Source organism: Euprymna scolopes, chromosome 1 (assembly GCF_053919585.1).
Source record: "Euprymna scolopes isolate OS-2025 chromosome 1, ASM5391958v1, whole genome shotgun sequence".
In the NCBI taxonomy this organism is placed as follows: domain Eukaryota; kingdom Metazoa; phylum Mollusca; class Cephalopoda; order Sepiida; family Sepiolidae; genus Euprymna; species Euprymna scolopes.
In genome coordinates this window covers 76,029,639-76,101,727 of record NC_136482.1, presented here as the reverse complement: position 1 = coordinate 76,101,727, position 72,089 = coordinate 76,029,639, and positions in this window count along the sequence as shown.

The window sequence follows — 72,089 nt, the reverse complement described above, 5'->3', positions numbered from 1 at the left end:
AGGAAAACACTTGGACATGGCTACAAAAAGAAAACACTTGGACATGGATACAAAAAGAAAACACTTGGACATGGATACAAAAGGAAAACACTTGCACATGGCTACAAAAGGAAAACACTTGGACATGGCTACAAAAAGAAAACACTTGGGCATGGCTACAAAAGGAAAACACTTGGACATGGCTACAAAAAGAAAACACTTGGACATGGATACAAAAGGAAAACATTGCACATGGCTACAAAAAGAAAACACTTGGACATGGCTACAAAAGGAAAACACTTGGACATTGCTACAAAAAGAAAACACTTGGACATGGCTACAAAAAGAAAACACTTGGACATGGCTACTAAAAGAAAACACTTGGACATGGCTACAAAAAGAAAACACTTGGACATGGATACAAAAGGAAAACACTTGGACATTGCTACAATAAGAAAACACTTGGACATGGATACAAAAAGAAAACACTTGGACATGGATACAAAAGGAAAACACTTGCACATGGCTACAAAAGTAAAACACTTGGACATGGCTACAAAAAGAAAACACTTGGGCATGGCTACAAAAAGAAAACACTTGGACATGGATACAAAAAGAAAACACTTGGACATGGATACAAAAGGAAAACATTGCACATGGCTACAAAAAGAAAACACTTGGACATGGCTACAAAAAGAAAACACTTGAACATGGCTACAAAAGGAAAACACTTGGACATTGCTACAAAAAGAAAACACTTGGACATAGCTACAAAAAGAAAACACTTGGACATGGCTACAAAAAGAAAACACTTGGACATGGCTACAAAAAGAAAACACTTGGACATGGATACAAAAGGAAAACACTTGCACATGGCTACAAAAAGAAAACACTTGGACATGGCTACAAAAAGAAAACACTTGGACATGGATACAAAAGGAAAACACTTGGACATGGCTACAAAAAGAAAACACTTGGACATGGATACAAAAAGAAAACACTTGCACATGGATACAAAAAGAAAACACTTGGACATGGCTACAAAAAGAAAACACGTGGACATGTCTACAAAGAGAAAACACTTGAACATGGCTACAAAAAGAAAACACGTGGACATGGGTACACAAAGAAAACACTTGGACATGGCTACAAAGAGAAACACTTGGACATGGATACAAAAGGAAAACACTTGAACATGGCTACAAAGAGAAAACACTTGGACATGGATACAAAAAGAAAAGACTTGGACATGGCTACAAAAAGAAAACACTTGGACATGGATACAAAAGGAAAACACTTGCACATGGCTACAAAAAGAAAACACTTGCACATGGCTACAAAAAGAAAACACTTGGACAGGGATACAAAAGGAAAACACTTGCACATGGCTACAAAAAGAAAACACTTAGACATGGCTACAAAAAGACAACACTTGGACATGGATACAAAAGGAAAACACTTGGGCATGGCTACCAAAAGACAACACTTGGACATGGCTACAAAAAGAAAAGACTTGGACATGGATACAAAAGGAACACACTTGGACATGGCTACAAAAAGAAAACACTTGGACATAGATACAAAAGGAACACACTTGCACATGGCTACAAAAAGAAAACACTTGGACATGGATACAAAAGGAAAACACTTGGACATGGATACAAAAGGAAAAAACTTGCACATGGCTACAAAAAGAAAACACTTGGACATGGATACAAAAAGAAAACACTTGGACATGGATACAAAAGGAAAACACTTGCACATGGCTACAAAAAGAAAACACTTGGACATGGCTACAAAAAGAAAACACTTGGACATGGCTACAAAAAGAAAACACTTGGACATGGCTACAAAAAGAAAACACTTGGACATTGATACAAAAGGAAAACACTTGGACATGGATACAAAAAGAAAACACTTGGACATGGATACAAAAGGAAAACACTTGCACATGGCTACAAAAAGAAAACACTTCGACATGGATACAAAAAGAAAACACTTGGACATGGCTACTAAAGGAAAACACTTACACATTGCTACAAAAAGAAACACTTGGACATGGCTACAAAAAGTAAACACTTGGACATGGCTACAAAAAGAAAACACTTGGACATGGATACAAAAGGAAAACACTTGCACATGGTTACAAAAAGAAAACACTTGGACATGGATACAAAAGGAAAACACTTGGACATTGCTACAAAAAGAAAACACTTGGACATGGATACAAAAAGAAAACACTTGGACATGGATACAAAAGGAAAACACTTGCACATGGCTACAAAAGGAAAACACTTGGACATGGCTACAAAAAGAAAACACTTGGGCATGGCTACAAAAGGAAAACACTTGGACATGGATACAAAAAGAAAACACTTGGACATGGATACAAAAGGAAAACATTGCACATGGCTACAAAAAGAAAACACTTGGACATGGCTACAAACAGAAAACACTTGAACATGGCTACAAAAGGAAAACACTTGGACATTGCTACAAAAAGAAAACACTTGGACATAGCTACAAAAAGAAAACACTTGGACATGGCTACAAAAAGAAAACACTTGGACATGGCTACAAAAAGAAAACACTTGGACATGGATACAAAAGGAAAACACTTGCACATGGCTACAAAAAGAAAACACTTGGACATGGCTACAAAAAGAAAACACTTGGACATGGATACAAAAAGAAAACACTTGGACATGGCTACAAAAAGAAAACACTTGGACATGGATACAAAAAGAAAACACTTGGACATGGCTACAAAAAGAAAACACGTGGACATGTCTACAAAGAGAAAACACTTGAACATGGCTACAAAAAGAAAACACGTGGACATGGGTACACAAAGAAAACACTTGGACATGGCTACAAAGAGAAACACTTGGACATGGATACAAAAGGAAAACACTTGAACATGGCTACAAAGAGAAAACACTTGGACATGGATACAAAAAGAAAAGACTTGGACATGGCTACAAAAAGAAAACACTTGGACATGGATACAAAAGGAAAACACTTGGACATGGATACAAAAGGAAAACACTTGCACATGGCTACAAAAAGAAAACACTTAGACATGGCTACAAAAAGACAACACTTGGACATGGATACAAAAGGAAAACACTTGGGCATGGCTACCAAAAGACAACACTTGGACATGGCTACAAAAAGAAAAGACTTGGACATGGATACAAAAGGAACACACTTGGACATGGCTACAAAAAGAAAACACTTGGACATGGATACAAAAGGAAAACACTTGGACATGGCTACAAAAAGAAAACACTTGGACATGGATACAAAAGGAAAACACTTGGACATGGATACAAAAGGAAAAAACTTGCACATGGCTACAAAAAGAAAACACTTGGACATGGATACAAAAAGAAAACACTTGGACATGGATACAAAAGGAAAACACTTGCACATGGCTACAAAAAGAAAACACTTGGACATGGCTACAAAAAGAAAACACTTGGACATGGCTACAAAAAGAAAACACTTGGACATGGCTACAAAAAGAAAACACTTGGACATTGATACAAAAGGAAAACACTTGGACATGGATACAAAAAGAAAACACTTGGACATGGATACAAAAGGAAAACACTTGCACATGGCTACAAAAAGAAAACACTTCGACATGGATACAAAAAGAAAACACTTGGACATGGCTACTAAAGGAAAACACTTACACATGGCTACAAAAAGAAACACTTGGACATGGCTACAAAAAGTAAACACTTGGACATGGCTACAAAAAGAAAATACTTGGACATGGCTACAAAAGGAAAACACTTGCACATGGTTACAAAAAGAAAACACTTGGACATGGATACAAAAGGAAAACACTTGCACATGGCTACAAAAAGAAAACACTTGGACATGGCTACAAAAAGAAAACACTTGCACATGGCTACAAAAGGAAAACACTTGGACATGGCTACAAAAAGAAAACACTTGGACATAGATACAAAAGGAAAACACTTGAACATGGCTACACAAAGAAAACACTTGGACATGGCTACAAAAAGAAAACACTTGGACATGGCTACAAAAAGAAAACACTTGGACATGGCTACAAAAAGAAAACACTGGGACATGGCTACAAAAAGAAAACACTTGGACATGGATACAAAAGGAAAACACTTGAAAATGGCTACAAAAAGAAAACACTTGGACATGGATACAAAAAGAAAACACTTGGACATGGCTACAATAGGAAAACACTTGGACATGGCTACAAAAAGACAACACTTGGACATGGATACAAAAAGAAAACACTTGGACATGGATACAAAAGGAAAACACTTGCACATGGCTACAAAAGGAAAACACTTGGACATGGCTACAAAAAGAAAACACTTGGGCATGGCTACAAAAGGAAAACACTTGGACATGGATACAAAAAGAAAACACTTGGACATGGATACAAAAGGAAAACATTGCACATGGCTACAAAAAGAAAACACTTGGACATGGCTACAAAAAGAAAACACTTGAACATGGCTACAAAAGGAAAACACTTGGACATTGCTACAAAAAGAAAACACTTGGACATGGCTACAAAAAGAAAACACTTGGACATGGCTACTAAAAGAAAACACTTGGACATGGCTACAAAAAGAAAACACTTGGACATGGATACAAAAGGAAAACACTTGCACATGGCTACAAAAAGAAAACACTTGCACATGGCTACAAAGAGAAACACTTGGACATGGATACAAAAGGAAAACACTTGAACATGGCTACAAAGAGAAAAGACTTGGACATGGATACAAAAAGAAAAGACTTGGACATGGCTACAAAAAGAAAACACTTGGACATGGATACTAAAGGAAAACACTTGGACATGGATACAAAAGGAAAACACTTGCACATGGCTACAAAAAGAAAACACTTGGACATGGCTACAAAAAGAAAACACTTGGACAGGGATACAAAAGGTAAATACTTGCACATGGCTACAAAAAGAAAACACTTAGACATGGCTACAAAAAGACAACACTTGGACATGGATACAAAAGGAAAACACTTGGGCATGGCTACCAAAAGACAACACTTGGACATGGCTACAAAAAGAAAACACTTGGACATGGATACAAAAGGAAAACACTTGCACATGGCTACAAAAAGAAAACACTTGGACATGGATACAAAAGGAACACACTTGCACATGGCTACAAAAAGAAAACACTTGCACATGGATGCAAAAGGAAAACACTTGGACATGGATACAAAAGGAAAACACTTGCACATGGCTACAAAAAGAAAACACTTGGACATGGATACAAAAAGAAAACACTTGGACATGGATACAAAAGGAAAACACTTGCACATGGCTACAAAAAGAAAACACTTGGACATGGCTACAAAAAGAAAACACTTGGACATGGATACAAAAAGAAAACACTTGGACATGGCTACAAAAAGAAAACACTTGGACATTGATACAAAAGGAAAACACTTGGACATGGATACAAAAAGAAAACACTTGGACATGGATACAAAAGGAAAACACTTGCACATGGCTACAAAAAGAAAACACTTCGACATGGATACAAAAAGAAAACACTTGGACATGGCTACTAAAGGAAAACACTTACACATATCTACAAAAAGTAAACACTTGGACATGGCTACAAAAAGAAAACACTTGGACATGGCTACAAAAGGAAAACACTTGCACATGGTTACAAAAAGAAAACACTTGGACATGGATACAAAAGAAAAACACTTGCACATGGCTACAAAAAGAAAACACTTGGACATGGCTACAAAAAGAAAACACTTGCACATGGCTACAAAAGGAAAACACTTGGACATGGCTACAAAAAGAAAACACTTGGACATAGATACAAAAGGAAAACACTTGGACATGGCTACACAAAGAAAACACTTGGACATGGCTACAAAAAGAAAACACTTGGACATGGCTACAAAAAGAAAACACTTGGACATGGCTACAAAAAGAAAACACTTGGACATGGCTACAAAAAGAAAACACTTGGACATGGATACAAAAGGAAAACACTTGGACATGGGTACAAAAAGAAAACACTTGGACATGGCTACAAAAAGAAAACACTTGGACATGGCTACAATAGGAAAACACTTGGACATGGCTACAAAAAGAAAACACTTGGACATGGATACAAAAAGAAAACACTTGGACATGGATACAAAAGGAAAACACTTGCACATGGCTACAAAAGGAAAACACTTGGACATGGCTACAAAAAGAAAACACTTGGGCATGGCTACAAAAGGAAAACACTTGGACATGGCTACAAAAAGAAAACACTTGGACATGGATACAAAAGGAAAACATTGCACATGGCTACAAAAAGAAAACACTTGGACATGGCTACAAAAGGAAAACACTTGGACATTGCTACAAAAAGAAAACACTTGGACATGGCTACAAAAAGAAAACACTTGGACATGGCTACTAAAAGAAAACACTTGGACATGGCTACAAAAAGAAAACACTTGGACATAGATACAAAAGGATAACACTTGAACATGGCTACACAAAGAAAACACTTGGACATGGCTACAAAAAGAAAACACTTGGACATGGCTACAAAAAGAAAACACTTGGACATGGCTACAAAAAGAAAACACTTGGACATGGCTACAAAAAGAAAACACTTGGACATGGATACAAAAGGAAAACACTTGGACATGGGTACAAAAGGAAACACTTGGACATGGCTACAAAAAGAAAACACTTGGACATGGCTACAATAGGAAAACACTTGGACATGTCTACAAAAAGAAAACACTTGGACATGGATACAAAAAGAAAACACTTGGACATGGATACAAAAGGAAAACACTTGCACATGGCTACAAAAGGAAAACACTTGGACATGGCTACAAAAAGAAAACACTTGGGCATGGCTACAAAAGGAAAACACTTGGACATGGCTACAAAAAGAAAACACTTGGACATGGATACAAAAGGAAAACATTGCACATGGCTACAAAAAGAAAACACTTGGACATGGCTACAAAAGGAAAACACTTGGACATTGCTACAAAAAGAAAACACTTGGACATGGCTACAAAAAGAAAACACTTGGACATGGCTACAAAAAGAAAACACTTGGACATGGCTACAAAAAGAAAACACTTGGACATGGATACAAAAGGAAAACACTTGGACATTGCTACAAAAAGAAAACACTTGGACATGGATACAAAAAGAAAACACTTGGACATGGATACAAAAGGAAAACACTTGCACATGGCTACAAAAGGAAAACACTTGGACATGGCTACAAAAAGAAAACACTTGGGCATGGCTACAAAAGGAAAACACTTGGACATGGATACAAAAAGAAAACACTTGGACATGGATACAAAAGGAAAACATTGCACATGGCTACAAAAAGAAAACACTTGGACATGGCTACAAAAAGAAAACACTTGAACATGGCTACAAAAGGAAAACACTTGGACATTGCTACAAAAAGAAAACACTTGGACATAGCTACAAAAAGAAAACACTTGGACATGGCTACAAAAAGAAAACACTTGGACATGGCTACAAAAAGAAAACACTTGGACATGGATACAAAAGGAAAACACTTGCACATGGCTACAAAAAGAAAACACTTGGACATGGCTACAAAAAGAAAACACTTGGACATGGATACAAAAAGAAAACACTTGGACATGGCTACAAAAAGAAAACACGTGGACATGTCTACAAAGAGAAAACACTTGAACATGGCTACAAAAAGAAAACACGTGGACATAGGTACACAAAGAAAACACTTGGACATGGCTACAAAGAGAAACACTTGGACATGGATACAAAAGGAAAACACTTGAACATGGCTACAAAGAGAAAACACTTGGACATGGATACAAAAAGAAAAGACTTGGAAATGGCTACAAAAAGAAAACACTTGGACATGGATACTAAAGGAAAACACTTGGACATGGATACAAAAGGAAAACACTTGCACATGGCTACAAAAAGAAAACACTTGGACATGGCTACAAAAAGAAAACACTTGGACAGGGATACAAAAGGAAAATACTTGCACATGGCTACAAAAAGAAAACACTTAGACATGGCTACAAAAAGACAACACTTGGACATGGATACAAAAGGAAAACACTTGGGCATGGCTACCAAAAGACAACACTTGGACATGGCTACAAAAAGAAAACACTTGGACATGGATACAAAAGGAAAACACTTGGACATGGCTAAAAAAGAAAACACTTGGACATGGATACAAAAGGAACACACTTGCACATGGCTACAAAAAGAAAACACTTGCACATGGATACAAAAGGAAAACACTTGGACATGGATACAAAAGGAAAACACTTGCACATGGCTACAAAAAGAAAACACTTGGACATGGATACAAAAAGAAAACACTTGGACATGGATACAAAAGGAAAACACTTGCACATGGCTACAAAAAGAAAACACTTGGACATGGTTACAAAAAGAAATCACTTGGACATGGATACAAAAAGAAAACACTTGGACATGGCTACAAAAAGAAAACACTTGGACATTGATACAAAAGGAAAACACTTGGACATGGATACAAAAGGAAAACACTTGCACATGGCTACAAAAGGAAAACACTTGGACATGGCTACAAAAAGAAAACACTTGGGCATGGCTACAAAACGAAAACACTTGGACATGGCTACAAAAAGAAAACACTTGGACATGGATACAAAAAGAAAACATTGCACATGGCTACAAAAAGAAAACACTTGGACATGGCTACAAAAGGAAAACACTTGGACATTGCTACAAAAAGAAAACACTTGGACATGGCTACAAAAAGAAACCACTTGGACATGGCTACTAAAAGAAAACACTTGGACATGGCTACAAAAAGAAAACACTTGGACATGGATACAAAAGGAAAACACTTGGACATTGCTACAAAAAGAAAACACTTGGACATGGCTACAATAAGTAAACCCTTGGACATGGCTACAAAAAGAAAACACTTGGACATGGCTACAAAAGGAAAACACTTGCACATGGTTACAAAAAGAAAACACTTGGACATGGATACAAAAGAAAAACACTTGGACATGGCTACAAAAAGAAAAGACTTGGACATGGCTACAAAAAGAAAACACTTGGACATGGCTACAATAGGAAAACACTTGGACATGGCTACAAAAAGTAAACACTTGGACATGGCTACAAAAAGAAAACACTTGGACATGGCTACAAAAAGAAAACACTTGGACATGGCTACAAAAAGAAAACACTTGGACATGGCTACAAAAAGAAAACACTTGGACATGGATACAAAAGGAAAACACTTGAAAATGGCTACAAAAAGAAAAGACTTGGACATGGCTACAAAAAGAAAACACTTGGGCATGGCTACAATAGGAAAACACTTGGACATGGCTACAAAAAGAAAACACTTGGACATGGATACAAAAAGAAAACACTTGAACATGGCTACAAAAGGAAAACACTTGGACATTGCTACAAAAAGAAAACACTTGGACATGGCTACAAAAAGAAAACACTTGGACATGGCTACAAAAAGAAAACACTTGGACATGGCTACAAAAAGAAAACACTTGGACATGGATACAAAAGGAAAACACTTGCACATGGCTACAAAAAGAAAACACTTGGACATGGCTACAAAAAGAAAACACTTGGACATGGATACAAAAAGAAAACACTTGGACATGGCTACAAAAAGAAAACACTTGGACATGGCTACAAAAAGAAAACACTTGGACATGCCTACAAAAAGAAAACATGTGGACATGTCTACAAAGAGAAAACACTTGAACATGGCTACAAAAAGAAAACACATGGACATGGGTACACAAAGAAAACACTTGGACATGGCTACAAAGAGAAATACTTGGACATGGATACAAAAGGAAAACACTTGAACATGGCTACAAAGAGAAAACACTTGGACATGGATACAAAAAGAAAAGACTTGGACATGGCTACAAAAAGAAAACACTTGGACATTGATACAAAAGGAAAACACTTGGACATGGATACAAAAGGAAAACACTTGCACATGGCTACAAAAAGAAAACACTTGGACATGGCTACAAAAAGAAAACACTTGGACAGGGATACAAAAGGAAAACACTTGCACAGGGCTACAAAAAGAAAACACTTAGACATGGCTACAAAAGGACAACACTTGGACATGGATACAAAAGGAAAACACTTGGGCATGGCTACCAAAAGAAAACACTTGGACATGGCTACAAAAAGAAAAGACTTGGACATGGATACAAAAGGAAAACACTTGGACATGGCTACAAAAAGAAAACACTTGGACATGGATACAAAAGGAACACACTTGCACATGGATACAAAAAGAAAACACTTGGACATGGATACAAAAGGAAAACACTTGGACATGGATACAAAAGGAAAACACTTGCGAATGGCTACAAAAAGAAAACACTTGGACATGGCTACAAAAAGAAAACACTTGGACATGGATACAAAAGGAAAACACTTGCACATGGCTACAAAAAGAAAACACTTGGACATGGCTACAAAAAGAAAACACTTGGACATGGATACAAAAAGAAAACACTTGGACATGGATACAAAAAGAAAACACTTGGACATTGATACAAAAGGAAAACACTTGGACATGGATACAAAAAGAAAACACTTGGACATGGATACAAAAGGAAAACACTTGCACATGGCTACAAAAAGAAAACACTTGGACATGGATACAAAAAAAAAAACACTTGGACATGGCTACTAAAGGAAAACACTTACACATGGCTACAAAAAGAAAACACTTGGACATGGCTACAAAAAGTAAACACTTGGACATGGCTACAAAAAGAAAACACTTGGACATGGCTACAAAAGGAAAACACTTGCACATGGTTACAAAAAGAAAACACTTGGACATGGATACAAAAGGAAAACACTTGCGCATGGCTACAAAAAGAAAACACTTGGACATGGCTACAAAAAGAAAACACTTGCACATGGCTACAAAAGGAAAACACTTGGACATGGCTACAAAAAGAAAACACTTGGACATAGATACAAAAGGAAAACACTTGAACATGGTTACACAAAGAAAACACTTGGAAATGGCTACAAAAAGAAAACACTTGGACATGGCTACAAAAAGAAAACACTTGGACATGGCTACAAAAAGAAAACACTTGGACATGGCTACAAAAAGAAAACACTTGGACATGGATACAAAAGGAAAACACTTGAAAATGGCTACAAAAAGAAAACACTTGGACATGGCTACAAAAAGAAAACACTTGGACATGGCTAAAAAAAGAAAACACTTGGACATGGCTACAAAAAGAAAACACTTGGACATGGCTACAAAAAGGAAACACTTGCACATGGCTACAAAAAGAAAACACTTGGACATTGCTACAAAGAGAAAACACTTGGACATGGTTACAAAAGGAAAACACTTGGACATGGCTACAAAAAGAAAACACTTGGACATGGATACAAAAAGAAAACACTTGGACATGGATACAAAAGGAAAACACTTGCACATGGCTACAAAAAGAAAACACTTGGGCATGGCTACAAAAAGAAAACACTTGGACATGGCTACAAAAGGAAAACACTTGCACATGGCTACAAAAAGAAAACACTTGCACATGGCTACAAAAAGAAAACACTTGGACATGGCTACAAACAGAAAACACTTGGACATGGATACAAAAGGAAAACACTTGCACATGACTACAAAAAGAAAACACTTGGACATGGATACAACAAGAAAACACTTGGACATGGCTACAAAAGGAAAACACTTGCACATGGCTACAAAAAGAAAACACTTGGACATGGCTACAAAAAGAAAACACTTGGACATCGCTACAAAAGGAAACACTTGGACATGGCTACAAAAAGAAAACACTTTGACATGGATACAAAAGGAAAACATTGCACATGGCTACAAAAAGAAAACACTTGGACATGGCTACAAAAAGAAAACACTTGAACATGGCTACAAAAGGAAAACACTTGGACATTGCTACAAAAAGAAAACACTTGGACATGGCTACAAAAAGAAAACACTTGGACATGGCTACAAAAAGAAAAAACTTGGACATGGATACAAAAAGAAAACACTTGGACATTGATACAAAACGAAACACTTGCATATGGCTACAAAAAGAAAACACTTGGACATGGCTACAAAAAGAAAACACTTGAACATGGCTACAAAAAGAAAACACTTGGACATGGCTACAAAAAGAAAACACTTGGACATGGCTACAAAAAGAAAACACTTGGACATGGATACAAAAAGAAAACACGTGGACATGTCTACAAAGAGAAAACACTTGGACATGGCTACAAAAAGAAAACACGTGGACATGGCTACACAAAGAAAACACTTGGACATGGCTACAAAGACAAACACTTGGACATGGATACAAAAGGAAAACACTTGAACATGGCTACAAAGAGAAAACACTTGCACATGGCTACAAAAAGAAAACACTTGGACATGGCTACAAAAAGAAAACACTTGGACATGGATACAAAAGGAAAACACTTGGGCATGGATACAAAAGGAAAACACTTGCACATGGCTACAAAAAGAAAACACTTGGACATGGCTACAAAAAGAAAACACTTGGACATGGATACAAAAGGAAAACACTTGCACATGGCTACAAAAAGAAAACACTTGGACATGGCTACAAAAAGAAAACACTTGGACATGGATACAAAAAGACAAAACTTGCACATGGCTACAAAAAGAAACAACTTGGACATGGATACAAAAAGAAATCACTTGGACATGGCTACAAAAGGAAAACACTTGCACATGGCTACAAAAAGAAAACACTTGGGCATGGCTACAAAAAGAAAACACTTGGACATGGATACAAAAAGAAAACACTTGGACATGGATACAAAAGGAAAATATTGCACATGGCTACAAAAAGAAAACACTTGGACATGGCTACAAAAAGAAAACACTTTAACATGGCTACAAAAGGAAAACACTTCGACATTGCTACAAAAAGAAAACACTTGGACATGGATACAAAAAGAAAACACTTGGACATGGCTACAAAAAGAAAATACTTGGACATGGCTACAAAAAGAAAACACTTGGAGATGGATACAAAAGGAAAACACTTGCACATGGCTACAAAAAGAAAACACTTGGACATGGCTACAAAAAGAAAACACTTGGACATGGATACAAAAAGAAAACACTTGGACATGGCTACAAAAAGCAAACACGTGAACATGTCTACAAAGAGAAAACACTTGAACATGGCTACAAAAAGAAAACACGTGGACATGGGTACACAAAGAAAACACTTGGACATGGCTACAAAGAGAAACACTTGTACATGGATACAAAAGGAAAACACTTTAACATGGCTACAAAGAGAAAACACTTGGACATGGATACAAAAAGTAAACACTTGGACATGGCTACAAAAAGAAAACACTTGGACATGGATACAAAAAGAAAACACGTGGACATGGGTACACAAAGAAAACTCTTGGACATGGCTACAAAGAGAAACACTTGGACATGGATACAAAAGGAAAACACTTGAACATGACTACAAAGAGAAAACACTTGGACATGGATACAAAAAGAAAAGACTTGGACATGGCTACAAAAAGAAAACACTTGGACATGGATACAAAAGGAAAACACTTGGACATGGATACAAAAGGAAAACACTTGCACATGGCTACAAAAAGAAAACACTTGGACATGGCTACAAAAAGAAAACACTTGGTCAGGGATACAAAAGGAAAACACTTGCACAGGGCTACAAAAAGAAAACACTTAGACATGGCTACAAAAGGACAACACTTGGACATGGATACAAAAGGAAAACACTTGGGCATGGCTACCAAAAGAAAACACTTGGACATGGCTACAAAAAGAACACACTTGGACATGGATACAAAAGGAAAACACTTGGACATGGCTACACAAAGAAAACACTTGGACATGGATACAAAAGGAACACACTTGCACATGGATACAAAAAGAAAACACTTGGACATGGATATAAAAGGAAAACACTTGGACATGGATACAAAAGGAAAACACTTGCACATGGCTACAAAAAGAAAACACTTGGACATGGATACAAAAAGAAAACACTTGGACATGGATACAAAAGGAAAACACTTGCACATGGCTACAAAAAGAAAACACTTGGACATGGCTACAAAAAGAAAACACTTGGACATGGATACAAAAAGAAAACACTTGGACATGGCTACAAAAAGAAAACACTTGGACATTGATACAAAAGGAAAACACTTGGACATGGATACAAAAAGAAAACACTTGGACATGGATACAAAAGGAAAACACTTGCACATGGCTACAAAAAGAAAACACTTGGACATGGATACAAAAAGAAAACACTTGGACATGGCTACTAAAGGAAAACACTTACACATGGCTACAAAAAGAAAACACTTGGACATGGCTACAAAAAGAAAACACTTGGACATGGCTACAAAAAGAAAACACTTGGACATGGCTACAAAAGGAAAACACTTGCACATGGTTACAAAAAGAAAACACTTGGACATGGATACAAAAGGAAAACACTTGCACATGGCTACAAAAAGAAAACACTTGGACATGGCTACAAAAAGAAAACACTTGCACATGGCTACAAAAGGAAAACACTTGGACATGGCTACAAAAAGAAAACACTTGGACATAGATACAAAAGGAAAACACTTGAACATTGCTACACAAAGAAAACACTTGTAAATGGCTACAAAAAGAAAACACTTGGACATGGCTACAAAAAGAAAACACTTGGACATGGCTACAAAAAGAAAACACTTGGACATGGCTACAAAAAGAAAACACTTGGACATGGATACAAAAGGAAAACACTTGAAAATGGCTACAAAAAGAAAACACTTGGACATGGCTACAAAAAGAAAACACTTGGACATGGCTACAAAAAGAAAACACTTGGACATGGCTACAAAAAGAAAACACTTGGACATGGCTACAAAAAGGAAACACTTGCATGTGGATACAAAAAGAAAACACTTGGACATTGCTACAAAGAGAAAACACTTGGACATGGTTACAAAAGGAAAACACTTGGACATGGCTACAAAAAGAAAACACTTGGACATGGATACAAAAAGAAAACACTTGGACATGGATACAAAAGGAAAACACTTGCACATGGCTACAAAAAGAAAACACTTGGGCATGGCTACAAAAAGAAAACACTTGGACATGGCTACAAAAGGAAAACACTTGCACATGGCTACAAAAAGAAAACACTTGCACATGGCTACAAAAAGAAAACACTTGGACATGGCTACAAACAGAAAACACTTGGACATGGATACAAAAGGAAAACACTTGCACATGACTACAAAAAGAAAACACTTGGACATGGATACAAAAAGAAAACACTTGGACATGGCTACAAAAGGAAAACACTTGCACATGGCTACAAAAAGAAAACACTTGGACATGGCTACAAAAAGAAAACACTTGGACATGGCTACAAAAAGAAAACACTTGGACATGGCTACAAAAAGAAAACACTTGGACATGGCTACAAAAAGAAAACACTTGCACATGGCTACAAAAAGAAAACACTTGGACATGGCTACAAAAAGAAAACACTTGGACATCGCTACAAAAGGAAACACTTGGACATGGCTACAAAAAGAAAACACTTGGACATGGATACAAAAGGAAAAAATTGCACATGGCTACAAAAAGAAAACACTTGGACATGGCTACAAAAAGAAAACACTTGAACATGGCTACAAAAGTAAAACACTTGGACATTGCTACAAAAAGAAAACACTTGGACATGGCTACAAAAAGAAAACACTTGGACATGGCTACAAAAAGAAAAAACTTGGACATGGATACAAAAAGAAAACACTTGGACATTGATACAAAACGAAACACTTGGACATGGCTACAAAAAGAAAACACTTGGACATGGCTACAAAAAGAAAACACTTGAACATGGCTACAAAAGGAAAACACTTGGACATGGCTACAAAAAGAAAACACTTGGACATGGCTACAAAAAGAAAACACTTGGACATGGCTACAAAAAGAAAACACGTGGACATGTCTACAAAGAGAAAACACTTGGACATGGCTACAAAAAGAAAACACGTGGACATGGCTACACAAAGAAAACACTTGGACATGGCTACAAAGAGAAACACTTGGACATGGATACAAAAGGAAAACACTTGAACATGGCTACAAAGAGAAAACACTTGCACATGGCTACAAAAAGAAAAGACTTGGACATGGCTTCAAAAAGAAAACACTTGGACATGGATACAAAAGGAAAACACTTGGGCATGGATACAAAAGGAAAACACTTGCACATGGCTACAAAAAGAAAACACTTGGACATGGCTACAAAAAGAAAACACTTGGACATGGATACAAAAGGAAAACACTTGCACATGGCTACAAAAAGAAAACACTTGGACATGGCTACAAAAAGAAAACACTTTGACATGGATACAAAAAGACAAAACTTGCACATGGCTACAAAAAGAAACAACTTGGACATGGATACAAAAAGAAATCACTTGGACATGGCTACAAAAGGAAAACACTTGCACATGGCTACAAAAAGAAAACACTTGGGCATGGCTACAAAAAGAAAACACTTGGACATGGATACAAAAAGAAAACACTTGGACATGGATACAAAAGGAAAACACTTGCACATGGCTACAAAAAGAGAACACTTGGACATGGATACAAAAAGAAAACACTTGGACATGGCTACTAAAGGAAAACACTTACACATGGCTACAAAAAGAAAACACTTGGACATGGCTACAAAAAGTAAACACTTGGACATGGCTACAAAAAGAAAACACTTGGACATGGCTACAAAAGGAAAACACTTGCACATGGTTACAAAAAGAAAACACTTGGACATGGATACAAAAGGAAAACACTTGCACATGGCTACAAAAAGAAAACACTTGGACATGGCTACAAAAAGAAAACACTTGCACATGGCTACAAAAGGAAAACACTTGGACATGGCTACAAAAAGAAAACACTTTGACATAGATACAAAAGGAAAACACTTGAACATGGCTACACAAAGAAAACACTTGGAAATGGCTACAAAAAGAAAACACTTGGACATGGCTACAAAAAGAAAACACTTGGACATGGCTACAAAAAGAAAACACTTGGACATGGCTACAAAAAGAAAACACTTGGACATTGCTACAAAAAGAAAACACTTGGACATGGATACAAAAAGAAAACACTTGGACATGGCTACAAAAAGAAAACACTTGGACATGTCTACAAAAAGAAAACACTTGGACATGGATACAAAAGGAAAACACTTGCACATGGCTACAAAAAGAAAACACTTGGACATGGCTACAAAAAGAAAACACTTGGACATGGATACAAAAAGAAAACACTTGGACATGGCTACAAAAAGAAAACACTTGGACATGGCTACAAAAAGAAAACACTTGGACATGGCTACAAAAAGCAAACACGTGGACATGTCTACAAAGAGAAAACACTTGAACAAGGCTACAAAAAGAAAACACCTGGACATGGGTACACAAAGAAAACACTTGGACATGGCTACAAAGAGAAACACTTGGACATGGATACAAAAGGAAAACACTTGAACATGGCTACAAAGAGAAAACACTTGGACATGGATACAAAAAGAAAAGACTTGGACATGGCTACAAAAAGAAAACACTTGGACATGGATACAAAAGGAAAACACTTGGACATGGATACCAAAAGAAAAACACTTGCACATGGCTACAAAAAGAAAACACTTGGACATGGCTACAAAAAGAAAACACTTGGACAGGGATACAAAAGGAAAACACTTGCACAGGGCTACAAAAAGAAAACACTTAGACATGGCTACAAAAAGACAACACTTGGACATGGATACAAAAGGAAAACACTTGGGCATGGCTACCAAAAGAAAACACTTGGACATGGCTACAAAAAGAAAACACTTGGACATGGATACAAAAGGAAAACACTTGGACATGGCTACAAAAAGAAAACACTTGTACATGGATACAAAAGGAACACACTTGCACATGGCTACAAAAAGAAAACACTTGGACATGGATACAAAGGAAAACACTTGGACATGGATACAAAAGGAAAACACTTGCACATGGCTACAAAAAGAAAACACTTGGACATGGATACAAAAAGAAAACACTTGGACATGGATACAAAAGGAAAACACTTGCACATGGCTACAAAAAGAAAACACTTGGACAGGGCTACAAAAAGAAAACACTCGTACATGGATACAAAAAGAAAACACTTGGACATGGCTACAAAAAGAAAACACTTGGACATTGATACAAAAGGAAAACACTTGGACATGGATACAAAAAGAAAACACTTGGACATGGATACAAAAGGAAAACACTTGCACATGGCTACAAAAAGAAAACACTTGGACATGGATACAAAAAGAAAACACTTGGACATGGCTACTAAAGAAAAACACTTACACATGGCTACAAAAAGAAAACACTTGGACATGGCTACAAAAAGTAAACACTTGGACATGGCTACAAAAAGTAAACACTTGGACATGGCTACAAAAGGAAAACACTTGCACATGGTTACAAAAAGAAAACACTTGGACATGGATACAAAAGGAAAACACTTGCACATGGCTACAAAAAGAAAACACTTGGACATGGCTACAAAAAGAAAACACTTGCACATGGCTACAAAAGGAAAACACTTGGACATGGCTACAAAAAGAAAACACTTGGACATAGATACAAAAGGAAAACACTTGAACATGGCTACACAAAGAAAACACTTGGACATGGCTACAAAAAGAAAACACTTGGACATGGCTACAAAAAGAAAACACTTGGACATGGCTACAAAAAGAAAACACTTGGACATGGCTACAAAAAGAAAACACTTGGACATGGATACAAAAGGAAAACACTTGAAAATGGCTACACAAAGAAAACACTTGGACATGGCTACAAAAAGAAAACACTTGGACATGGCTACAAAAAGAAAACACTTGGGCATGGCTACAAAAAGAAAACACTTGGACATGGATACAAAAGGAAAACACTTGGACATGGCTACAAAAAGAAAACACTTGGACATGGCTACAAAAAGAAAACACTTGGACATGGATACAAAAGGAAAACACTTGGACATGGCTACAAAAAGAAAACACTTGGACATGGATTCAAAAGGAAAACACTGGCACATGACTACAAAAAGAAAACACTTGGACATGGATACAAAAGGAAAACACTTGGGCATGGATACAAAAGGAAAACACTTGCACATGGCTACAAAAAGAAAACACTTGGACATGGCTACAAAAAGAAAACACTTGGACATGGATACAAAAGGAACACACTTGCACATGGCTACACAAAGAAAACACTTGGATATGGCTACAAAAAGAAAACACTTGGACATGGATACAAAAAGAAAACACTTGGACATGGCTACAAAAAGAAAACACTTGGACATGGATACAAAAGGAAAACACTTGGACATGGCTACAAAAAGAAAACACTTGGACATGGCTACAAAAAGAAAACACTTGGACATGGATACAAAAGGAAAACACTTGCACATGGCTACAAAAAGAAAACACTTGGACATGGATTCAAAAGGAAAACACTTGCACATGGCTACAAAAAGAAAACACTTGGACATGGATACAAAAGGAAAACACTTGGGCTTGGATACAAAAGGAAAACACTTGCACATGGCTACAAAAAGAAAACACTTGGACATGGCTACAAAAAGAAAACACTTGGACATGGATACAAAAGGAACACACTTGCACATGGCTACACAAAGAAAACACTTGGACATGGCTACAAAAAGAAAACACTTGGACATGGATACAAAAAGAAAACACTTGGACATGGCTACAAAAAGAAAACACTTTGACATGGATACAAAAGGAAAACACTTGCACATGGCTACAAAAAGAAAACACTTGGACATGGCTACAAAAAGAAAACACTTGGACATGGATACAAAAGGAAAACACTTGCACATGGCTACAAAAAGAAAACACTTGGACATGGATACAAAAGGAAAACACTTGCACATGACTACAAAAATAAAACACTTGGACATGGCTACAAAAAGAAAACACTTGGACATGGATACAAAAGGAAAACACTTGCACATGGCTACCAAAAGACAACACTTGGACATGGCTACAAAAAGAAAATACTTGGACATGGATACAAAAAGAAAACACTTGGACATGGATACAAAAGAAAACACTTGGACATGGATACAAAAAGAAAACACTTGCACATGGCTACAAAAAGAAAACACTTGGACATGGAGACAAAAAGAAAACACTTAGACATGGATACAAAAGGAAAACACTTGGACATGGCTACAAAAAGAAAACACTTGGATATGGATACAAAAAAAAACACTTGGACATGGCTACAAAAAGAAAACACTTGGACATGGATACAAAAGGAAAACTCTTGCACATGGCTACAAAAAGAAAACACTTGGACATGGCTACAAAAGAAAACACTTGGACATTGATACAAAAGAAAACACTTGGACATGGCTACAAAAAGAAAACACTTGGACATGGATACAAAAGGAAAACACTTGCACATGGCTACAAAAAGAAAACACTTGGACATGGCTACAAAAAGAAAACACTTGGACATGGATACAAAAGGAAAACACTTGCACATGGCTACAAAAAAAAACACTTGCACATGGCTACAAAAAGAAAAAACTTGGACATGGATACAAAAGGAAAACACTTGCACATGGCTACAAAAAGAAAACACTTGGACATGGCTACAAAAAGAAAACACTTGGACATGGATACAAAAAGAAAACACTTGGACATGGCTACAAAAAGAAAACACTTGGACATGGATACAAAAGGAAAACACTTGCACATAGCTACAAAAAGAAAACACTTGGACATGGCTACAAAAAGAAAACACTTGGACATGGCTACAAAAAGAAAACACTTGGACAGGGATACAAAAGGATAACACTTGCACATGGCTAAAAAAGAAAACACTTGGACATGGCTACAAAAAGAAAACACTTGGACATGGATACAAAAGGAAAACACTTGGACATGGCTACAAAAAGAAAACACTTGGACATGGATACAAAAGGAAAACACTTGCACATGGCTACAAAAAGAAAACACTTGGACATGGCTACAAAAAGAAAACACTTGGACATGGATACAAAAGGAAAACACTTGCACATGGCTACAAAAAGAAAACACTTGGACATGGCTACAAAAAGAAAACACTTGGGCATGGCTACAAAAATAAAACACTTGGACATGGCTACAAAAGGAAAACTAAACAGTAACACAGACCCCATAATAACAGTCAAACATGACACCACAATCAGAACTAACCATACCAACGCAAGGATTAAATAGACACAGGAAAACAGCAAATGCCGACACTTTAAACAAAAGGGAAGAAACGATACAATATATAAGTGCATCATGCAAACTATGGCGAAAATACTGGGAATGCAAGCTTATCTCTTAAACGACCTCGGAGTGCGCCGACGCAGCGTCATGATGTTGAAATCGTTTCAAGATGGCGCCTTCGGCCTTATATAACAATGCAGTCTTGCAGCATCTCGTGTGCTCTCGCACACATATGCAAATTTGGAGGAATCTGCCTGTTATAAAAACAGGCCACTGGAGCAGATGGGAGAGACGTGAAATGGAGTATATAGAAAGTACTGACGGACGACGCTGCTGCAGTGAGCTGAGGTTGTGTGTACTCTTTTTTCTTTGCAACAACACATACAAAACTTTAAAAAAAAACAATGCAATATAGTCACGATAAGTTGGAAAATGCAGTACACTAGGAATTATGCAGCAATTAGATGCCGAACACGCAAACAAATAGAACAAGCACAAGCCGTCAGTAGTATCATAAAAAGTCGAAAAATAAAATGGGGCATGGATATACACACAGATAAACGTATCTAAGGAAGAAGAGCGGATCACATACTCGTAAGGAGAAAGGAAACGTCCTACCAGATTGTTGACGTTGTCTTTCCAGAAGAGCACAGAATAAAAATGAATGTGATAGAGAAGCGGGGGAAATGAACGGAACTGGCAAAAAAGTTCAAATAGAAAATAATATTAATAATAGGAGCACTAAAAACAATGCTAATAGAAGAAACATTAGAAAAATACTATTAGTAGGAGAACTAGAAACAGTATCAGTAATAGGAACACTTGAAGCAATACTAATATTAGGGGGTCTAGAAACAATCCTAATAGTACGAGCTTTAGAAACAATATTAGGAGCTCTAGAAACAATATTTATAGTAGGAGCTCTAGAAACATTACAAATAGTAGGAGCAGTAGACAAAATACTATTAGTAGAAGCACTAGAAACAATCCTAATAGTAGGAGCACTAAAGAAAATATTAATAGTAGAAGCACTAAAAACAATACCAATAGTAGGATCACTAGAACAATACTAATAGTAAGGGCACTAGAAACAATGGTAATAGTAGAAGCCCTAGAAACAATGCAAATAGTAGAAGCACTAGAAACAATACTAATAGTATGAAGACTAGAAATAATACTAACAGTAGGAGCACTAGAAACAATACTAATAGTAGGATCACTAGAAGCAATGTTAATAGTATAAGCACTAGAAACAATGCAAATAGTAGAAGCACTACATACAACACTAATAGTAGAGCACTAGAAACAATACTAATACTAAGAGCCGTAGAAACAATACTAATAATAGAAGCACTAGAAAAATAGTAATAGTAAGAGCACTACAAACAATAGTAATAGTAAAAGCACTAGAAACAACAATAATAGTAGGAACATTATAAGCAATACTAATAGTAGGAGTTTTTAAACAATATTAATTGTAGAAGCAATAAAAACAACATTGATATTAGGAGCAGTAGAAACGCTACTACTAGGAGCACTAGACACAATACTAATACTAAGAGCCCTAGAAACAATACTAATAATAGAAGCACTAGAAACAATATTAATAGTAGGGGCACCAGAAATAAAAATAATAGTAGGAGCACTACAAACAATACTAACAGTAGGAGCACTAGAAACAATAATAATAGTACGAGCACTAAAACACCTCTAGTAGTAGGAGCACTAGAAACAATACTAATATTAGGAGCACGAGAACTAAAACTATTAGAACGGTTACTATCAACAATACTAACAGTAAAAGCACTAGAAACAATACTAATAGTAGGAGCACTAGAAACAATAGTAATAGTAGGAGTCTTGAAACAATATTAATTGTAGCAGAACTAAAAACAACATTGATATTAGGAGCAGTAGAAACACTACTACTAGGAGCACTAGACACAATACTAGTTCTTGTAAGTGAGTAAATATTAGATAGGATAGCCGAGGATCCGAACTTGCGAAGCTAGATTTGGAATTGAGAATGTCGATCATAAGTTAAAATAAATAATACTGAATTTTATTAAAAATGAAATGTAGAATTATCATTATTTATTTTAGATTAAATAGTTAGATAACAGTTTTTTGAAAAAGGAATGTAATGATGAATTTTGTTTCTGTTAAAGAAAGGAAATTAAAATAAGAGATTTAAAAACGAACAATGGAGAATGTTATTTGTAAAGTCGGTTAGGAGAATATGTTGGAGAAATCGGGTTGTAAACATAGGAAGAGCGATGCATGAGGCGTGTCTGGCCGCGTGTCTAATATGCACGTGTTGGTTATGCAATGCCGTCATGAGTTTTCTATATAGTTGGAGCTTGCCAAAGAGTCAGTAAGTCAGGGGAGAAAAGAGAAGTAAGTGAGTCGGAGACAGAGTTGACATGGAATCTTGGAAGCGAAGAGAAGAAGAAAGAATCATGTAAAGACTTGAATTCCTTGATGCAAAATCATTGACCGGGCGAAAATGGAATAAACGAATATCATCATAATTTTTTTATCTGGGTCTTCATGTTATGTTATTCAACAACAGAAAGGTATTGCGAATTTATCTTATAACAGCTTTGTGAAAATTATCATCTAAAAATAGGTAAACAAATATAGGTGTCAATGTTATAGAAACACTCCCATTCACAGAACTGTCAACATTATAAATGTCAATATCACGATCAGTCTCTCGGTCTATCTATCTATATATCAAATTTCCTCTCCTTGTGTATTACATGCCGTCGGCTCTCCTGTATAAACATGTACCTTGTCTCCTTATATATATATATATATATATATATATATATATATATATATATTTATATACCCTGTCTACTTCACACACAATATGATCTCTCACAACATGAACATTCTAACACGAACCACAAATACATACGTCATTTCATCTAATAACAGTATGCAACAATAGTAGGAGCACTAGAAACAAGACTAATTGTATGGCCTTAGAAACAAAACTAATAGTAGGGGCTTAAGAAACAATACTAATAGGAGGAGCACTAGAAACAATGCAATTAGTAGAAGCACTGGAAAGTACTAATAGTAGGAGCTCTAAAAATTATAATAATAGGAGAAGTATACACAATACAATAAAGAGTAGGAGCACAAGAAACAGTAATAATAGAAGGAGCACCAGAAACAATACTAATATTAGTAGCGCTAGAAACACACTATTAGTAGGAGCACTAGAAACAATACTAATATTAGGAGTACGAGAACCAAAAGTACTAGGAATAGCACTAGCACCAATACTAATAGTAAAAACATTAGAAATAATAGTAATAGCAGAGCAATGGAAACAATACTAATAGTAGAAGCATTACAAACATGACTATTAGTAGTAGCACTAGAAAAACACTAAGAGTAGAAGTACTAGAAGCAATATCACTAGGAGGAGGACAAGAAACGATACTAATGTAAAGACAACTAGAAACAATATTAATAGTAGAAGCACAAGGAACACCACTAAAATTAGGAGCACTTGAAACAATACTAATAGTAGGAGCACTAGATACAATACTAAGATTGGGAACACTAGAAACACTACTAATAGTAGGATCACTAGAACCAATACTAATAGTAAAATCACTAAACACACTAATAGTACGGGCACTCGAAATATTACTAATAGTAGGTGCACTACAAACAATACTCATAGTAGGAGCACAAGAAACAATAATAATAGTAGGACCATTTGAATAGTAGGAGCACAGGATACAATAATAATAGTAAGAGCACTAGAAAAATACCAACAGTAGGAACACTAGAAAGAATACTAATAGTAGAAGCACTAAAAATAACACTGCTAGTAAAAGCATCAAACAATACTAATAGAATGAACACTAGAAACAATATTAATAGTAGACGCAATAAAACAACAATAACAGTAGGAGAACAAGAACGCTACTAATACTATGAGCACTAGAAACAATAATGATAGTAGAAACACTGCAAACAATAATAATAGTAGAACACTAGAAACAAAACAAATAGTAGGAGCACTACAAACAATACTAATAGTAGGAGCAATAGAACCAATATTAATAGTAGGAGCACTAGAAACAACACTAAGAGTAGGAGTACTAGAAGCAAGACTAATACTAGGAGAACTAGAAACAATATTCATAGTAGAATAAGTAGAAAAATACTAATAATAGAAACAATACTAATTATTACGAGCACGAAAAACAATACTAATAGTAAGAACACTGAACACAATACTAATAGTAGGGGCACTAGAAAGAGTACTAACAGTAAAATAACTACAAGCAATAGAAATAGTAAGGGCACTAAAACAATACTAATATTAGAAGCACTACAAACAATACTAATAGTAGGAGCACTAAAAATATTAATAGTAGTATCACTACAAATAATACTAATAGTTTTAGCACTACAAACAATAGTAATGGTATGAGCAAGGCAAACAATACTAATAGTAGGAGCACTGGAAACAATATTAATAGTCGGTTACTGGAAAAAATATTAATAGTAGAAGCACTAAAAACAGCACTAATTTCAGGAGCCCAAGAAAAATACTAACAGTAGGAGCACTAGAAATAATACTAAGAGTAGGAGCACTAGAAACAATACTTATAGTAGAAGCACTAAAACAACACTGCTAGTAAAAGCACAAAACAATAATAATACTAGGAACACTAGAAACAATAATAATAATAATAATAATAATAGGAGGACCACCGGAAACAATATTTATATTAAGATTACTAGAAACAATACTAATAGTAGGAGCACTAGACACAATACTAATAGGAGAAGCACTAGAAACAATTCTAATAATAGACGCAGTAACAATAATACTAATAATAATAGTACTAGAAACAATAAAAGAGTAGGACCATTAGAAGCAATACTATTAGTAGAAATACTAGAAACAATAGTAGCATTAGAAGCAATAGAAACAATATTAAGAGTAGGAGCATTAGGGGAAATACTAATAGTAAAAGCACAAGGAGCAATTCTAATAGCAATAAACACTATAATAAGAGTAGGAGTAGTAGAGACAATACTAAGAGTAGGAGCAGTAGAAACAATAATACATGTAGGACCATTAGAAACAAAACTAATAGTAGGAGAACTCTAAACAATAGTAATACTATGAGCAGTAGGAACAATAATAATAGTAGAAGCACCGATAAAAAACTAATAGCAGGGGCACTAGAAAAATACTAATATTAAGAGCACTAGAAACAATACTAATAGTAGAAGCACTAGAAATAACACTAAGAGTATCAGTACTAGAAGCAACGTTAATACTAGGAAGACTAGAAACAATATTCATGGTAGAATAAGTAGAAAAATAATAATAGTAGAAACAATACTAATATAAGGAGCACTGAAAACAGTACTAATAGTAGAATACCTACAAACTATACAAATAGTAAGGGCACTAAAATAATACTAATATGAGAAGCACTACAAATAATACTAATATTAGGAGCACTAAATACAATATTAATAGTAGTATCACTACAAATAATACTAATAGTATTAGCACTAGAAACAATAGTAATGGTATGAGCAAGACAAACAGTACTAATACTAGGAGCACTGGAAACAATATTAATAGTAGGCTTAGGAAAAAAATATTAATAGTAGAAGCACTAAAAACAACACTAATTTCAGGAAGCCAAGAAAAATACTAATAGTAGGAGCACTAGAAATAATACTAAGACTAGGAACACTAGAAGCAATACTGATAGTAGGACCACAAGAAACACTACAAATAGTAGGAGCACAAAAACTATGCTAAGAGTAGAAGCGCTAGTAACAATACTAAGAGTAGCAGCACTAGAAACAATAATAATAGTAAGGACACTACAAACAATACAAATAGTAGGAGCCCTAAAAACAATAGGGTAGGAACACTACAAATAATATTGATAGAAGTACCAGAAACAACACTAAGGGTTGGAGCAGTAGAAGTATTACTAATAGTAGGAGCACTAGAAACGATACGAATAGTAGACGAATTAGAAATAATACTAATATTAAGAGCACTAACCCCAAAAAACTAAAAGTAGGAGCGCCAGAAACAATAATAATAGTAGAAGCACTAGAAACTATACTAATAGTAGAAGCACTACAATAGGAGCACTAGAACAATACTTATACTAGAAGGACTAGAAACAACATACAAGTAGAAGCACTATAAAGATAGTAATAGTAAGAACAATAGAAACTATTCTAATAGTAGAAGCACTTGAAACAATATTTAGAGTAGGAGAAATAGAAACAATACTCATTCAGCACTAGAAAAATACGAATAGTAGAACCACTAGAAACAATATTTATATTAAGAATACTAGAAACAATACTAATAGTAGGAGCACTAGAAACAATACTAACAGATGAATCACTAGAAAAACTTATAACAGTAGTCGCAGTAGAAAATATACTAATAGTAATAGCATTAGAAACAATAAAAACAGTAGGACCATTAGAATCAATACTAATAAAAGAAGCACTATAAACAATACTAATAGTATGAGCACTAGAAACAATAAGAATAGTAGAAGCACTTTAACCAATATTAAGAGTAGGACTATTAGAAGCAATACTAATAGTAGAAGCACTAGATAAAATAGTAGTATTAGAGGCACTATAAAAAACATTAAGAGTAGGAGCATTAGGGGAATACTAATAGTAAAAACACTAGGGACAATACTAATAGCAGTATACACAATACTAAGAGTAGTAGACACAATACTAAGAGTAGGGGCACTAGAAACAATAATAAGGGTAGGACCATTAGAAACAATACAAATAGTAGAAGCACTAGATACAATACTAATAGTAGGATCATTACAAATAATACTAATTGTAGGAGGTCTCTAAACAATACTAATACTAGGAGCAGTAGGAACAATAATAATAGTAGAAGCACTGAAAAAAAACTAATAGCAGGGGCACTAGAAAAATACTAAGAGCACTAGAAACAATACTAATAGTAGGAGCTCTAGAAACATTACTAATAGTAGGATCACTAGAAACAATACTAATAGTAGGAAAACTAGAAAACAATACTAATAGTAGAATCACTAGAAACAAAACTAAAAAGAGGAACACTAGAAACAATGCTAATAGAAGAAGCAATAGAAACAATACTTATATTAGGAGTAGTAGAAACTATAATAATAGTAAGAGCACTAGAAATTATACTAATATAAGGAGCACTAGAAATTATACTAATATAAGGAGCACTAGAAATTATACTAATAAAACGAGCACTAGAAACAAGAAACAATACTAATAGTAGGACCACTAGAAATAATACTAATAGTAGGACCACTAGAAATAATCCTAATAGTAGGACCACTAGAAAGGATACTAATAGTAGGAGCAAAAGAAATGATACTAATAGTAAACTAACTAGAAATAATACTAATATTAGGAGCAATTAAGCCAATAATAATAGTAGAAGCACAAGAAACAAAACTAATAATAGGCGCACTAGAAACAAGACTAATAGTATGAACACTATAAACAATACTAACAGTAGAACCACTAGAAACAATAATCATAATAGTAGCACTAGAAACGATAATAATAGTAGTAGCACTAGAAACAATACTAATAGTAGAAGCACTAGATAGAATACTAATAATATGAACACTTAATACAATACTAATAGTAGAAGCACTAGAAACCACACTACTAGTAGGAGTACTAGGAACAGTAGTAATAGTAGGTGCACTTGAAACACTAATAATAATAGGGGCACTAAAAATACACATAGTAAGAGCACTAGAAACAATACTAATAGTAGAAGCACTAGAGACACTACTAATGGTAGGAGCACTACAAACAGTACTAATATTAATAGCACTAGAAACAATACTAAAAAAACTTGGAAAAAATGATAAAAGAGCATTAACATCAAATGAATTACTAGGGAGATACAATTGAGAACAAAAACAATTAAAACCGATGAAATATATATAAAAAAAAAACTCTTTAGATGCCGAGACTAATACATATGAGCTACAAACACAACGCAGACAGAAAAACTGCTACAGATATAAGCACAAAGAAACATCACATGAAATTATGAAAACTGAAACTGTATAATTGTAATTATTAATATATGTAATAATTGCATTATTGTAAGGTAATTCCCTGCGCATCTACCAACCGCCCTACTCTTTTAGTGCGTGGGTGTGTCACCATGAACTGGCACCACACCAAACAAATCATTAGGATGGAAAGATCTAGAAAAGAACTCACTAGCCAAGCGGGGGGCTAGATAGGCGCAAAGAGGATTTGAACTTGGCGGTGTGCTTATTGCCATTCAAATTCGAGTAAAGACAAATGCCCGCTGCCAATGAGAAATCAATTGTAAGCTGCTATTGCAATAACGCAAAGTCACCTGTAAAGGTTATCGAAAGAAGTCGAGAGTACTGGAAACCTGTGAAGACTTGTCACTCAGACTACAGATAACACTATTGGTTGTTTTCAAAGGGAAATCTTTAATTAAATATTGTGTGCCTACTCGTTAGGAGTAAATAACAATAACTTCCTATTTCCCTTGAGATTTTACAATTGTTAATAATAGCTTAATAAATAATGGCTTGTAACCTATCTGGGATGAAATAATATAGTTTTTATTTAGAGCTCTAGTGCTTGCATGGATTTAACCATACTGTATTGAAGTTTAACAAAGAGTAATATAAAATTGAAAAAGTTAAACTTTCAACGAACGTTATATTGCGAATGAAGGAATAGCGGGAGTTCGGCGAATACTCGGCGGATGGCGGCAATGAGGTTGATTTGGTTTTGTGGGAGGTTATGTTGGTGACGTTATTGACGTATGACCAAACAAATTAGTCCATTGGGTTCAGGTTGAGGAAAAAGGAGGCAGTAAGAGAAAGGTAAAAAGATGTACCACTCCTTCTGGGGCCTTTGTCTCCTTTGACCTGTGGGCCGGCGCCAAGACTGTCGCCAGGGATCACAACAGTATTCGGCTTATCTATTAGAGTTTACATTTAAGCCGACTTGTTGTGAAGTGACAGGATATAGGCCTTACTTGAAACCATACTAAAGATCATAATCATGGTCGGAAAAAATCGTTCAGCTGTGCCCTCAAGCGTTAAAATGCCCTAATTTGCATGTTAAGTGTACTGGCAATGGTCCTGTTGTCGTAACTTGGATCAGTAGAGGGCGTGGGTTTTACAGTAGTGCATCTCTGATTTCACTTGTTGAATATTGTATCAATTTTTTTTAGGCTCCAATCGCTTTTAGGATTTATAAACCACTGGCCAACAATAGATGGTATTCAACAAAAAATGAACCCCGATTTCATCAAAGAGAAATGAAATCATGTTATTTCTAAGCGAAATTTTTATCGTTCCACGCTCTCTCTCTCTCTCTCTCTCTCTCTCTCTATATATATATATATATATATATATATATATATATATAAATAACCTGATATTCCAGGTTTTACTTACACTCTATCACTCTACGACTCTTACTTGTGTATCCAACTCTATTTGTGCCACGTTCCTTTACTTCACACGATAATACGACTTCTTCTTTTATTTTTTACTTTTATTTGTTTTGTTTTTCACCTTTTTTTCGACTAACCATTCTTAAATCTCACTATAAAATCGATTTTTCCAAGTACATTTTAGGTGGGGGGGGGCATTCCAACCTCCGAAAGGGGGTTTGTATTACTGTACACATAGATTAAAAAAAGTTGTAAAAAAAAAACAACAAATATATAACAAATAAATGCTATCAAAGCCAAGATAACTTACTTTTCTGCCAAACTGGATATATTTTTCGTGTTTTTATTCAATGTAACATCCTTATTCAGCTCGAAAACAATACAGTGTTTACCGATGTATTCGAAAATTCAAGATGGCGTCTCACACCCTCTTTAACACCGTAAGTATAGAAAAAGGTGTTATGAATAAAAAACTATACAAAATACTATTAAAAACACGCCGAATATATGTCAACCTATGTCACATTAACATGTATTGAGCGAGTTTTTAACAGTGTTTTTAACAGTGTTTTATCCGGTTTTTTATTTATAACATCTTTTCCCACACTTACCGCGTTAAAGAGAGAATCAGACGCCATCTTGAATGTTCCAATACATCGGTAAACACTGTATGGTTTTCGAGCTGAATAAACATGTTATATTGAATAAAAACACGAAAAATATATCAAGTTAGGTAGAAGAGTAACCTATCTTGCCTTTGATAACATTTATTTGTTATATATTTGTTTTTTGACAACTTTTTCGAATCTATGTGTACAGTAATACAAACCCATAGTGAGAAAACACGGAACATTATGGAGTTTTTTTGGGGGGAGAATAAGCGATTTTGGAAAATTTCAGACGATTAGTTAAAAATCTAGCGATTATTTCCCTTTCGTTATAAACTTTTTTTTTTTAATTTCTTTGTTTAATAAATATTTTGTGGGGTTTGTATTACTCTACACATAGATTCGAAAAAGTTGTCCAAAAAGAAATATATAACAAATAAATGTTATCAAAAGCAAGATAAGTTACTTTTCTACTAAACGGGATATATTTTTCGTGTTTTTATTCAATGTAACATGTTTATTCAGCTCGAAAACCATACAGTGTTTACCGATGTATTGGAACATTCAAGATGGCGTCTGATTCTCTCTTTAACACGGTAAGTGTGGGAAAAGATGTTATAAATAAAAAACCGGATAAAACACTGTTAAAAACTCGCTCAATATATGTTACCGTGACATAGGTTGACATATATTCGGCGGGTTTTTAATAGTATTTTGTATAGTTTTTTATTTATAACACCTTTTTCCATACTTACGGTGTTAAAGAGGGTGTGAAACGCCATCTTGAATTTTCGAATACATCGGTAAACACTGTATGGTTTTCGAGCTGAATAAATATGTTACATTGAATAAAAACACGAAAAATATATATATCCAGTTTGGTAGAAAAGTAACTTATCATGGCTTTGATAACATCTATTTGTTATATATTTGTTTTTTTGGACAACTTTTTCGAATCTATGTGTACAGTAATACAAACACCCATTTTGTGTGTTATATACATAAAGTACAATTGTTGAATGTTACTGTTTTGATTATATTCGTTGGGGGGGGGAAATTAAACAATTAAGAAAGATTAAAATGAAGGTAAATTTAAGTTTCCGTTCCATTTTTACAACAACCGTAAAACAGTGCATACTCAGCAAGTTTTATCGTAATTTATAAGCATATTGAAACACTAAATAAACATTTTATTTATTTTTTTGCATAATTAATGATGGAAGTATTTTTCTGTTTATTTTCTGTTAAAAAAAAATAAATAATTTGTACATTCTCTTGAAAAAAAAAATCAAACTTTTCTCTACTTTCACATGTGTTCCATTTTAACAAACTGAGCCACAGCAACGCGTGGCCGGGTACAGCTAGTATATATATATATATATATATATATATATATATATATATATATATATATATATATATATATATATATATATATATATTTATAAGGTGAGTAAAGAATGATTAGAAGCCTCTTTTAACCAATCGAGATAATGAAAAGCTCAAGATGTTAGGTGGGGCTTAGATACGATCAACATCACAAAATTGTAAATTACTGCATTTGGCTAAGAAACCCTTGCATTTCGATGACTTATCTCTATTGATGTAATGCACTTATTTGCTTAATGATTAAATTTATATGACACTAGTAAATATTTTTGTATCGTTTTTTTCTTATATATATATGCATATATATATATACATATATGTGTATATATATATATATACACTTTCCAATCGCACAAACAAATGGAAAGTTACTGAAAGTAGTACGAATAAGAAAAACAGCACACAACTGTAAGGTGTATGTGTTATCTGTATTTTTGTTCATTAACATTGTGGGTTGAATTAAAGAATTATATCAATAACACTGGTCAACACAATATTTTTGGCAGGCAAAGTAAGACTGGTTTCTGGGGTTTTCAAGGGCGCTGAATCCGAATCTGACATTAGTTTTTTCAAATTGGCTCTAGTTTTTGAGATATCACAGGGGGGGTCGTTTGTCTGAAATCACCCATTCGCGACCATAGCTAAACGTACAAAAAACGGCTAAATAGTGTATAAATGTCAGATATTGATTTTTATGATAATCTTAAACCACAAAGACAGTGAAAAATCTCAATCTAACAAGTTAAGTTAGATATAACATCATTTCATTTATCCTATAACTGAACACTTTTCATAGATTTCGAGGATATACAAAAATTTTTCGAAAAATTTCCTGAATTTTAATTCTCCAAGTGAAAAAAAAACATTTACATAATCAGTTATATATCATAAATTAATGCAAAGTATTATACACTAGATTCTTAGTTACAATGAACACACAAAACAATTTTATTCACAAAACTAAAATTGACGTTTATACGATTTTCGCTTGTGAGCAACTTTTGGGCAGTCTCTCAAAAGGTTCCAGCAGTAGTCTGCCATCATGTGCTCATCCCATTTGCCTTGATACCTCTCTTCCATCGTTTTGATGTCTTGATGGAATCTCTCTCCCTGCTCCTCACTGTAATTACCAAGATTACCAGGAAATCTGTCGAGGTGGCTAAACAAGAAATGAACTTTAATGCTCATATTTGCCCCTAGTTTTCCGTATGCAGTAAGCATCTTACGGACCAATTGCTTGTAATTGTCAGCTTTGTGATTTCCCAAAAAGTTTGTCACTACATCTGTGAAGGACACCCAAGCATTTAACTCAACCGTGTACATATGATTAGTGAAGTCAGAATCCCTCATGAGCGTTCGAATGTGAGGTCCATCGAAGATGCCACCTTTTAGCTTTTTCGATGGAAAGACCTGGAAATTGCCTGCATATGTACTTGAAGCAATCCCCATCCTTGTTCAATGCCTTAACAAACTGCTTCATGAGCCCTAGTTTTATGTGCAATGGAGGGAAGATGATTCTATCCCTGGGTACCAAAGGCTCATTGATGACGTTGGCTTTGCCGACTTCGAGACTTTCTCGTTCTGGCCAGTTCTCCCTTCTCCAGTGCTGGATTCTTGCTCTGCTATCCCACAAACAAAGAAAGCAGGGATACTTTGTGTACCCACTTTGCTGACCAAGCAGAAAATTCACCATTTTCAAGTCCACACAAATCAGCCATTTATGAGTGTTGTAATTCAGCTTTTCAAGAACAAATTTGATAGCATCATACTCTTCTTTCATCTTGGTAGAATGGCCAATTGGTACAGGAGCAAACTTATTGCCATTGTGCAAAGGTACAATTTTTAGACTTGCTTTCGAGCTATCTATGAAGAGACGTCTATCTGCTGGGTCATATGATGAGATCCCCATGCAGTTAAGAAGTGCAGAAACGTCATTACAAAAGACCAGGTCGTCTTCTTTAGAAAAGAAACGAAGCAAGCTGCCTTCCCTTGTCCTATAGTATGTTACTTTTGTGCCAGAATCAAGAATGTTTTTCTCTTGGAGTCGTGATGCAAGAACTTCAGACTACTCCTTCGACAAACAAAGGTCTCGCACTAGGTCATTAAGTTCAGATTGATTGAAAAGCTGAGGGGCATTTGAGGGTTCTTCATAGTCACTACAGCTATCATCACTTGATATTGAAAGATCAGCTGGAATCTCTTCGGTTTCATCGATTTCAGGCAAACTGGTGAAAACAGGCACAGGTAGATCCTCAGAGTGCGCAACAGGACGGATAGCAGAATCCAGGCTCGGATACTGCCAATTTGCTTTCTTGTGCTTGTTAAACCCCGTCATGTCATTGAGACAGAAGTAGCAGTCATCAAAATGATTGTTGGGCTCTCTCCACACCATTGGTACAGCAAACTTCAACTTCAGCTTACTGTTGGTCCAACCGCGGAGACTTTCTACACAGGTTTTGCACACCATATGTGGGGCCCAAGACTTGTCTTGGTCACCAAATATCATATCGAAGTATGCTTTGTACGCCCTCTTGACAAAGTCTGTAATATTCCTCTTTTGTTGTGCCATCATATACTGTCCACAGATGTAACAAAAGACACCCGGTTCATATCTGCAACATCTTCTAGAAGGACTCATTTTCTCTCTGGAATTCATTTTCAACTGTGGAATTAAAAAGAAAATTCTTAATTACTGTTTAATTTATACTGCAACTATATTTATGGAACATGTTATTAAGTAATCACAGTATATAATTATATAAAAATTCTCCCTATATAAATAATTATATAAAAATTATCCCTGAAATACTTCAATATATACATAATCATTATAATGATTCAATAATATCAGAAAATTATTATTTACTGCTTCTATATTGAAGTATTTCAGGGAGAATTTTAGCAGTTTAGGCTTATTTGGGGCTATCAGTATCTTCTAAACTAGAGCCAATCTGGCAAAACCAATGTTATATTCGTAATCAGCGACCTTCAAAACCCCAGAAAACACTCCTAGATAGTCTGCCAAAGAAAAAAAATCAAAATTTGTTGACCAGTGTAATATATGTTGGTTAAAATAAAACACAGAAAACCATTTTACTATACTTTTTTATAAATCAAACAACAATAATTTTCTTACAGTACTTACACTATGATTATATTAACGTCTATTGCTAAATACTGTACTTGTGCAGTGAAAATACCGTATACAAATAATAAGGATATTATTTAGTAACCTATTATAAACATAGGGAATTACTGGTGGTGTGTAACTATTATGTACTTTCACTAAAACTCTTACCATAAATTTTGAGGTTAACCTTAAATATTATCAAGAATTAGCACGGTTCTTTCTTTGGATTCGCCCCAATAGGAGTGTTAATTATTTTCACAAATGTTGAGTCCTGAAGAGAATTAGCTATTTTCAATACGAAAAAAGCATTTTCTTCAGTTGAGGAAATGTTAGCTTTTCAGTCGTAAAACAACAGTGTGTAATTAAATAATCAAAGAAAAATGGAAAAGGAAATCATTATATTGTGGGATTCAATACATATTATGAATTAAATTGTGTTTAAAACTTACACTATGATTATATGAACGCATATAATAAAACTTATTCGGAAAGGTACCATGCAGTAATAATAATGTTATAATTTAGAAACTCATTTTTGACATGAGAAAGGCCGGTTGTTTTTAAGTATTCTGGATGTCTTATAATTTACAAAACAAACTTATTTAAAAACTTGATCTGAAATATTATCTATGAAATAGGACGATACTTTCTCTAAATGCAGTGTGACAACATGTGTCTTAGTTTTTGCTGATTAATCGAAATGATTCTTTGTTAAGGTATAGTTTCAAAAAAAGGCATTAGCCGTATAATATGTAAACTTTTTTTGTGCTTTTATTTGAGATCGCAACTGTATATATTTTGTTATTTATGGGTTCAAAAATCTAACACGTTCACTGTTTATTCAATGCGATATGTCAAACTGCTGATGGCGATATATGTCATTATTCCGTAGAACCAAGCTAAGGAGGGCAGCTGTCGTTAATTTAGATTTCTCGGCTAGAGTTAATAAGTAGTAACTGAGTGTACATAAGAAGTCGAATGCTTTTCACTGTGGGGGGGTGGGTATGTACGGCGATTTAAAAAAGGATGCTTTTGAGTTCCGTGGGGGGAGTAAATTTGAAGACGGTGAAATGTTCGCTACAAACAAGGTTGGATTACTGATCTGAGAGAGTAATGAAAAGAGGATAAATTTTGATATTTTTTAAGCAGGGAATAAATGCCTATATTATCGGGCGAAAAACGCTGTAGTATTTGTTGGAAATTGTATGTTTCTAACATTAACATGAAAATTGTATGGTTCTTTTTATAGTGTCGAACGTGTACGGGAAATATCACCATTCTTATTATATGAGTATTAAAAACTACTTCATACAGTAATTCTTTTTTATATTCGAAGGCAAGCTGAAACTTTACCGTAATCAACTCTCTAACACCTACCAGTTTAAAAACTAAGCCAATATTTGTTTCCAGTCAATTAATAAAATGCACTTACAGTAACTGCATCAGTTCTAGCCATACGGCGTAAAAAGTATGAACATTTAAAATATGATATATTATTTAATTGGAATTCATTATTGGGATGAGTATTATTTATTAATTTGTTTATTGCGGACTTTTATCGTCATTATTCTGATATGTTGTTTCACGACGTTTCAACCCACTATGGTTCTGGCCTTCGGCAGGTGGAAACTGCGTCGGGATAGGAACTCCGAATCTCCTCACTACATTTTCAGCAATTACTATTATCCATAGTTGCTGTCCTCTCACCACGTTTTCGCCAAGTAATCCTCTGGCGATCAATGTTAGTTTTTTCATAAATCCACGATAATTTATTATCTGATCTTCCATGATCGGGTCCGTTCCGAATGGTATATATATATATATATATATATATATATATATATATATATATATATATATATATATATATATATATATATATATTATTTAATTGGAATTGATTATTGAGAAGAGTATTATTTATTTATTTATTTATTTATTGCGAACTGGTGAGACGAAAACAACTATGGATGGAAGTAATTGTTAACAATACAGTTAGGAGATTTGGAGTTCTGATCCCGCCGCGCTTACCATCTGACGACGGCCAGAGGAATAGTGTGCATAAACGTCATGAAACAACGACTAAAGAAGGTAGTGTTAATAAATAAATTAACAAATACTACTCATCTCAATAATGAATTCCAATTAAATAATATCTATACTATTCGGTATGGACTCGACAATGGGAGATCAGATAATAAATTATTGTAGATTTATGAGACCAAAAAATCCAACCTGGATTGCCCTTCGGGGCCCGTGGCGCAGAGGAGAGAGACATTGGATCTCTACGGTTCCAGATGAGAATTATATGAAGATAGCGGTTTCAATCCTATCCAAGACCTTACTAGGTTAGAATGTAGTGAAACGACAACAACTATCGATGGTAGTACTTGCTGAGAATTCAGTCAGGAGATTCGGAGGTCCTATTCCGTCGCGGTTACCACCTGACAAAGGCCAGAGGAGTAGTTGGTCGAACCGTCGTGAAACAACATCTAAGAAAGATGGGGGATAATAGTCGGCAATAAATAAATTAATCTAAAATATGAATTATATATTCATAGTAAGCCAAGTCATTTTTATATGCAAATTAAATAATGCTGCCATTTTCTCTGTCTTTATGTGGTATTAACAGAATCTAAACGAAAATAACTTAAAATCTTTGGAGCGAGAAAAATAAATTTATAATATAATTGTAATTTTCATAATTAGTAATGTTATTCTTATCAATAACGATTTAGTTAGAAATAAGTAAGAAGTAAGAAAGATTAAATATCTATTTAGTGAAATTACCATTCTGCGCTAATCAGTTTACTTACACTAGAGTACTACAACTATTCACTTTATAAATTACAAGTTTTGATAATCGGAGTATGTCCTATTCATCTAGTTGGTTTTGTAAGGTAACATAATGAGCATTCTAAATCTAGTGTATTATGTGGTCAATACGAACTTCCATACTTTTCTCTGGCAATAAACCCGAAAATAAGATTTCGCAATTTGTCGGATATGGATATCTAATATTAGTGCGGAATTAATGTGTAGACCATATCACTTGATAACTTACTTTAAGATTATTAGAATTTTTAATACGTATAATGTTATTCAATATTTTGCCTGAAGTTGATGCGGTTTAAAATATATAATTATACCCACAAATACACATATATGCATACATATATATATATATATATGTATATATATGTATGTGTATATATATATATATATATATATAACTTTCTGTGTATAGTTTTATTTTATTGTGTAAATAATGTTTTGGGTGAATTGACTCCTGTCATTTTGTGGCATGGAATGGATACATCTGCCTTACTTTAATGCTAGGTGTATTTATGGTGTCTTTTACATTTAATAAAAACCCTTTCCAATATTTGCTGATGAGGAAACCTTGTTTAATAAAAAAAAAACTACATGCAATAATTATTGTCCGTAACTTGATGTCTACCACAATAAAAACATTGTTTTCCGAAACAATCGTACAAATAATTGATTTTGTTGTTGTTCCTTCTTATGAAACGGATTTTTAATTTAATTATAATTTGATTTTTTAATTATCAATCACATTACTCAATATTAAATTAGCTCTAGGATATTTATCTATCGAGCTTATTATATATCTAAATTACAACGAGCACTTTTCTTTTCCTGTATTTTAATTAAACTAGTAATTTTACTATTACATTTAAACACACTTTGCTCTTTAGACTATTGTTCTAATCTCCTTTAAATATATATATATATATATGTATATATATATATAATAAATTGTTTTTTATTAATAAAAATATATTAAATAAATACTATATATTTAAGAATTGTTGTATAAAAAATCGGTGCTTCAAGACCTAATAACTTCTTTAATATTTGCAAAATATCTGCCTTCTATGGGCTGAAAGTAAAATCCTAAGTACGCGCAACGTCAGGCATGTAGATATGAAACACTTTAGCATTCTAGTTTACATGGCTGAGGAGAGCACACAGCCTCAAGGATTATACAACAACTTCTGTTCGAAATTCTGTGGAGACTTCCAAGCTTTCTTAAAGATTATCGAACTTTACAAGACACAACGGGAAATTCAAACCTCGTGAGAATAAAATTTAAGATAAGATTCATAAGAAGCAAGGTTTCAATGCTCATCTAAACAATTGTTACACTCGTTGCATGATAGTATTTCAGCACAGGTCACATTTTTATATAAAGCTATTCTAAACGATTGGTCTCTACATTAGTCAACATCAGTTCAGTATTTAACAGAGCGAGTTGTATAGTATTTGAACTCTACGTAAGTCACTTGCATATTCGTCGGTGGCATCCATTAAGCTAATCATTCCCAGCTTCTTCTTTAGCCCCAAAACAAATCCTTCTGTCAATATCTTGAAAGCATCCGATAGAAATTATAAAATAATAATCTCACGCACGGACTTTGCAACGTCGATACTTCAAACGAGACGTCAGTTTGGAAGGCAACGGCGCAACGATAAAAGATGCAGTTGAACTTGAAATTAATTAAACAAAGAAATACCCAATCACACTTAACAGAGACAAAAGAAAGGAAAAAGCTACAATTTTATTTCAGAAAATAGAATTCCTTGAAAGAATCTGACATCTCAGCTGTTATTTATTTAGACAACAAAATTGCTAAGTTCCATTACGATGCAAATTAATCAATAAACTAACTTCCTCTTATAGAAATGTGTTATTTCCATTTGTTAAGTAAAGGCATCTTTATTTATTTATGTGCCCATGATTCCCTGTTAAACTAAGACCCCATCATTTTGAATTTTGTAACACATATCCTAGGCGTAAACAATGAATTTTATATATTCCATTTACAGGCGGTTAAAAAAGGGTGAAAATCAGTGGAACAGTAAACAATAATGTGCAAACGTAAACCAGGACAGACTAAGCGATATCGCATATGGTGATTCTTTTGTCAAAGGGGCGAAATGGTAAAAAAAGACAATACAACAAACTAGTCTAACAGACATACAAAACTACTAATACATCGGTTGATAAAATTACCATCTTTGAACAATGCAAAAAGATACACAAAACAGACAGAAATAAATGGTAAAAGATGAACCGGTACTAGTAGTAAAACATAGAATTCATAATATTCTAAAGGAGACTTAAAATAAGAACGGACGGATGTAGTAAAGAAAAAAATCTCATGTGATAATAAATAACCTGAAGAACAAAACACTAGCAAATAAAACTCCCGTAACGATTAGAATTGGGACTATAGATAAACTGGATTTTGCAAGAGAATGAAATGGTGCATGCACTATGGAATGTGAAGCAACCCATTAAAATACTAGTAGGAATATGAGCACAACCATCAGTAAATGAATTCAATAACAGAGAAATCTGAAATTACACAAAATAATCCTTATAATTACATTTGACATAACCAAGTGTTCGCATGACGAAACCATAGAGGACGAACAAGTAACTGCAAAAATGTAAAGTGAATAAAATTGCATGACCTAACAGGAAACATGAAACAGAACATTCATGAACGAAATCGAAATTTCCAATCATGATACGAAATATAAAAAAATACTCACTAACAATATTAACTCTCTAGAAAATTTCAGAGAGAGAGAAAAAGCATCAGGATAGAGTATCATCCAAATATCGACTCAATTATGAGAAAGAATACTGGAAACTAAGTGACATTCGTAATTTCATTCCAAAAATATATAATAAAGAACGTTGCTTACGAAATATCGAGAACATACTACGAATGCAAAATGATTTATTAAAGAAAACGGCGAAGTGTACGTGGCATTCTGGATTATTTGTTGTCACACGGATTTGATGGTAAATTACAATATATATTAAAAAAACGGACAATATCTCGTAAAAACAACGATTAATCATTATATTTAAGGAAAAAATGTTATTAATTACAGATTACCAAATATCTAGTATATGACAAATGTGTTTCATTAATCAGAAATATCGTTTTCTCGTGTTTTTACAAAGGTGGTGTTCAGATGTTACATGATGTAATATCAGGAACCTTTCTTGCAACTGAACTTTCTTAGGCGTGCGGCCGTGGTAGTATAATGGGATTTGGAAAAAAAACTCGTCGAACCGTCAAAATATTTGGAATCTGTACTATATAACTCTATGTGTGTGTACGTGCATGTATGTGTGCATGGTTTTTACGAGGATATCACTATTTATCAAGGTCTGAAAGCTAGTCCTGGATAAGGCTTAATCAGGGGGCAGATGTCACCAGGATAACAGTATTGAAATCTGGAAGAGTTTAATTGTTTAAGGAAGCAGTTCCCGAATTCTGTGTTTTACATTAAACTTGAAGACGACTGCATTGTAAATAGCTGGAAAGCAGACAAGAGGAACAGAGTTCCACAGGATGACAGTTCTAGAAAAATAGCTTTTTAATTGTATTTGTGTTTAGGTGTAGGCATAGATAGGAAGTTAGTGAAATTGCTGTTATAGGTTTTAGCTAGACGCCAGTTTTTGTGAAGTTTTGATAGAGGGAAACAATAAGCCATTTAATTCTCTGGCAAAATCCAGTTTGACCATAGTTCTGACTCTAATCGTTACGGGAAGTGTATTCCCTAGTGTTTTGTTATTCAAGGTTATTTATTATCGCGTCAGAATCTTTTTTTGAATGCATCTGTCCATTTCTATTTTGAGTCTCCTATACAATAATTTGTGTTTGGTTAGTGCAAAAATAATGTTTTTTTTTTACATGAAGTTGAACGTCCGAAAACGACATTCTTTTTTCACCAACCTAATAATATACATGAGCACTTACCATGGAAAGAACGACGGTTTGGGGGAGGCTCGTACCGGGTCTTTTGTTGGAAAGAGGTTGTAGAAAAGATAAAATTACATTATTTATTAGGTTCCCAAGCAAGTATTTACTCTGTCAACGCAGGACAGGTTAATCTGAGCAGCTCTTGTACAGATGTAGCAGCTGTACACCATTTCAGGACAGAACTGTCTTTATACATATAGATGATTACGTCAGGAGTTTTGGGGCGACTGAATGACGCAACCATCTCTCTGGCAACGTTGGCAGCCGATTTGATTATTCCATGATGTGAAACTTAGAGGTCAAGGTCAGAGCAAGCGCTTGACAAAACAGAGAGTTTATTTGAGAGGAAAGTCATTAATAGCAATTAGGGCGAAGTGGGTATCAGAGCATTTATGCTAAAAAGATAGAAGCTTGGTTTTTGATACGTAAATATTAATCATCCAGAACTTGCTACATTGCGCTATTCAGCAAGTCAGAGGAAAGGGATTCAAAGAGATATTGGTCATTGTTAGCCTTTTAAGTGTTTCCATAGACGGTAGTGTCATCTGTATATATGTCATCGAAAACACTTACACTGTGATTAGGGAAATCATGGATGAAGGTAAGGAAAGGAGTTTTACGTATGATTTAGTCTTAAGATACGCCAGCGAGAATACTTTAAGTTTTGAACTTCTCTTAATAGACCTACTATTATACAACCGTCGGATAGAAAAGATTCGATAGTAAGAAACATTTCTAGATATTCCAAATGTTAATAAGTATTTCAATTGTAGGCATCAATTTAACAGCTTTTCAGTAATTTGTGTTAGTTGTGGTTGCAGCTTTTTGAATACTGTACTTGAAGCATTGCTAGTACCAGCTGCTTTCTGGCATCGCGGTTCTTGAGGAGTTTGACTACATCACTAACAGGTATGTGGATGTCGCTCAAAATATTTTCGATCTAGGACGGAAATTCGAGATGTAGGTAGTCCTGATTGCATAGGGTTGAGTTTACTGCAAAGTTCTTGGCAAAGAATTTGGCTTTATTTGATGCTGACGAAATGACCTTAGGTCTGATGATTGTCAGAATAAATAACATGCATCTATTTAGCACGTTGTTCGTTACTTACTAAAATGGGAACAAAGTCTCTGTTTTTCAATTTTACATCTATTAAATTTGAGAGAATAAAAGTAGTGTTTCTGTGTACAATTCTAGCAGCATATTCAGGAGTGTACCAAGTCTGTTCGGTGTCTATGAAAAAGATAGAGATAATAGTCCGCAATAAATAAAATTAATAAATAATACTCATCCCAATGGATTCTAATTAAAATAATCTTTATTGTTTTGCAGTGGGTTCATATTATTGGGCAACACTCATCCTGTAAGATGTCGTTCAGTTCCCACACAAGAGATGGCTGATTCACAACGTTGTGTTGATGATGCTGATTCACAACGTTGTGTTGATGATGCTGCAATGGGCAGTGGGCACCCCCCTCACTATCCAATAATCATGAAGTGGTTTGCACGGCAATCAAGAAGGCTAATATACTTGCCAATCGGTTTTCCCCAAACTCCACATTGGACCCAGCAAACCACTCCCTCTTTGACTTTCCTTAGCGGACATATGCCACGCTAGATGATCTGAAAATCACCCATTCTCAAGTACATGTTATCATAAAAAACCTAAAGAACTCAAATGTATGTGAACCTGATCTCATCCCGACTGTGCTATTAACAAAATGCTCACCGAGGTTGATTCAGTCCTCTCCAAACTATACAACAAATGTTTTAACGATTCTTGTTTTCCTGACTGTTGGAAAACTGCTTTTGTAGAACCAGTTTACAAGAATTCTGGCGAAAGCTTTGACATATTAAATTATTGCTCCATTAGCCTTCCCGCCTTTCGCCAAAATATTAGAGTCCATAATTAATCAAGTTCTAGTACATCACCTTACCGCTGCTAAACTCCTGACTGACCAACAATATGGATTTAGACAAGCTCGTACTACAGCAGATATTCTTACTGTAATCTCTGAGCATACATACCATACACTAGGCAAGGACGATGGGGGGGGGTAGAACGGTAGCCCTAGATATATCTAATGCTTTTGACAGGGTTTGGCACGAGGTAATATTTGCATAAAAATGATAGAAAAAATAAACCTCTTTCAATAGATATTAAGTATGCAAATATATATTTGTTTAACAAATTTTGCCTACAAAACCCTTATTATAACATATATGTCTCTTTATTTATATAGTATTTGTAGGGTGTGCATGTGCTCTTGAATATTCGTAGTAATCATATATTTAGTTCAGATAGGTTCTACGCCACATAGATGATATTAACACACCCATTATTGTTATTCTATACTATGTGCTCGCGTTTTACATGATCTCACGAGAACTAAGGAATACTTGTGTAGTTAGATACACATTATATAGCACTTTTTTTTATACAAGTGTAAACCTACCTCTTACGAAATGTATAATCTTTATTCGGCCTGTATATAGGATTCAAAATAGAATACACTCAACCTAAAGGGCTTTTTTATGAAACAAAAGTTATTTCGCTTGTGTCTGTATTTCTCTCTTTCACAAACACACTCATGTATACATATATATATATATATATATATATATATATATATATATATATATATATATATATATATATATATATATATATATATATATATATGGGGGAGGTTGCTTTTATTGCTGTTTGTTTCCATAACATTAGTTGTTTCTTCTGGTATGATTAGCAATTTGAAAGAAGATTGGTACTAGTAAGATTAAAAACCGCCGGTTAAATTTAATTAATGTAACTGATTAATGAAAAAAGAAGGCAGGTTCAATTTCAAAAGCAATTCCTTTATCTAATTTAAATGTAAAATAAATTGATTGCAAAACTTTCTGGCGCTGATTACGAATGCATAAACTAGCTTTCCTTTTTCCATATATATATGCATAAAGTTTAGTTTTATATATAAAAGTTTGGACCTGACGATGTTGTGACAATAATTATTCGAATAATTTTAATGAGTAGTAACATTTTAATAGAACTCGTCGAAATTTACGCGTAAACGTATTATTGGCTTGTTATTCCCAGTCATTTGAATAGAATTCCTGTGCAAGTTTTGAAAACTATGGAGGATCTGAAATTTCTGTAGTGGTAAATCATTGCTTTGTTAGAGCATGCCAAGAAACGCAATGGCTTTGTAAGTATAACCAATAAATTGTTCAAACAAATTTAGATGATAAGAGATTGTATATTTATTTAAATCATAGACGAACAGACAGAAAAATGATGTACTCTCATATCGTTTTTTTTTGTTAGTTGTCTAGGAAATCAGTAAAAACGTCCACAATGCGTTTTGATGAACAATAAAGTAGCATATTACCTTAAAGATATAGATTATTGCATGGACTGATATTTATTATTTATCTCTCTCTCTCTCTCTCTCTCTCTCTCTCTCTATATATATATATATATATATATATATATATATATACATACACCCACCCATATATATATACATATATATATATATATATATGTATTAAATAAAGTTACATTTTAACTTTACGATATCATTTATTATTACACACGTATAATGAAATGTGTTGCATATATATATATATATATATATATATATATATATATATATATATATATATATATATATATATATATATATATATATATTTGCTGTTTTTGCAAGTTGCAAATTCACGAATAGGTTCCAGTCTGGGATGCAACTTACATGGTAACCTTCGAAAGAGCAAAACCAAGTATTTGATTATGCTGACCTTAATTATTATTACTAGCTTAATATAATATTGTTTACAAATTGGATATGGCGGCGTAACATGGCGTCTCCACGTGTGTTCTGAATTCAATTTGAGTGCGAGTGCCTATACACACTGCAATAAGTGTTTCTTAATTATGTTTTTGCGAACTGCCAACATCTTAATTTTCTTTTATCAATATTTTCCACGTCAAAATTTTTTTTTATTCAAGTAAGGCAAAAATAGTTCCCAATTGTTTCCGATTAACATATAGTGCTATTTACTGAGTTATTTAGTACGTCTCCTCTATGGAACGAAACATCTGTAAGACGTACTTCATAAATAATGAATAACACACTATAGGTGTGAAATAAATGCATCTTCTTGTATTAAAGCCAAACTAAGGGTATATATATACATATATATATATACATACATATATATATATATATATATATATATATAATTGGTTATTTTTTTAAAAGGATCAGCAGAGTGCACTATTATAAGAAAAAATCAGAATATAATAACGTACTATGTATCTTGTGGAATATTAGCTGCAGTGAGCTAGATATGGGTATTTAAAACGGTCCCTAATTATAAGGTTTGAAACCACGGTACTGAGGACTTATCTCATCTACACATTCTGTTAACAAAACACACACACACACAGACACATATATATATATATATATATATATATACATATTTGAAACATGTATGTGCATATATATATACCTACATACTTGAAACATGTAAGCGCATATATATATTTGAAACATATATGTACATATCAATATATATATATATATATATATATATATATATATATATATATATATGTAAGAATACACACATAAATACTCAAACATATATATCTCTCTCCATATATATATATATGTGTGTGTGTGTGTGTGTGTGTGTGTGTGTGCGTGTGTGTGTGTGTGTGTGATGTAGGTTTATGTATTGTATTATGTTGTTGGAATAAAGCAAGATATTTATACAACCGCAATAAATATTAGTATACATTATATGCATTAGACCTAATAAATACACCGCCAAATGTGTTATAAGACACTTTTATTTACCTAGGAAAAGAATTAAACCCCCTGTATATAAAATAAATGGAGATTTATATATATATATATATATATATATATATGTATATATATATATTTATATATATATATATATATATATATATAAACCTGAATGTGTGTGTGTTTGTGTGTGTGTGGCCACGAATAGGCTCCTATATGGTTGACTATTTTAAAAAACTGATCCATATAATGATAGAAGTGGGTCCACAAAGTATGGAAATAAAAAAAATATAAACAAAACCTTTACAAATGTTTGTGATATAGATGTGCATAAGAATACTTTGATAAGTATGTTTTAACTTAAATAGGGATGATATAATAAAATTGCGGGGTCTGCGTTCGCGCCTGGCCTCCGTAGAATAGAAATAGGTACACACTTTAATAAAGACTTTTCATATCTGCCTGGGTAAGTATACTTTGATAATTATCTTTCAGTTTGAAGAAATATGGTATAATAAAATTATGGGGCGTTCATTCGCACCTGACCTCCATAGAATGGAAATATGTCACAAAGTTTAACAATTTGTTTTTTTAATATAGATCCACAGAATATTGTGATAAGTGTTTCAGCGTGAACAGGTATGGTATAATAAATTATGGGGGTTATCTATTTTATTTTTACTTTCATCATATTTTGCTTTGGTTTTGATACCCCCAAATTCAACCCAAATTTATAACCCTTCCTTTTCATAAGCTATCATACTTTCATAAATCAGAGTCCATTTTCTGTAGGCGGTTTTTGAACCCCGTCGATATATATATATATATATATATATATATATATATATATATATATATATATATATTCATATACGCATATATCCATCTTTCCTTCTGTTTATCTATCTATCTATCTATCTATTTTTACATATATATATATATATATATACACTGATTATCCAGTTTAACAATAAATTCTCGTAAATAATAATTTAACGCCTTTAATTATGTAATATGAATGTATATGCGTGCAAATGTGTAAATATATATATATATATACATACATACATATACACATACATACATACATACAAATATATATGTATATATTTGTATTTATGTATGTGTGTGTGGTGGTAATCGCAGAATACCTTTAAATAAATTTTAACAGTAAACAAACAAGTCATGAATTCATGTATATAACTTCAAAACCTTATTATGCTAAATATCACCATTGCGTTTCTAATATGAAAACCAGAATGATTTTAAAATAAAACTTCTAAAATATATACCTAATGAGCGAAGCAAAATTTACTAGTAACAAATTATTTTAAGAAAAAGTAAAACATTTTTGTTAGAGGAATAAAGGCCAAAAGTGCATCCTTCGAGATATAACACTTGTACAGTTTTGTTTTGCTTACAGTGAAAACAAACCTCCATATAGAACACAAACACTTTGGCAGATTGCCCTGGGAAATACCGTATTTAACAGTAGTGGAAACTAGAAAAAAAGTAGAAAATAAAAAGCTCACTAGAATCTTCAATTACATAACAAAAACAGAGTCACAACAAACATTCTAGGAAATAAGTTACAGAAATCAACCCAGCCAAATGTTGTAAATATGGCCTGAAAGCAGTGTTGGGTTTCGTAAACTGTGAACTATTGAATGTTTTATATGTATCTTGTTTAAAATTACTGTATTTCCGCTTTGGGTCGTTATCTGAATGAAATGTTCTGAAAGAATCGAAACGAATATGAATTGACAATGTTTGAGGCGGTCATTTGCATCAACAAATAACGTATTATGTTTTTATGGCAAATGACAGATTATTAATTATAGTATTCAATGAGAGGAACCTACAACATTGTTTGAGTCAAGCATGGCCATATCTATATATCTATAAAATTAGTGTGTCTGTCTGTCTGTGTGTGTCTGTGTGTGTCTGTATACATTGCCCTACACAACACCTCTGTCAATTTTCAGTCTACAGACTCGAAATTTGAATTGGCTAAAAACATTAATTTTTTCACCCTCAACTGGGCATTTTCTACAGGGAGGGGTCGCTGTTTTCACCGATTTTTTCGAAAGTTATCCCCTCTTTTCGATTTACCCTTAATTTAAACCTACGTCACTTCCGGTTTGCCGCTGGTTGTAACAGCAAAGACGTCAAAGACGTCACGTTTCCCCCGGTCTTTTCCTCCTTCGCGGTACGGGTTCGAGCCTGCCTTCCTACTACCACTTTTTTTTTGTTCAACACCCCCCCAAACATCCGGGCAAAGCCGCGCTGAAATGCTAGTATTTAAAAAATAGTGTTTATTAAATGGGAACGCATATTTGTCAAACCCTTGTTATATTATATAGTTACCCAAAATAGTATGTTTCTGACAATGGGTTTAATAATGGGGCAATAGAAGTCGGGATAATAACAAACAAATTTTGAATTAAGAAATGTTTTATGACACTAAAATTATCTTTGTAAACATAGCTATAAAATACAATGTATGTTTATAAAAATACATGCTATATTAAACGTTAACTGATGACATTAGATATCTCTATAATAAGGTGAACTCGTTTTAACCATTACATCTAGACATTACAGTTAGTATAAAGTCCACAGTGTGTACTTATCAATTTCTTACATTAATTTTGCCTTGTGCGATACAGATAGTTGAATTATGTTAGGCACACTCACAATCTAATCCTTTAGCTAGACATTTTTTAGATACGTCTACATACCGCATTTGATAATCTATTTATATTGGCTTTCAATAATTAATTAAACTTGTGCTGACGAAATACGGATTGCTTCTTCAAAATTAAGTTTTTATTATATTGTCTTCTCATTGTCTGTGATCTACTTCTAGAACTGGTGGGGACAGTCGGTAAGCGAACACTTCTATCTAGCACATGAGCGAGGTCTCGGAAATGATATACCCACTATAAATAGAAAATTAATTACTTTTAAGTCGTAGTATTGTTTCATTATACTTGGTGTTATTTTGTTCATTTTCGTTGGTTAACAATAAGGCCATAGGAGAAAAAGATGTGTAAGCGCCCCAAGGTCTCCAAAATGAAGGTGGAAGCAAATACAACTCTACTTGCGAATTATTTTAATGTAAGACGAACTGAACTATAGTTTAGTCACTCTAATTTTAAAGGCTCCAGCACGGCCATCGAGGAAGCTTTACAAACTTCAGGACTTGAATTGCTTGAACCGTCTCAGGAGAAACTTCAGAATTCGTTTTACGAAAATGATTAGAAGAAGTATTTTCGAAAAATCCTCACTACAGTTCAAACAAAACAGTTCAAAGTACAAGATGATTGGATCAGTTATATATCTCTGGAAATATAGAAATATGCATGATTCAAAAAAATCTATGATGCCTTTAAAACACCATATAGACCACAGGCTACAGGCACTACTATACTGATGAATGCTAATGAGAGAAAACTGATAACAGAACGTGCTAATATTTTAGACATATGGGGGACAGCGTTTCAACTCTGTCTTCCCCAATCAGTGATCTAATGATCGCATAACTTAAAACAAATCAAACACTTCATACGTTGACCACTATTCAGGAAGTTTACTAGCTGTAAAAGAGCTTTCCTGGGACAAAGTCCCAGGCTCTTCTGGTGTAGCCTCAGAGATTTATAAGACAGGCGGTCACATATTAATAAAAAAAAGCTACGTGAACTTTTATTTAGAAGCGTAGAGAAATTCGGTCGCAGACCAATCCCATATACAGATCTGTGATTCTTACCATCCTCATATATATTTGTAAAACTTGGAACTTATATGCAAAGCATGCCAAGAAAGAGAACCATTTATATGTGACCCGCGTCGGTGGAGTGTTTAAAATCAAGCGGTAAGACAGTATACATAGTTTTTAGCCCGGTCGGTCAAACATTCTGTCAGTACACAGCACATTACATTAGTGCAAAGTTATTGGGCAGGTCATATATGCCGCATTGCTTATTAAGTCTCTCGTAACAGCTTCTTTATGGTGAGATATCCAAATGAAAACGACCCCCAGGACAGCAGAATCGGATCAAGGAAAATCTGAAGATCTCCCTTAAACAATTCGTTTTTTTTTCTAACTTATAAGAAAAAACTAACCCAAGACCGGTGTTTCTGGCTTACCGCAACACACAAAGAGTCTACACTTGCACGCAATGAAGAACATATGAAAAAACGTGAGATTTTAAATAACAGAGCAGGCAGCCCTACTACTACAGAATCATCCCATAGTTGATCAACATTCGGACATACTTCAGAACTGGATTCGGTCTAACAAGCCATCTTCGAATCCACAGAACATTTGCGTTATCTAGATCATCTTCGCAAACGATGAACGAACATCATTTTTATGCCGTAAATGGGTGAAGCAGTTTACTATCCGAAAATAACTTTATTTTATATATATTTTAAGAAGTTTTATTTTAATTTCTCTTTATATTATTGCAACGCGGATGGAGGGAACCGAACTACCTTTATTCAATAATGTTATCGTTTTGTTCTATTTGGAGTTGATCAGAAGCAATATATATCAAATTACAGTATTACATTTGAAAAAAGTAACACCGGTATCTGGATTACCTTTTTCAACACAATAAAACAAGAAAGAGGAATGAGTTCGGCGAATGCACTAAAAGGTTTACGGAGAAAGACGGTAAAAAGAGTAGAGGAAAAGATTAAAACATAAAGAGACGGCTAAAGAGAAGCAAAGGGAGGAGACAGAACTTTTAGTCTAAAGATATTACACATAATTTCACTTTTATTTACATTTATATGACCCTGAGCAACCTCAGGTACACGTGCTAGTAATATTATTAGTGCTAATTATTAACTTTCTACTCAGCTGTAGCAAAGAGAAATAGAGCATGTTACATGCATGTAGATTAAATAAAGTTTTACTTTGAAAATTCGTGCAGATTTCCGAGGGCAACAGAAAGATACTCGATATCGGTAAAATGAAACTAAAAAGATCAGGAGGCTGCACAGGCCGAAAAGAGAAAAGATTGTGTGTGTATTCTTATCTTTTTCCTATATACATTTATTACTAATGTATTAAATAAATAACTGACACGGTTCAGCCCATTTTTTTCTACTTGATGTTGTCTGAGATCAATGAAATTGTCATTATTTTTCATCATACTTTTAATTTTGCCCTTGGGTCAGTGATGTAAATTTTTCATTAATAACCACACGGTATGTCGTGGGGATGTAAGAGGAACTTTTGTCCTACTCTTAGTTGAATGCAGCAAATTGATTTCCTTTATTATCATTTCCTTATTTATTAGTAAGGATACGAAGAGGGCAAAAAGATTACTTTTACTAGGAAATGTTCAGGACGAATAGATGTCAATTTCAGTATTATAATTTAATTTTGTAGGACTCCTTCTGCAGGTGGGATAGAGGAAAAATATAATTGTGTTGTTCGACTGTGTTATTTAAGAGCAATAAATATGATATTACATTCAAAATAGAAAGCTTAGGTAGATTAAATAAATTATTTTAAAACATATAGAGAGGAATAAACAGTGGATAATAAAAGAAAGGGTTGAAGAAAGGGGGTATTGGGGAAGCAGTAAGAACAAACGATACGGACAGCTAGAGAGAAAGATATAGGTTAAAGCATGCATACTATTTAACTTTTATTTCGTTTTGTTTATATGAATCCAGGCAACGCCTGGTAGTCCCGCTAGTCTTTAGTAAAGGAGAAATACTCGAATCTTATATTGTGTTGATAACCGCCTCAATATAAGTTGTTAATGAAAGTGTATATAACACTCGCCCTAAAGGCAATGAATATAAACTTTCATCTTCAATACATTTCTTTTAATTCTAATATAACAATAGTTCTCTTGATTCTTACAGGAATCCCCTGGGCGCCAAATGCACGCTATATATATTTAGTTTGTTTAACGTTATATCAGTAGGGGAAAGACATACGATTACCACCCACGAACAGGGTGGAAAAATTCGATGACTAGCTACAAGGTAAACAGCTTTCTCAATTCTATTGAGAATATATACATACATACATACATATATATCCATATCTATGTAGGTATATATATATATATATATATATATATATATATGTGTGTGTGTGTGTGTGTGTGTGTGTGTATGTATGTGTGCATGTATGTGGGTGTATAATTGCACGCGGGTATGTGTATTTCTTTCCTTCGATCTTCTGGAACCGGATTACTTCCTGATCTTACATATTTATTTATTTTTTTAAATTCATTTTTTTGTGTGTTTCTGTTTATTTCGTTTTTCTACTTATTTGCTGACTGTTGCTGATGTCGGCAAATTTAACCTATGTTTTGTTTTTTTATATTTTAAGCCGCGATTTTTTCTTTCATTGTAACTGACATCGTTCTTTTTAATAAATCCGTATATCTTTTCATTTTCTTATCTTTATATTTCTTGCATGAACTAACTGTTTGTTTTGGAACAGATTTCTGCTTTGTTTATTATATAATTTTAAGCATTTCTACAATATCCATGTAAACATTTAATTGTTTCATTCAGCTTTCCGGGCTGTTTGCATATCTCAGTCCCTTAATATATTGTGTCCCTGTTTTAGTCGTTTTCGTAATTTACTCTTCTTTAAAATGGCGTCCATGTTTGATTGCCTTTCCTATGCAGAGTGTCAAAACAGTCACAGCCGGGTTTTGAACTTATATAGATTCTTCATTTTAAAATATATCGTTCTGTAATTTTAGCACAATCTGACTAAAGCATTAAGTATGTTTTACAAATTTACAATTCAAACAATCTTTATTCATAAAAATTGTCTTTTAAATGTTGATAATTTTCATCTTCGCATGTTTGTGCTTTTTTCCAAAACATTATGTATGACAGATTGCAAAATCTCTGTATTGCGATTAAACTCCCTTATTTTGTTTCTGATGTTTTCCTTCAATTCATGCGAGATTTGGGGTTTGTTAACATAGACTATTTTCTTTAAGATATCCCCGCAAGAAAAAGTCGTGGCGAGTCAGGTCTGGAGAACGTGGTTGCCATTTGACATTGCATAGCAAGAGACAATATTGTCGCCAAAGCATAGGCTGAGAAGCTTTATAGAGTGTCCCGCCATATGTGCCGTTGCACCACCTTTATGGAAATATAATCAATCCCTATTTTTAATGTGTAGGCGCAGGAAGTTTGTAATCATAGTCCGGTATCGCTCTCCAGTAAGAGTGACAGCATTTTCTGTCTTGATCTTAAAAAAAATAAACTTATAATCGTCTCCTCTGTTACTGCACACTATAAAGTGCATTTTATGTGGTGCAAATGCTTTTGATACATGGTCCTTGGATTTCCATAGCACGATAATCTGTAATTGTTTGTAAACAAATGCATTCAATTTAAAATGTGCTTCATCTGGCATAATAAATTTCTGTATCAAATTGGAGTAATTTCGGACAAGTTCTCGACTTTGAACTGCATATATCTATATATCTTTAAAAGCAAAAATGTGCGTGGACACTAGGAACAATTTTGATTGGCTAATCAAATAATCAAAACTCCTCATAAACAATGATTTAAATTGGTTTAATTTCAGCATCAAATAAAAGACAATATTTTTTTGTTAATCTTGGAGGCGTTTATTTTTTCAAAATTAAGATTAACAAAAATAAAATTATACGAAACTAACCTCGAAAGACATTGTATATACAAAAATTGCCATTTACATCCAAATCTTACGTCTGTTTTCTATAGCAACACACCCGCACGCACATGAAACCACCATGTTACTACGGCAGCACGCACAGACGCACACAAACGCGCATACACCTAAATCATTACCACGCCTCATTAAAAAAAACGTTTGGAATTATTTCTCAAGATTGAGATATTTTGCATCTATGGGTATATTATATCATGATTTTAAATTTTAAAATTCACATTTCTTCCTAATTCCCTAGATGGACCTTTATAAAATACAACTGTACGAAACTAACCCTAAACACATTGTAAATGCGAAAACTGCCTTTTAAATGTAACGCGTACGCTGTGTCTGAAATTCTTTCCTTTTGTTGAAATAATTTATTATATAACATTTTCCTTGCATGCAACTTTTTTTTCCAGCTGGTTTGCTTGGATGGTCAAATTCATGATACGGATATCGATAATTTACAGAAATTACTTACTTGATATAGAAATTCTCGTCTGCTATGTTTCGTCATCCAACAATAATGATCGTAAATTTCATGCAATAGCAACTTCTTTGATAAAATTTACTTTTTTTTTATTTTTTTATTAACCTTTTCCTTGTGGGTGGGTGGTTAATTTGATGATTTAAAAAAAAAACTTTATTATTTAGTACAAGCATAAGATCACTTTGAACGTTAGAAAAAATAAAAAACACAGACATACATTACTTTTACTTTGACATGACTTGTAGCTAGCCCTCGAAAAAAGTACGTTGTCACTTTCTTTTTACTACTTTTCTATTTACAGACTCAACCCAATCTTGTATACTAAGCAATGTATCACCAGTTTCCTTTTTTGCATTTACTGACCGTATTTTTGTTATATTTATGTTAAGATATTTTTGTTATATTTATGTTAAGATATTTTCTATTTACATTTTTATTACTGACTGCTTGCTTATATTATTTAACAGTTTTTAAATGACCTTTTTTAATGAAAAAATTATCGTAAAATTACTAGCAATAACCTTTAAAAAGTCCTTTTTTTACATTTTTTCCTATTAACTGAAAAGTAGTTTAAAAAAAATAATTTACATCTTTTTCAAAAAATTAAAAGATTATTTGTGTACAGTAAGACATAATTTATGGTCAGCCAATATTCACAATCTTGGATATTAAGCAAGGTAATATCAGTTTATAAAAAAATTACTGACCATATATTTGATATATCTATGTTACGATATGTTCTGTTTGCATCTTTCTATTACTGACTTATTTATAGATTTAAGAAATATTATTTTTAATTTTTAATTTCTCATGCATTTATTTACTTTGTTCAAGATTTTTATACATTTCTGAACAAATTTAAGCAAACGATTGATTGTAATAATTTCGTCAGTCTATTTTGCATTGCTTTCATTATACTAATATTACAGCTGTTAATTTTGATCACATACCTATCAATTATGCCAAAAAAGGGGAGGTCATCGATAAGCTAATGAAAAGAAGGCGCATAGTGCAACAACTATTGTATCCTACGACACAGCAGAACAGCCAGGGGATGCTAGGGTCGTATTTGTTGACAATGATCGTTTGAGTCATTCGGCTGGGAGTGGTTTTTCCTTCATTGCAGATTCGGATGCAATTGGTGATAATTCAAATTTTCCTGGGGTTTCAACAAGTAGTTCCTCAATCGCAGCATTAGACGGTGCACTGCAAGTCAATCCCCCCATTTCTCAAGCTTCAATGGACAAAGACCCACGAGAGAAAGTTATTTGGAAAGACAGTCTTCAAATTCGGCTGAAGAGCATCGAAAGACTCGTCTTGAACGCTGATCATGCAGTGATAATGGTTGAAATCGCCCTAAACTCTAGACCCAAAACTGAAGAGCCAGTGCTCAAAGCAACGAGATATTATAATAAGGCTGACTGGGAAGCCATCAGGGAACTAATTAGAGATGCTCCATGGAAAAATATTTTCTCTCTCCCTGCTGAACAATGTGCAAACGAGACCACTGACTGGTTAAAAACTGCAATCGAAGCGCATGTTCCCATGCGGAAATTTTATAGTAAGCCCCACTTTCCCTAATGGTTTACGTCGACTTGTGCAACTGCCATTACTCAAAAGCAGCATGCATACCGTAGGTTTAACCGGCATAAGTCTAGTTCAAACAGACTGAAGTATATAGAAGCTAGAAATAACGTTAAGAAAGAAATAGCGACAGCTAAGAGAGAATTTACGGAAACCACTAAAAAGCGCATCGAAGCACAAAAACTAGGAACTCGAGACTTCTGGAAAATCTACAACAGTGTAGTAAATAATGGGCAATCAACAATTCCCCCACTAACCAACAATCACGAGGTTGTCTCCTCAGCAACCGACAAGGCTAACATGCTTGCCAGTCGGTTTGCCTCAAACTCCACACTGGACCCTTCCAACCACCCCCTACCTGACTTTCCTATGCGGACAGACGCCACACTAGACGATCTGAAAACCACCCTTGCTCAGGTGCATGCTATCATAAAAAACCTTGACACCTCAAAAGCATGTGGACCCGATCTTATCCCAGCTGTGCTATTAAAAAAGTGCTCAGCCGAAGTAGCTCCAGTTCTCTCCAAACTCTACAACAAATGTCTTAATGAAGCTTGCTTTCCGGGCTGTTGGAAAACTGCTTCTGTTGTACCAGTATTCAAGAATTCTGGCGAAAGGACAGACCCATCAAATTATCGCCCCATTAGCCTCCTCCCACTTTTTGCCAAAACATTTGAGACCATAATTAAACCATGCTCTAGTCCATCATCTTACAGATGCTAAACTACTGACTGACAAACAATATGGATTTAGACAAGCCCGTTCCACAGCAGACATCCTCACTGTGATCTCTGAACGTATATACCATTCACTGGACAAAGCGGGGGAAGGCAGAGCGGTAGCTCTAGATATATCTAAGGCTTTTGACAGGGTATGGCATGAGGGTCTCCTCAGTAAAATCAGAGCATACGGTATCACTGGTAGAATACTTAACATAATTAAATCCTTCTTAGATAAGAGAAAAATCCAGGTAGTCCTCGACGGTCGCACATCTAAACAATATGATATAAATGCGGGAGTGCCCCAGGGTTCTATCCTTGGACCTCTATTGTTCCTGATATTCATAAATGACCTCCCCGACAACATTGCCTCTGAGATGGGTATATATGCTGATGACACTACACTCTATGGCAGACACGACAGGAAGACGAATGACACATTTCTAAAGAAATGGCAGAAACACTAGATGATGACCTCCAATCTGTAGTGGAATGGGGACAAAAGTGGTTGGTCGCGTTCAATGCTGCCAAGACTAAACTAGTTTCATTCAATAATTACAAGAAACCCTCTCTACCACCCATAGCAATGGCCAACGACTCTTTATCTGAGAGTCCATCTTTCAAACTCCTTGGCCTAACGTTCACAGGAAACATGAGTTGGAACAATTACATTGAAGGCATTGCCAGGGCCGCTGCAAGAAAGGTAGGCTCTCTCTACCGTGCTAGAAAACTACTAACACCCGAAAGTATCCTGTACCTCTATAAGGCCACCATTCGCCCATGTATGGAGTATTGCTGCCACATCTGGGCTGGTGCATCTGCTACTAGTCTCTCGCTCCTTGACAAGGTTCAAAAGAGAGTCGCAAACCTGATAGGCCCTGAACTGGCATCTAAGCTTCAGCCTCTGTCCCATCGACGAAATGTTGCATCCCTCTGCCTTTTCTACAAGTATTTTAGTGGTGAATGCTCTGACGAACTGCAATCACTTGTGCCCCCACGACGCGAGCACCCTCGACAAACCCGACAGGCTACTAGATCCCACCCCCACACTGTAGAGATTCCTAGATGTAAAAGATCTTTTTACTCCAATAGTTTCTTCCCCAGAACCGCAAGACTCTGGAATTCCATTCCAGGTCCCTGCTTCCCCAACAGTACTGACGTGCAGAAGTTCAAGTGTAACGTGAACCGACACCTTGCTGTCCAAATCCCTACATAGTACCACAGTAGTTGTTTCCCCTGATAGTAGCCCCCTACACCAAAGTGGCAATTTGCCTTGTTTGGGGTGAAAATGTAACAAAAAAAAAAAAGGTCAGTCTGCTGCACGCGCTTCCGAAACCGAAGAACACCGAGACAGACGTTTAAGGAGAAATGATTCAGCCATGTCCACTGCACGCACTTCAGAAAATGTAGAGCAAAGAGACAGACGAATGGAAAGTAAGATGCAATATAGAGCCAATTTGGAAGGACAATCAAGAACAACAAAGTAACGCTGGTCTTTAAAAGCATTCAGCATAAAAATAGGCTCTATGCATAAGAAATGCTTACATTGTCTCGCGAAAAGATGGCCAAGTAGGCCGGCGGGAATATGCTGTTCACATGGCAAGGTGAAACACCCACTTCTTGAAGAACCTCCACAACCGCTACTACGCTTAGCACATTTTCAAATCCTTAATAAAGAACCTTCATGAAAGAAATAAGGCACTACAATTGCGCATTTCAGCTGACGTCTTTCGGATCCAGTTACCAATATGAAGGGGGGTTTATGCCAACATTCAAAGTACAAGGGCAGGTCTACCATCTGATTGGACTTCTTCAGCCAACTGAAAATGAGGCACCTCAATTGCTTCAAGTTTATTTCATGCCAGGCTATCTGAAACAAGCTCAAAGAAGTAATTCGTTTTCATTTGCCTGCAACAATGACACAATAGAGTCCAACAGGCGACTAAAATTGATTTTGGACCTTCAAAGTATGCTTCATGAACAAAACAACTTTGTACGGAGCTTCAAATATGCTCCACAATTTACTTCTTCTGAGAATTTTATCATTGTCATCGATGCACACAAGCGACCATCCACTGATCATGCAGGTCGATTTAATGTTCCTTCTTTTAATGAAGTCGTAATACGTCTTTGTGGTGGTCAACATCATCTCAGAGATATTGTCATAAGAAATCTGGATGCTGCTCTCCATGTCATAAATGAGACTCACAGATCATACGATGCGCTTCAATATCCTTTAATGTTTGTTCGTGGAGAAAAGAAAGTTACTTGTAAGGATTTCTATGCATACAGATTTATGATTCGGGACCAAAAGGATAACAATGACCAGAATAATGATATTGGCGATTTTAATAATAATAATAATAATAATAATAATAATAATAATAATAATAATAATAATAATAATAATAGAAATAATTATTACAATCATTTACATCGGTTTGAAGAACTTTTCAATCAGTATGCTACTGACATGTGTGTTAAAATGGAATCAGAACGCCTATGCTACATCAGAAATAATCAGGCAAAATTGCGTTGCAACAGCTACATATATTTGAGGGGCGGACTTAACAGAGATACCGATCCAAACAATCTAGGCAAGCTTTGTATTTTGCCTCCACATTAACTAGTGGGTCCCGCTATATGCACGAAAGGACTCAAGATGCGATGACAATTGTGAGGCATAAACGGTAGGCCTGCTTTGTTTTTAACTTTTACTTGTTATCCAACTTGGAAGAAAGCCCAGGTTGAACTTTTCTTTGGGCAACCAACAACAAACCGTCATGATATATCAGCAAGAGTATTTCACTTGAAACTTTATAAAGTGATGAATTTGATAAAACTAGGTGAGATTTTTGGATCTGCCCGAGGAAACATGTATGCAATCGAATGGCAGAAAAGAGGTCTTCCGCATGCTCATATTCTAATTTGGCTCGTGAATAATATAAGTTCGAATAACATTGATAAAATCATCTCTGCAGAACTACCAGCTCCGTCTGTTGACAGGGATTTATATAACATGGTAAAGGCGCATATGATTCATGGACCATGCGGCTCTGACTTTAGAAGAGATTTACCGTGCGTTGAAGACAACAATACATGCACAAAAAGGTATCCCCGCCAGTGTATTAGTAAGACACAGACTGATACTAATGGATATCCATTCTACAGACGACGAAGACCCTAAGATAGTGGCTACACATCAACGGTAAGAGATTACGAGATCGACAACAGATAGGTCATCCCATACTGCTCATTTCTTATCAGCACCTTTGACGCCCACATAATATCGAATTTTATGCTTCTGTTCAATGTATTAAGTATGTTTGTAAGTACATGAATAAGGGTTCTGATGCCGCCTCCTTTGGTCTCCAGAACGAGAAATAAAGTCCTACAATATCCGGTAGGGCGTTCCATTAGCAGTAGTGAGGCATTGATGCGAATATTTGGATTCCCTATCCATTATAGACATCCAACAATTCAACATCTGGACATTTACCTTGAAATGGGCAGCTAGTGAACTACACGGCGACAACCGCACAAAATATAGTACACGCATGTAGACAGACAACTTTGACTACTTTCTGCAGACTGTTTGAAAGCGATGACATCGCCAAAACTTTAATCTATTATGAAATTCCTTCAAACTACACATGGCAGAAGAAGTGTTGGCTTCGCAGAACTATCGGTAGACGAGTTGAAATCGCTTAAGGTATTAAATGGAACTAGCAGGATTCGTGGAAATTCGACGGTAGTAAAAATCTTTTAATACGCATCGGTAAGAAGTTCCTTATTGTTATATTACAAAAATAAACGTATGGAAGCAAGTAGAACAAACAAAGAACTTTAGTTTAAACTTTTATTGAAGGTCAATGCGATCGTAACTGATGCTGTTGATATTGTCATGAAGTGCTGGTGATGATTGAGACGGTGACAGGGACGTCGATCAGCTGCTTGAAGTGAGAATAGTGGTCAGTCAGCAGGTTCTTGGGAGTCAGACTGTGAATTTAAAAAAACTGGGACATTGTTGACATCGATTTTGTGAAAGTTCTGATGACCCCAAGTTGTTTAATATTTCAGGACATTTTGGATTACATGTGTAAGTAATGAATATGTCAACTTTTACATATGCAGTAGACTTTTTCTATTTATTTTGAATTTTATTCAATGAAGATTTGGAAATTCACAAACATTTTTTAAGTTGAATTATTGATATAGGTTTCAATTAATGTATCAAAACTTCCTGATAATATAAATAGAACACTTTGAATTTCCTGCACAAACGTTTTTTCTATAAAAACATTGTAATCTGTTATTATATTCAGATTCTTGTGTATTACATGCATAGAAAATGAAGTGTTTCTGTAAATCTTACGAAGTACAGTTAAATTTTGATTTTTTGATAATCAAAATGATGTGAGCTAGGTGGTACCTATCAGCTTTATGTCAATGTTGTATACTTAAGTAAAGTTAAACAAACTGTACACTACTTTTTCATCAAATGACGAATTTTAAATATAAGGAAAGCAATTAATTTTTTTTTTCCAAAATCATATTTATATCCAAGTTAATTTTTAAATTCCATAACTGTTCCGGATTGTTTTTATAACACTTCACGGTAAACAGTATTCCTAGTATACGTTACACCACGCTTTCGGCCCTGATTATCATCTCTATGCAGTTGCATTACCTTAAATTTCACACTGTGCTTAGATCGAGCTCTTGAACATGCCACAGACAGTTGAGCATGAGAAAATATAGGTTGTTGAAGATATATACGACCTTATACAAAGTTTTTCCTTGTGCTTTATTGATGGCCAGTGAATATGCTAATCGTATTGGAAACTGTATCCGATGAAATGCAAACGGAACATTTGTATCACTTGGATTTAACTTAATTCTTGGAATGATAACTGTGGAACGTCTATTAGACCCATTAATTAAAATAGTAATGATGCTGTTTTGATGACATTCTTTTATTTTCATCCTAGTTCCATTAAAAAGTCCTTGATTTATGGATAAATTTCGCAGTAGCATTACTATTGCCCCTTTATTCACATTAAGTAGGTGAGGTGGCATTCCAGATGGAGTTAATGAATTTATGGGCCCGATAGGATAATTTTGAAGTTCAGCATCATCATCGGAGATGTAATCTGTACTTAAATATGCATTTATATCTCCGGGAAAATTATTTAGAATTTCTTCATTTACTGTTAAACATCCTGTATTTTTTGGAGTCATAATGATTCTATTTTCCATTTCTTGAGGGCTGCAATCAAATATTTCTGAGATTAGAGAACCATTACATACCGAATCATCAGGAACATCTATAGCATCTACAGGAACGTTATTAAGACTGTTAATTAGTGTACCATTACCAAGATTAAGGAGCTATCTACAAAACTCCTGTTCATTTATGTTAGTTCTCACGTTTTGTGTTAGCTGTAAATTACTGAAATTATGCCACGATGTGCATCTTTTAAGACAGGAGTCTGTAATAAATGTAGGTGATCCATGTGGCACTACTGGCAAAATTTGCCTGAAGTCACCACCAATTATGAGAAATTGTCCACCAAATATTTTATTGTTACCCATTATATCTTGTAAACATCAATCTATAGCAAGCAGTGCATGATTAGGTATCATAGCGGCTTCGTCTATGATGAATACTCTTACCTTTTTCACAACAGAAGCATGCTCTGATACAGGATAAACGTTACAGACACTGGTTTCTGCCAGCGGTACAGGTAGTTTGAATATACTGTGGAGTGTTTTCCTTGAAGTAAGTAGCATTGCAGCAATGCCAGTACATGCTGCCGTGGCGGTTACAGAACTGCTGGAGGTGAAGTAATCATATAACATGTTAAATAAAAAGGTTTTTCTTGATCCAGCTGGGGCATCTAAATAGAAGCAATTGTTGTGTGGGGCTTCTTTTTCAGTTGTCATGACAGCCTTGATGATAGTATTAAATACGTCTAATTGTTCATTGTTTAGCAATTCAACATTAGGACGGTTTGTATTTCGAGTCATATTATCTGTTGGAGGATCACCTGTTGGTTCGGGTAAACGCATTGCCTGGCAAGAAGAACCATGCTCATTAAATATTGCTTTTATCAAATGAAGTGCAATGTTTTCACATATGCTTTCATCATAAGCAGAAATGACGTCTTCAATCAAGCTCTGTTTATGGTTAATGAATAGTTGAAATGCATCCACTGGATGATGATAAAGACACAGCATTGCAAACATGTTACGTAGTTTTTGTGGCATTCTAAATGTAGCAGCTTCAGTAAGAGCATTTTCTAATTCAGTATCATCTTGCAATAATCTAAGACTGATACAAGCTTCTCTAAATGTAGGAAATGTGTGACCTTGGACTGTTCTCAAATCTTCAAATGACTTACTCCAGAGACCTGAAGAAGCAGAATCCGTAAATAAAACTTTTCACCTTGGTTTGGTGAAACTGAATACATTCTTGTGATCAAATTACTTGATCGCTCTGTTTTAGTTCATTTTGTAGTAGTTTTGTTTAATAGATAATGATGTGAAATATCACAGTAAAAATATTGGTAAGCAGTAATATCATTATGATTTAGTTCAAACCAAGCAGTCAAATTTGTGTGACGTTGTTGTGCTTGTTGAATTGCTTGTTAACCTTGTCCATGTTGATAATAAATTTGTTGCTCTCCAGGCATGTGTACAGCTAAACGGTACACAACATGAGACTGTCCATGCATTTTATAGTCAGAAAGACGCCACATTGCTTCTGGAGGTGATACATATCTGCATGATAGATATTGCTTGACTTCATCTCTTTGTTCTGATCGCATTGTTTCTCCTTAATCGATATTAATAGATGAATCATGGTTATTAACCTCCATCATAGCACTATCATATCCTTTATAAACATATATAAATATGTATTTTATGCTTTTGACGGAAGAGCAGATTTCTAAGTTAATATCAGCTCGATATTCTCTCAGAAGAAATTTGTTGAAAGGGACTATGTATCTATTATCAACAGTAAAATTACCGACTTGAACCGAGTCACCATTATTTGCACGCTTGTAAGCCAGATATCCATCAATGTTTTCTACTGTTTCTTCTCTAAATGAGTTTGGAAATTTTCTTTTGCATAATCCTTTACTCATACAAGGAAAATTAGGATTAACTGCACCACATGGACTATGTATCATTAACGATTTAACTAAATCACGAAACTCTGGATCTTCAGGTCCAGGTATTTCGGCTGAGACAATTGCATCAATTTGTTGAACTGTTCTGATCTTATCCTGATCTCGCAGCATTATGATCATGTGGCAGTGTGGTAGCCCTCTTTTTTGAAATTCAATAACATAAACATATGCAACAGGAGTTCCCAATACATGTCTGTATTGAATGTCTTTCAAAAGTTCAGTTATATGTGCATGATACACACGTGATATTAAGTCAGGCCGATTTTGTGCAAGTTCTGATGGTCCCAAGTTGTTTAATATTTCAGGACATCTTGGATTACATGTATAGGTAAGGACTAGGTCTGGCTTTCCATATTTACAGAAATCTGCCATTGCATCTTGATACAGTTGTTGAAGATTCCTAGGACTTCCTGTAAATGAAGATGGTAGGATAACTGGTACACTAGGATCGCTATCTTCATTCCTTGCTAAATGATCCATTAAGCCAGAATATTGAGCAGCTCTTAGTTGACTTTGATGGCTTTTAATGAAGTTCAATCTTAACCCTTCAACTTTCACATATGCATCAACTACATATTGTTGGAATAGTTTACCAGATCTATGGATAATACTGAATGAATCTCTAATTGCAAGGCGATAATTGTAATACTCTTGCATTGCCACTTTATTGCGAACTCTTGTTTTCCGTTCTGGCCTATGTTGCATGTTTATGTTCCAGCCTTGTTCATCATTTGGAAATAATATGGGATATATCATGGGGTCCAAGTGGCAAGACATATAAGAAATTCGGTATTTTTATTGAGAATGTGGGTAAACAATAATATCTCTGTTAGCAGGTGGAGCACCATCCTCACCAACAAATACTACATCCATTTCGTTGTTTATTGGATTGTTAAATCTTTTGATATCTGGACCAGTAGTGAAATTCATCCAAACTCTTCTTGGCTTTACATTTTCCCTTATGGCACGTGTTTCCTATTCTTATTCATAGGCTCTCATATTTTTATAAGCTTGGGCATAAGGATTATTCTCCATAACTGTAGCTATGGTTTCATAGACACTTTGGATACATTTATTATTTTCTGGTAAATTACACCGGAGTTGATTTGCTTCAGATGAGTCCAAGATGTAAATTTGTCCATATTTTCTCTCCTCTTCATTATTTGGGTGCAGAATACTGGAATAATGATAGGCTTGACCTTGTAAGCGAAAACAATATGGCCCTCTTTCAGGAAGGCGGACAATATTTGCTCCAAATGATGCAAATGAAAATGATGAGTTGTAATTGCGTATATTAGATCTGAAATTAAACGCTTCTTGGTCATTACCTTTGAGCAACCTTTGGAGTTGAGGAGCATAATCTTGTAAGGGAGGAAGAGAACATTTTCCTTTTTGAGAACAATTTAATGCTTCTCCTCGAAATCTAAGTGCTCTACAAAATGAGCAAATCAAACTCATGTCACCTACAAAATAATACGGGGCATTTTGTCTTTCTGATTCATATATATTGTTTCTTCGTTCCCGTTGCCTAGTTCTTTCATTTTGCAGATAAAGTCGTCTGTCTTCTTCAATCATGTTATATATTTGCTGTCTCAATATGTTTCTCCTTTGCAATCTGATATTATCCCTTTCTTCAGTTCGTAGCTGCTGACGCGTTCGTCTTTGTCGTTCTCTTGCTGCACATCTTGTATCTTCCAATGTAGTGGTAGTGATTTGGTTCAGTCTATGTGAAAATTTAATTGGTCTTAATAAAAAAACAATATAAATGAAGATTTTGATACGAAAAATAAATGTTTCTATAATGAAATAAAATTCAATATAAATGTTTCAAATGAGAATAAATATTTCTTAATTAATGAAACCGTTTTCCGTTTTTTTTATATTAAAAATCATTAGTGTGTAATTTTCATAAGAGGGAATTTAAATCAATATTTCTATAATTTAGCTCTGTAAAAAGGATATCTAGATGATATCTAGGAGGATTATATAAATTATTTAATAATAAATTATTCCTCTCGTAACATTTATTGGGGCTTCTACACTTTGTCGCCGAAAAAAAGACGCCATGTTTTTCAGCGCAGCTACTGCCAGAATTCAAGAGAGACATCAGTATTTTAAAGTGTAGAAACTATTTTATTTATTCAATAATATATTGAAGTAAAAGTGTAGAAGCACCTATTTTTGCTTGGAGAAAAAAAACTGTACATAACTTTCCAGTTATTTCATGATTCGGTCGTAGTTTAAAGTACTGATGTCTTCCTTGGGTTCTGGCAGCAGATGTGCTAAAAAGCATAGCGTTTTTTTTTTTCGGCTACAAAGTGTAGAAGCATACATTTATTTGTGAACATGTTATTTTCTTTTGGTGAATAAATTAATAATTTCATTTCAATAAATTATATCTTGAAATTTGTAAAATATACGAAAAATGTAAAAATTGAGAATAAATATTTGTTTAAATCCAAAGTAATGAAACAGAGTGTTTATTTGATATTAAAAAAAAGTTAAGTTGCGTAATTTTTAAAAGGGTATTTAATGGTCAATATTTTTTCTAATTTATATCTATAAATAAGGGATGGCTAGATTAAAATTTATGTATTCTAATGGCTGTTTCTAAAATTGCCGAAAGTATAATTATTCACGTTTTTAATAATCAACGTGCAAACGATCCAGTTTTCTCTACGGTTTTTTTCGTGCGGTTTTTGGTTGAATAAAAATGGACGACTGTTTCACACTGTCATATTTTAATTATCATCGAAACAGTTAAAGTCACTGAGTTTTCAGTTAAATCGATTGAATGTCTGCTCTAGTCGGGGATCCATCTCGTTGTACCGGGAGAAAGCTCATATGCCTCTCGCTATGCCATATTTAACCATATATTGTTGTCGACATGTCAATGTAGAGAACATAACCTCGATTATATAAACTTATTTTTCTATATAACAGCGTGAATTAAAGTTAAAATTCTAAAAGTCGAGTATCATATTCTAATTGTGCTTCAGACATAACCATTCATTAAGGACGCACCCCTGCAACATCAAATAACCTACTGTTGATTTTATATGTCAAGCCTTTCGGCTTGTGTGGTAATAAAACTTATCAAATTCACTTGTGGTGTAAGGTTGCATAAGGTAAATTATCGGTCCAAATCGTCTGTTCCTGCTTTCATCAGATTATTTCGATTATCGATTATTAATATTTTTCGACAACGTTCCGATATCAATATGTGAATATTGCTAGGTACATGAATTCCTTCGTGAGAAATTGCATAAAAATCGAGCCAGCCGTTTCGAGTTCATAATGAACGAACTCACAGGCACACCGCAATGGAAAGTTCCTTTTAGCAAATATATAGATAAACGAGCTACGGCTGTGATATTAAGTATGTAAACTACCAAACTTTTAGGTAAATTATATATATATATATATATATATATATATATATATATATATATATATATATATATATATATATATATATATATATATATATATATATACCAGCAGGTACCTGACCTCGGCCGGTCGTAAAATACGTTTAAATATGGTGTGTTGATTAATGCAGATTTCGAATTTATTATTATATTATATAGTAGTGATTTCAAATGTTTTTTTTTTAACAACCGACTCGTGCGCCACCACCAAGAAACGAATCCAAAACTTTTAGAACTTCGTTTCCATTTGTTTTTAATTTTCAAAATTGTGCAACGCTTTTCTCCGGCCAAAACTCATAAAAACTGACAGTGGAATTAGCAATTTTTTAAAACAAATCTATCTATCTATCTATCTATCTATCCTTCTCTTGTCTGGATGGAATATAATTACACGTAATAGTTAACTAAAGATCATTATCCCATAAGAAAACCAACAAAAAACTAATAGCAAACTAATTAAAATGAATGATTAAAGGAATATGCAAATTTGCTAGATCTTTTGATGAGTAATGCAATTCCACGACCTATATATAACAAAGTTGTATTTTTTTGTTTTTAATATGAAAAAACTCCAAATTAATAGGAGTATATATATATATATATATATATATATATATATATATATATATATATACATATATACATCTATAAAAGAGAACGTGTCTGTCTGTCTGTCCGTGTACATTTACCTACGCAATAACTCTGTCAATTTTTAGTCTATAGACTCGAAATTTAAAATACCGGGTACTGAGATTTGAGAAAATCGATGTGACGGATGTCAGCCAGAAATTTGGCTGTTAAGGGGTCAAATTTCAACGATTTGACCTTTAAGAACTCTATCAAACTCCTCCAACAATTTTGGGTCTAGACACTTGAAATTTTAGATATAGGTTCCTTGAACCTGGATCTAATTTAATAAAGTGATTTGAGCCCGAAACTATAAATTTTAAGGGGTCATAGAAGGGGTCAAATTAAAAAAAAATTTACTCTTTTTTTTTTTGCTCAGCATACACCTCCAAACACGCGGGCAACGCCGGGCTGAAATGCTAGTATAATATAAAGCTGAACGTCTGTGTGTGTGTATGTGTGTGCGTATGTGTGTGGTCACGAATAGGCTCCTATATGGTTGACTATTTAAAAAAACTGATACATATAATGATAGAAGATGTATCGAGGATCAGGAATTGATATGTTTGATCTGGCAGAACGGTGGTTCATAAAATTTGTGGAGTCTGCGTTCGCGCCTGGCCCCTAAAATATGGAAATAAAAAATGAAAAAATAAAAAACGTTTTCAAGTGTTTTTGATATAGATGTACATAAGAAAACTTTGATAAGTATGTTTCAACTTAAATAGGGATGGCATCATAAATTGTGGGGTCTGCATTCGCGCCTGTACTCCATGAGAATATGACACACATTTTCATAAAGACTTTTCATATCTATTTGCGTAAGTATACTTTGATAATTATGTTTCAGTTTGAAGAGATATAGTATAATAAAATTATTTCGGTGTTCGTTCGCGCCTGCCCTCCATAGAACGTAAATATGTGACAAAGTTTAACAAGTTTTTTTTTAAACGGGGTGAGGATCCACAATAACACCTTAACATTAATCTTAATTTACGTTAGCTTTTATTTATTTATTTGAGTTTAGTCATATTGTGTCGAATAAATTCACCTCATAAATTCACGTTCTTATTAAAGTGAAAGTCCCCCCCCCAAAAAAAACGAGTCGGAACTTTAAACAATTCTCGACACAAATTTTGCATAACTCTGTTTTTTCCTTCTCCACTTGCACGTGACACTCTTTCGAAAATAGATAAATATATAAAAATAAAAATAATAAGAACGTTTCTGGTTATCGTTTCAAAAGAAGGAAAAATCCTGCTCACGTGATTACGTGTCTTATATTATATTTATTAAACACATTTACATAACCTTTTTATTTTTATTTATATATCTGTTTAAGCTTTCTTTTCAGTGTACTAGAAGGAATTCAGTTGATTACACCCCTTTCTGCGTGTTCTTTACATTACAACCCTAGATCCGACGGCGCAATACTACACCGTTCAATACTGTAAAACTGAAACGAAGCTGTTCTGCTTGAAAAGGGCGCCATTTTCTTCTTATTAATATTTATATCGAATCTTTGCTTTAAAAAACTAAAGTAATTACGTGTTTATTTTTTAATATCTCATTTTGCTGTTTCGGATTATTTTACTAAAGTAAGTAAAGCTTCATTATTTTTCAAAACTGTTTTTGTTTCTTGTTTTTCGATATTTCGTCGATATTATATAATGAACTTTAAAATTGATGCAATCTTACGTTATGTGTGAAATTTATAAAAACCTTAACAAAATCGGCTTTCACCTAGTACATAACACCCCCCTAACGATAATGATTTAACTCAGAAATCTAAAACTAACAATAATAAACCATTCATACAAGCCGGAATTTATACGATACCGTGCCTTGATTGTGGCAAGATATACGTAGGAGAGACGCAACGCAACTTGCTAAAAGATTATATGGACACAAAAGAGACATAAAGAATAACAATACACTTAATGCTCTTTTCGGTCACATAATGGAAAATGACCATCATTTCGATTTCGAGAATGTGACCCTTTTAAAGCATATACATAGTAAGTCAACACGCCGTCTGCTGGAATCTGCTCTTATCTCTTACTCTACTAACACTATCAAACATAGACAAGGATTTTTTAAACATTTCTTTCCACTTATCTAAAATAATATTGCACGAAAATAATCTAGACACTGGTTAATAAATATGTATTTGTTCTTTTTTTTTGTATAATAGTTTATTTGCATACACTCCCCCAGTATATATAAAACTAAAACGTCGACCCTCTCGTCAGTGACCACACCTCTTGAAAAAGCCCGCAAAATTCGGGCGAAACGCCGAGCATCTGGTCTTCCGCTTCCTTTTCACAAGATATATATATATATATATATATATATACACATATATATATTTATATATATATATATATATATATATATATATATATATATATATATATATATATATATAAGCAATTCTCTATCTATATAAATGCCTAATACGCCCAAGGATGGAGTACTGCTGCCACATACTAAAATCAGTCTATCCTGCCTTGACAGAGTACAAAATAGACTTCGAGGCTAAGTAGGGGTTGCCCTTTTCTCTTCCCTGCAACCTCTCTCCAACAGAAGAGACGTTGCGAGCCTGTCTCTGTTTTACCGTTA